Raw genomic sequence first — 72,089 nt, forward strand, 5'->3', positions numbered from 1 at the left:
CCCCTTGCGGAAAAAGCAAGGGGAGGTAAGGGATGCCTAGAGACGGGCAGCCGAACTCATAGATGTTTCGCAATATAACTCCCTTATGCTTGAACTCCAAACTAAAAGTCGGGTGATGAAACAAGAGGAGCTGATCAAGGAGCTAACGGCTACTGCTGATGCAGCCAACAAAAAAGCAGGCGACTTCGATCTCCAAGTCAAAAAACTCCAGACTGACGTCAAAGCCTTGGGAGCGGCTGATAAGGAGAACACCGATCTGCGGGCTGAGGTCAATCGGCTGAAAAATGAGTTAGCCCAGACCTAGGCGGAGCACAAAGACAAGCTGGCAGCTGAACAAGACCGGCTGGTCACCGAGAACGAGCGCGACTGCGAGGAGCGCATGAAGATGGCTTGGTCCATGATTCATCCGGACACTGACTATGCCTTTTCGACTTGAGATACAAATACGCTATTAAAGTATTTGAGGCCCAAGTTCTCGGGACCGATAAGCCGGCGCCCTTTGAAGAGTAGGTCGGTATCCCAGAGGAGGAGGAGCATGCGGAAGAGATGGTGCTGAGTGAGGTTGGCGAAGCCCAAACCCAACAAACTCAAGAAGCCCCTCCTACCGGCCAGGGTCAGCCGTCACAACAACAGCAACAGTAGCAGTAGCAATATCTTAATTTATTTTATGCTTCCTGTCTACATCCGGCCTGCGTGCCGTGTATTTTTAAGCATGTATCTTATTTCCCCGGACGTAGGTCCGGTTGACAATCTTCTTTTAATATATTTGCCGACTGTGTCGGTTTTGCCTTGATATAATTTGCTTCAATTTTTTGCAATTTATACCTCGTACAAATTTTTCTTTTTGCGATTTGAATTGTTACATGCGGTATGCCAGATGCATTGGCTCTGTCTGCCCCTGGACGGTTGTTTGCTTATAGTTAATCCAACTCTAAGCAGGCAGCCGTCCATACAAGCATCCGGACTATAAATAGGTGGCCTGTGGCCGGACGTATACATCTGAACTAATTACGGATTAAATGACAAGGTTTTGACCTTGCTTATGGAATTTGTAGCCGGTTGTAGTGTTTTTTGGCAAAAGCCGGCTACAGACCAAGATGTAAATTACCGTATGTGTTGCCTTGAGGTAATGACCGGTTGTATCTTGATTTCGATTGATCATTCGAACGGCCATGAGTTATCTTTAACCTAGGTAGTCGGTTAAAGCTGTTTGAGTTATGATCTGTAGAACAATGTACCACCCGGAAGGAAGATGTTCTGTTCGACGAATTCACCCAAATGGGCGTCGCCGGATGCCTGCTCATGTTGGAGTAGGCTGTTTAAAATATGTTTGGCCATTGGCCTTATGAATAGCTAAGTTCGATACTTGGCCTTCTACTCAGTTTAGGGCAAACGGTTGCCCGGTTGTGCATTGCACAAATGGGACTTGGTAGTTGCCCGGTTGTGCATTGCACAGATGGGACTTGGTAGTTGCCCGGTTGTGCATTGCACAGATGAGACTTTATATACTAAAGATAGTAGAAATAAAGTACTCTTTCATTAATATACTCTATTTACAAAAAATTTACAAGTCCCTAGAAGTAGTACTTTTTCAAGTTATCTACATTCCAGATTCTGACTAGCTGCCTGCCGTCTGGAGTTTCCAGGCGGTAGGTGCCACCTCTAACTTCTTTAAAAATCCGGTAGGGGTCAGCTTCCCTTGCTCATTTGTCCTACCGGTTGCCTCCATTTTTCGTAGCGCAAAGTCCCCCACTTTGAGGGGTCGTTTGTGTACTCATTTGTTGTAGGCCCTTGTCATTCTCAGACGGTAAATCTCATGACGCAAGGCGGCATTGCCCCTACGCTCCGGGAGTGAGTCCAATGCTAGACCCATGGCTTCCTAATTTGCCTCTTCATCATAGAGCATGATTCGGAGTGTTGGCTCATAAAGCTCGATTGGCAGGACGGCTTCAGTGCCGTATGTCATGAGAAACAGGGTTTCACCGGTTGCCCCTTTTTCAGTTGTTCTGATGGCCCATAGGACATGAGGCAACTCATCCGCCCATAGACCGCCAGCCCTTTCAGTTTTCTTCTTAATGTCGTCTGAGATGAGCTTGTTAAAGGCTTCAACTTGGCCGTTTGCTTGGGGGCGGCCAACTGATGCAAAGCAATGTGAGATCCCTTGATCTCCCAACCAGCTCTTGAGGGTAGGTGTTTCAAACTGAGGGTCATTGTCAAATACCATAGACATAAGAACCCCAAACCGGGTGATAATGTTTCTCTAGATGAAGGAGATGACATCCTTTGTCTTAATGCCCTTGACCACCTCTGCCTCAACCTATTTAGTGAAGTAATCTACATCCACTAGGATATACCTCCGCCCGCCTGTAGCAGGTGTATATGGACCTAATATGTCCATGCCCCATTTTGCAAATGGAACCGGGCTGTAGATAGCCGTCAAGTCTGTGGCCGGACGGTGTATAAATCGGCCAAATCTTTGGCACTTGTCACACTTCTTCACCATGTCCAAGGCGTCTGCCTCAAGAGTGGGCCAAAAGTAGCCTTGTCGTCTGGCCCTTTTTGCTAGAGTTCTGCCACCTATATGTGATGCACAAAAGCCCGAGTGCAGATCCTCTAGAACCTCATTTCCCTTTTCAGGGGTAACACACTTCAGCAACGGCTGGAGGTAACCCTTTCTGAAAAGTTCCCCCTTGTAGATTTCAAAACTTAAGGCTCGCTTATTTAGAGAACCTGCTTCTGAAGGGGCGTCTGGCAAAGTGTCGTCTGCTAGATAATCCCGGATGGCATCCATCCAGGTAGAGCTTCGGTCAAGAACCCCAATGGGATCATGTTCAATGCTTCTTTTTCCATGACTTCCCAGAAGACTGACCTAGGCGCATCACAAGTGGTGGATGATGCCAATTTGGACAATGCATCCGCCTGATTGTTTTCTGACCTGGGCAACGGACTTAGATGAAATTCGTCAAGTGTCCCGGCCTCATCTTTGACTGCCTGCGGATACTTGATCATAGCCGGATGGGTGGCTTCGTAGTCACCATGGTATTGACTGACGATTAACTGAGAATCTGAGCAGGCGTCAACTTTCCTTGCCCCTGCCGCCTTACACATGCGTATACTGGCTAGCAGGGCCTCATACTCCGCCTCATTATTTGAGGCTTGAAACTTGAACCGTAGTGTGTATTCATAATTACGCCTACACCACAACCGTTCATAGTAGAGCTCTCGTCTACATAAACCTTCCAAACCTGATCAATATTGTCCGGCTGAGCCGGCATTGTCATTTCAAAAATGAAGTCCGCAAACGCCTGACCCTTCACTGCCTTTCTAGGTTCGAAAGAGATTTCCAAATTTTGCATTTCAATAGCCCACTTGAGCATTCTGCCGGATGACTCCAAGGTTGTCATTGGCCGCTTGAGGGGTTGATCTATGTAGATCACCACCAGATGCGCCAAGAAGTATGGCTTCAACTTCTTGACTGCCATGAACAGAGCGAGGCCAAATTTTTCAACCAAGGGGTACTACAGCTCAGCGTTTGGAAGAACATGGCTAATGAAATAGACCGGGAGCTGAATGCCGTCTCTCTCAGCTAGGAGAACGACACTAAGGGCATGATCTGAGACGGCCAAGTACATATAGAGAGCCTCTCCTGCTAGAGGGCTAACCAGTCGTGGCAATGAGTGGAGGTGCTCCTTCAATTTCTGGAATGCCGCCTCAGCATTCCCCCCCATTCAAATCTAGTCTTCTTCTTGATTTCCTGGAAGAAGTACAGGCACTTGTCACCTGACCGGCTGAGGAATCTCCCCAATGCCGCCAGACAACCGGTAAGCTTTTGGACTTCCTTGACAGTGCCGGGTGACTTGATGTCAATTACCGCCTGTACCTTTTCCGGATTGACCTCTATTCCCCTTTGATCAATCAAGAATCCGAAAAACTTCCCAGACTCAACACTAAAGACGCACTTTTTGGGATTAAGCATGACCTTATGCCGCCTGAGAGTGGTGAAGGTTTCTCGGAGATCAGCAATGATTAGGGGATTTTTATCCACCAATCACCGTCTGACAAGTGGACCAACCAGGTTCCGCCACGTGTCCTTCACGTAGGTCAATAGGAGCCTGCCACGTGTCAATCACAGATACGTCCTCTACGGACCAATTGAGACACGCCACGTGTCCACCCATGCCAAATGGGAAAACCGGCCACCCAGGCCCAACTTCCGAGGGAAGCCCAATCGGCCCTAGGTTTACCTAAACCTAGGATGGGCACGTTTCCCAAGGTTATAAATACCTCCCTTAATCCTCATTAAGGGAAAAGGAGAACATAACAGAAACATTACGGAACACACTAATAACCGGCTGATCTCGCTAACAAAGCAGATTACCTACATTAAACACTCTCACCTAGAGAGACCTTATTACTTTAATTTCCGCATTAATTACTCCTTAATCAGGTACTAACTTGACCGTTGGAGGCGGAGCTCCCAGGAGTCTCCGTTATTTTGCAGGTACAGGCGTCCGGTTCCAGTCTCGGAATTGTAACTCTCCCGCAGGACATCAGAAAACCCCGAAACATTTGGCGCCGTCTGTGGGGAGAGTACTTCAGAGATGGCATCCAAGTCTGTACCGACTCCTGAAGAGAGGCGTCCCCTAAACGACCCTCAAGTTCAGTCGGACCATGACACCGAAAGTGAATTTGAAGTTGAGACTCATACAGCTTCAGACGGGACCCTAAGGGCCCGACGTACCCGTCATACCGAACGGAAGGAACGGGAGCATCTTCACACAGGCAGCGAGCCGGCAGGGGCACTGCCTGTTCGGCAACAACCGACTGATGGGTCTGCTCCCATCACAAGGAACGAACTCATAACCTTCATGAGGGACTTCAAGGGAGAGATTCAAGAGTTGATCAACAAGAAGCCGCCTGCTTCAGTCAAGGAGCAGTCGGCCAAGAAACCCTCCACTTCACTGAAGAGGAAGCCAGTTCAAGGGCGGGAGGCGACTCCTCATCCTAAATCAAGGAAGCAGGAGCCGCCTGCTCTTGATTTCGCAAAATTCCGTTTTCCTACAGGAAGTAGGAAACCTGTTCGTCACATTCAAGCGGACGGGTCGAAGAAAACATACACAGACGCTCGTCTGTTGTTAGAGCAGAAGAAGAGTGACCGACTGTCAGAGTCGGCCTCTACTTCAGATTTTCAAGAAAGTTTGCGAAATACCTCGATGAGGCATACCCAGTCGTGTCATGAGAGTCAGTCAGGCGGCACCTCCCGTCGGTCAGGCTTTCATAGCGACCAGGCGGTACCAAACCTACCATTTGTGCCGCAACAACAGTATTTTATGCAGCCACCTCCATTTGGTGGACACGCAGCTAAACATGTCCAACCTTTGGACTGGCAGCTACGGTTGCTTAGACTTGGGGAACAGCCGTCGGCCTTCTCCAAGGAAATCACTGAAGCCGCTCAGCCGGCCAAAGTGAAAAATGTGTTAGTAGGCGCCTATGATGGCACTACTAACCCAGAAGACCATCTGATGGCATTCACCAACCTGATGTACCTTCAAGGGTTGGATGATCCCACTTGGTGCAAGTGTTTCCCAGCGACTCTCAAAGGAATCGCACAGCAATGGTTCGGCAACCTGCCGACTGGTTGTGTAAATAGCTTCAGGACGCTTGCTTATTTATTTGCCTCCAACTTCGCCATGAACATCCCTGCGAAGAAAACGACCCTTGATTTGGGAACAATTCAGCAGGGCGAGAAGGAGGGGCTTCGTTCTTACATCAGGCGGTTTAACCTGATGAGAATACAAATTCAAGGGTTACCGGATGAGGTAGCTTATACCGACTTTTTTAGAGGTCTCAAAGACGGGTCTACCTTCAAATTTGATTTGGTTCGAAAAAGGGTGGCGACTCTTCAAGAGGCCTTGATTGAAGCAGAAGCCTATATACAGGCGACTGATCTGTGTACGATAAAACAGTCGGACGGGAAAAGGTTCGACAAAAGAGAAGGACGACAGAAACAGTCGTCAAACAAAGATGAGAAAAGAAAAGAGGTCTGGGCGGCTGATTCCTCTAAACAGCCGGCCCAGAAGAAGAAAAAAGAATTCAAACCATACTCCCCAAAGTATGCGTTTATCAAGGATAACCAGTTTATCCTAAAAGAAATCAAGGGACGGATCTCTATGGAGAAGCCGGTCCCCATGAAGGGTTCTGCAAGCAACCGGAACCAAGATAAATTCTGTGATTATCATGAAGACGTTGGTCATCACACCAACGAATGCATCAGTCTCATGCGGTACCTAGACCGCCTGGCTGAGCAAGGTGATCTTGACTCTTTTGTCAAGAAATCCAAGGGGAGCACTTCCTCGAAAAAACAGTCGGCCAAAAAGAATCAACAGGCCGACAGCTCTGATACAGATGATGCAGTCGTCTACACTATTGCAGGCGGCTTCTCAGGAGGCGGTCCCACTATTAGGGGCAACAAAGATAATATAAGGCGGTTAGATGTAAATTCCGTTCACCAAGAACGGCCGTCCAAATATACATTTCCTGAGATTGTCATCACTGAAGAGGATCTAGGAGGGGTAAGGGGGCCGCATGACAACCCTCTCGTTATTGAATGTAAAGTGGCCAACCAGAGAGTTGGCCGAATCCTCATAGATACCGGGAGCTCCTCAGATCTCATCAGCAGCAAATGTCTGTCGAAATTGAAATATCAGACAGACTGCATACATCCGGCCTCCCACCCTTTAATAGGGTTTGGAGGAGGAGTCGTCCACCCACTGGGACGAGTGGATCTACCCATTCGCCTGGGCGAAAAAGGGGAAGGACGACACATGGTAGTCCGGTTCCTAGTAGTAGAGGAACTCTCGGCCTACAACATGATTCTGGGTCGACCAACCCTGAATAATTCCAAGGCTGTTATAATCCCGTCTCTTATGTTGCTCAAGTTTGAGAGGGATAATGGGACAGTCGGCTCCCTAAGGGGAGATCAGAGAATGGCCCGAGAGTGCTATCTCTCGGATGTCAAGCCCACTGTTATGGCCACTGGGTCAAGTGGTGAAAAAACAGACCTTGACAATGTCAAGGAGAGTGCGCCTGTTCAAGAGGCAGGCGGCAAAAAGAGAAAGGCGTCCCAGACTGAGTCCGCAAGAAAAGCAAGAAAATAGCAATCATTGGCAGAGGAGCGGCCGGATGAGTTCCGCCCTCAGCCGGCTGGTGAGCATGCGGACCTGATCTTAGACGACTCACGTCCTGACCGAACAGTCAGAGTTGGGACGACTGCTCTGAGAAACCTTGGTGACGACTTTCACAACCTATTGAAAGAATACAAGGACATCTTTGCATTTGAAGTCCATGAAATGCCAGGCATTAGTCCTGATCTGGCGGTACATAAACTCGCCGTGGATCCGAAAAAGAAGCCGGTACGGCAAAAGAAGCGGAACCATGGCGAAGAAAGAAGTCAGGCGGCAGCTGCCGAAGTTAAAAAATTACTTGATGCAGGGTTCATTCGGCAATGTTACTTCCCAGACTGGGTTGCAAATGTGGTGCTTGTTAAAAAGCCGAATGGCACCTGGCGAATGTGTGTAGACTACACAGACTTAAACAAGGCGTGCCCCAAAGACAGTTACCCTCTGCCTAAAATTGATAACCTGGTCGACTCAACAGCCGGCCATGCCTTGATGAGTTTCATGGACGCCTATTCTGGTTTCCATCAAATTCCCTTATGGAAGAAAGATCAGGAGAAGACGGCCTTCGTCACTGATCAGGGGTTATACTGTTACACGGTCATGCCGTTTGGTCTTAAGAATGCCCCGGCTACCTTCCAACGAATGATAAACACAGTGTTCTTTGATCAGATTGGGAGAAATGTCGAAGCATATATTGATGATATGATTGTCAAGACTAAACTTCAGAAAGATCATCTGTCGGACCTCCGAGAAACTTTCGCCACACTCAGGCGGCACCATGTCATGCTCAATCCCAAGAAATGTGTATTTGGAGTTGAGTCTGGGAAATTTCTCGGCTTCCTTATCAATCAGAGAGGAATAGAAGCGAACCCTGAGAAGGTGCAGGCGGTCATTGACATGCAGTCGCCTCGTACCATCCGAGAGGTTCAGAAGTTAACAGGTTGTCTGGCGGCCTTGGGAAGATTTCTAAGCCGATCAGGCGACAAATGCCTATACTTTTTCCAGGCAATTAAGAAAAAGGCAAGGTTTGAATGGGGGCCGGATGCTGAGGCCGCCTTCCAGAAATTAAAAGTTCACTTGCATTCCTTGCCGAGGCTGGTCAGCCCTCTGCCCAAAGAGGTTCTCTACATGTACCTGGCCGTCTCTGATCATGCGTTAAGCGCTGTTCTCCTTGCTGAAAGGGACGGCTGTCAGCTCCCGGTCTACTTTGTCAGTCACGTACTGAAAAATGCCGAGTTGAGGTATCCCCTAGTGGAGAAATTTGGTCTTGCACTCTTCATGGCTGTTAAAAAATTGAAGCCCTACTTTTTGGCACATGCAGTCGTCGTGTATACAGACCAACCTATCAAGCGGCCCCTTACCATCATGGAGTCGTCAGGCCGAATGATCAAATGGGCCATAGAAATACAGAGCCTCGAAGTTACTTTCGAGCCTAGAAAAGCAGTGAAGGGGCAAGCCTTTGCTGACTTTATTGTAGAGATGACTCGTCCTCCTGACTCTCAAGTTCCAGACCAAGTATGGAAGGTATATGTGGACGGAAGCTCTACTTCAAATGGTTGTGGAGCAGGCGTCATATGTCAGTCGCCAGAGGGCGACAGATTCGAGTATGCTCTACGCTTCAGTTTTCAGGCCTCAAACAATGAGGCAGAATATGAAGCTTTACTAGCCGGGATCCGCATGTGCAAGGCGGCAGGGGCAAGAAAAATAGACGCCTGTTCCGATTCACAATTGATAGTGAGTCAGTACAATGGCGAATACGAAGCAACCCATCCGGCCATGATCAAGTATTTACAGGCGGTCCGACAAGCAGTCGGCACTCTTGAGGATTTCCATCTGATCCAAGTGCCGAGATCAGAAAACAACCAGGCGGATGCACTGTCAAAATTAGCATCATCCGCCTCCTCTGATACTCCTCGAACTGTTTTTTGGGAAGTAATGGAGAAGAGAAGCATCGAGGAAAACCCTATTGGAATCCTAGACAGAAGCTCAACCTGGATGGATTCAATCAGGGCATATCTGACAAACGGTACACTGCCAGATGATCCTCAGCAGGCGGCAGCACTGAAAAAACGAGCCACCTGTTTTGAAATGATAAAGGGAGAACTTCACAAGAGGGGGTACCTTCAACCCTTCTTAAAGTGTGTTACTCCAGGAAAGGGACGAGAGATACTAGATGATCTTCACTCTGGTTACTGTGCTTCTCATATAGGTGGTAGGATGCTTGCTCAAAGGGCAAGGCGGCAGGGCTACTTTTGGCCTACTTTGGAAGCAGATGCAATGGAGATGGTGAAAAAATGTGACAAGTGCCAAAGGTTTGGCAAACTAATTCACCGTCCGGCTACTGACCTCACTACTATTCACAGCCCACTACCGTTTGCTAAGTGGGGCATGGACATTCTGGGTCCATATACGCCTGCTACAGGCGGCAGGAGGTACATACTTGTTGCCGTCGACTACTTCACTAAATGGGTAGAGGCGGAGGCTGTAAAGGGAATCAAGACGAAAGATGTAATTTCATTCATTTGGAAAAATGTCATCACTCGGTTCGGGGTTCCCATGTCTATGGTTTTTGATAATGGTCCCCAATTTGAGACGCCTGTTCTCAAAAGCTGGTTGGGTGACCAAGGAATTGCAAACTACTTTGCATCTGTCGGCCGTCCACAAGCAAACGGCCAGGTAGAAGCCTTTAATAAAATCATCTCAGACGGTCTCAAGAAAAAGATTGAACGAGCAGGCGGCCTATGGGCGGATGAACTACCACATGTTCTCTGGGCCATTAGGACGACTGAAAAAGGGGCGACTGGAGAAACTCCATTCCTCCTAACTTATGGTGCGGAAGCTGTTCTTCCAATAGAACACTACGAGCCGACTCTTCGAGTAATGCTATATGACGAAGAGGCAAACTGGGAAGCCATGCGCCTGGCATTAGACTCACTTCCTGAAAAGAGGGGCAATGCTGTCTTGCGCCATGAGATCTATCGCCTGAGAATGACTAGATCATACAACAAAAAAGTACACAGGCGTCCACTCAAAGTAGGGGACTTTGTACTTAGAAAAATGGAAGCAGTTGGTAGGGCTAATGAGTCTGGCAAACTAACTCCCAACTGGGAAGGACCCTACCGAATCTATGAGGAACTCAGGGACGGTACCTACCGTCTGGAAACACCAGATGGACAACCGTTGCCTCGAACTTGGAATGTAGATAATCTTAAAAAATATTTCTTTTGAATGATGTAAAGTAAAGAGCTACTTAATAAAAGTTTGCACTTACTATTCAATTTTGTATTACGAGGGGCATGCCGTCTGTACCTTTACAGTCGGCTACTCTCCATTGAGTTTTACACTCTATCTTCAGAGGGGCATGCCGTCTGTACCTTTACAGTCGGCTACTCTCCATTGAGTATTTCACTCACAATAGGGGCATGTCGTCTGGACATATAGTCAGCTACTCTCCATAAGAAGATGGCCGACTGGTTCCAAACACATAGCCACCCCCCTAATACTTAGCTAAAAAGATTAGGGCCTGGTCGACCCTGTGCCTAACAGGCGGCTACCCTCCTTTTACTTAGCATCTACGTTCACCAAGAACTTACCAAGGCCACAGGCCGAATGATCAGACCAGGCGCCAAGCCAACTGATAAAATCTACAAAACTAATACGACCTGTCCCAACATCATAGCAGGCGTCCGACGGCATCCCTCCGGATGAAATTCGTCGCAGAGAGCAGCTACCTTTTGGGTGGAACATTGTTCTATAAACTAATTACACGGCACCTATACGACTGTCCCCAAGGGCAACCACGTAGCCGTTTTTGAGACAAGGATAACTTTATCACTAACCAAACTAGTGGTAACAGTTGACATCTGAGTCGGATTACCGCCTGTATTACTTGGGATAAATGCAGGGGGTACCTCTTGAGTTAATAGCCAACAAACATTGGCGAATCAAAAGATTCAGCCGGCCTCCGCCGCCTGGTACCTTTACTACTCAAGCAGGAGTGACGGCAACTGAGTAACACCAAAGTTAACTCATAGTCTCTCTCTCAAACTTAGTATGGAGCCTAAAAGGTATGAGTCGTCCGCCTGTTTTTAGCAAACAGGGGCTCTCAACCACTACTCCTGCTAGGTTAACAACTTTCGAGTTAATCGCCAACAAACATTGGCGAATAAAGGGGAACAACCGGTGCCCACCGCTTGATACCTCTAATACTCAAATCACTCGGCGACTAGGACCGCCTGCCTAAAGGTAACCCAGTCATAGACTTGTAACAAGTCTAGCCTACAAAATACAAGAAAGAAAATCCTTGGTTAATTTTACAAATAAAAGGACCGCCTGCCTAAAGGCAATCCAGTCTTAAACGGGACCAAAACCGTTTGAACAAATGGCCGACTGATCGCCCAGCTTGGAAACAGACAACCAGTCGTCCAGGGGCATAGGCGGACCATCCGTACCTGTCTACAATCGGCCATGCAAAACAGTCGATATAGTGTACAATGCAATATCAAATATTCAACACTTAGACAAATTTCAAGCAAAAAATGATTTCATTAATGAAGATAAAAATATTCAAAACCCCGGCCCCCTGGCCAAGTAAATACAAAGCAAACGGCACGCAAGCCGTGGAAAGAATACATTAAGCTTAAGAAGGGGGCAGTTCGGTATTAGCAGCTGCCGCCTGGTCAGCACTCTTCTTGCTAGACTCGGCTTCAGCTGCATCCTTTTTTGATGCCTTACCCCCAAGTGGCACAAGCGCCACAACCGGTTCCTCCTCCTCCTCCGACGCTTCTCCCAACGCCTCTTCTTCAGCAGCCGTCAGGATCTCTTGATTATATGTTTCCGAACACTGGCGGTACGTTCTTTCCCAAGAGGCAAAGTCGGCACTGGGGAAGAGGCGGCTCCAGGTCATGCGCTGGATCTGGGAAGAGTCTTCAATCATCTCTCGGACGAGCTCTCTCTTCTCTTGCTCAGCCTTCTCCGAGAGCTCTTTAGTTAGACTCTTCTCCTGGGTCACCAGGCGTTCCTTTACATTAGCCAAGGATTTCTCCATGGCATCGTATGAGAGTATCTTTTGGCGGAGAGGTTTAAGCTCGGCCTTGAGATTGGAGACGGTCGCCTCCAGCTCGCTGTTCCTCTTCTGGGCCGCCTCTAACTAAGCCCGAACAGCGGCGGTAGCCTGCGCCTGATAATAAAGAATATCAATGGTCAGTACTTCATTTTGGGCAATTTGAAACATTGCCTTATCACAGTCAGAGGCGGCCATAGCTTTTGCAGCCTTTACCTCCTTGTTCTTCCGATCAATCGGCTTGCGAAGGCCGTTAACTCGGAGCATGGCCTAAGTAAAAAATAGGCGTCAGTTTCCAAACAAAAAAGATAACAGGCGTCCTGTAATTCAAATACTCAAAAATATGCCAAGTATACCTCAGCAAGGACCCCTGCAATCCCATCAAGGTCAAGGGTGCCGACACCCCTGACCGCCTCCTTTTCAGAAGGAGGAACTGCTTTGATCATGGACTTGGCTACCTCTACCAAGTCAGGCTCCTGAGGGCCGGCTGCATCAAGCGTAAAAAAGCAAGTTAGACCTACTCAAGAAGGAAGCAAGTGAGTTTTTACAAGTAATTGTCCATACTTCTAGGCGGCCCCGCCGGAGTTTTAGAAGAAGTGGCCGGCTGCTTCTCAGCCGCCACTGTTTTCCTGGAAGACCCAGGAGAGCTTGCAACAGTCGTCCTCCGGGCCTTGGGGTCCGGCTGTTGCGAGGAAGAAGCTCTTGGAGTGCCCGACTGAAAAAAAAAAAAAAAAAAAAAAAAAAAAAAAAAAAAAAAAAAAAGTTAGTATATGCATAAGACAACAACTCCTAAAAGAGGAAGAGTTTCGAGGCCTACCAAGGGTGCCCCCTTGTTGGGGGAGTCGGTACAGGACTGTTGCATGAGAGAGGCCCGCAACATGGCCGCCGCAGTCTTGGATGCTGTTATTTTACTCATGGCGTCAGCTGCAAAAAATAAACAGCAAAGTTAGTAAAAATCCCAAGTAAACAAGGCGTGAAAAAACAGTATTTGTCAGGCCGACTACCTCTAGAGCACCGACTGCTGAGGCCACAGGCGGCCAAAAAGTATTCGTCATAGAGCCACTTGAAGCTCGGGACGCAGTTCAGGGGTACTTGCTCTCGTACCCCTGAAGTAGAGTTCACCCTAGTCTCTACTTTGAAGAGTCCTTTGTCTAGGATCTCTTTTTTAGCCTTTGGGGGAACAGGCGGCATGCTGCGGCCGCCTGCGAGAAGAGGCGGATCCCTATTCCACTTGTTAAAACGTTTGTTCAGCTCCGTGTCTGAACCCTCGATGATAAGGAAGGTATTCCGCCAATCCTTCCATTTGTTCGCCTTACCTCTCGTCATGAGGTAGCCCCTATGGCTTGTTAATTGATACCAGCAGGTGCCGCCCGACTTGGGGGTCCGGCTGAGATAGTTCATGTGGGCGAAAGCCTCAAAGTTTGGCTCCACCCCGTACATTTCGCACCCGGCCACATAGCCGAGTACGTTTACCCAAGAGTTGGGGGCTAACTGCCATAACCCCAAATCATACCCGTCTAAAATCCGCTGAACAGCCGGATGTAATGGGAAGCGCAGCCCAGCTTTGATGGCCGCCTCATAGCAGCCAAAGCAGCCGCTATCATAGCTGGTACCAGCCGGCCAGACGACAGTGTCTTCTGGATCCGGCACGAACAGTAAAAATCCGGGGCCCATTCCGTGGTTAGCTATAAAGCTCTCCACTTTGTCTTTCATGGCCGCGATCCGGCCCCGGAGTACCGTGCAGTAGTAGGGGGTGTTTTCCTCTCTGTAAGAGGCGGACGGCTCCGCCCAATTGCCCCCCATCTCAACTGCATGAGAAAGCCTCGCCTCTTGTAGGCGGCTGTTTCTTTCTTCTGAGCCTGGAGAAGCGTGGCCAGAAGAGCTGGACTCAGACTCGTCCTCTGACGAGTCCGAAGAGGACGACTCCTCCCCTCTCCCCGAGGGGCCCGCCTCCTCTCCCTTAGAAGGAGCAGGAGAAAAGTTAGACATATCAACGGTCAAATGGGAAGGAATCACCTTGACCCCTCCCTCAGAACTGTCGGCTTGGCAGCCGCCTTGTTTCCCATCTACATCTGGCGCCTGGTCAGATGTTTCACTAATGGGCACCCTTTGGGAGGAGCCGTCCGAGTTTGAGATCCTAGCAGTCTTCTTTGTTCTGGCCATCACGTTCTGCATAGACACAGATACAGTCGGACTTTGTATAAAGGGCAAAGATGGGTCCAGAAAAGGGCAGGCGGCACTCCTAGTCCTAGATTCAGCCGTCCCCGGTGACCGGCTGATCACTAACTTAGGTCGTGTCGTGTGCTTCCATGGTGCCATTTCAAAAAATAATAATAAGAGAAAAAATTAAGAATAAGAGAACCGACGGTTACCTGAACGAATGACGACTGATGAAATTCTGAAATCCTTTGCAAACGGCTTGTCAGAGCAGGCGGTAGGCAACAAAAGTCCAAAGTGTCAGAGCAAGTTCAGGGGTCCGAATGTTCTCGCAAAGTTCTCAAATGTGAAAATGACCGAAGTCAGCACCTCCTTATATAGGCAAAGTGAGAAGGCGAAGGGTCGCTTCCAAATTCAAAATTTGGGCGGGAAAATCTCTCGGCCATTTGCAAGGTGACACCTGTAGCAGGTCGTCGCCTGTCATCGTGCGGCACCTGTCACAGGTGGACACGTGACCAGTCACGTGCCACCTGCGAGGGGCAAATGATTAGGGGATTTTTATCCACCAATCACCGTCTGACAAGTGGACCAACCAGGTTCCGCCACGTGTCCTTCACGTAGGTCAATAGGAGCCTGCCACGTGTCAATCACAGATACGTCCTCTACGGACCAATTGAGACACGCCACGTGTCCACCCATGCCAAATGGGAAAACCGGCCACCCAGGCCCAACTTCCGAGGGAAGCCCAATCGGCCCTAGGTTTACCTAAACCTAGGATGGGCACGTTTCCCAAGGTTATAAATACCTCCCTTAATCCTCATTAAGGGAAAAGGAGAACAGAACAGAAACATTACGGAACACACTAATAACCGGCTGATCTCGCTAACAAAGCAGATTACCTACATTAAACACTCTCACCTAGAGAGACCTTATTACTTTAATTTCCGCATTAATTACTCCTTAATCAGGTACTAACTTGACCGTTGGAGGCGGAGCTCCCAGGAGTCTCCGTTATTTTGCAGGTACAGGCGTCCGGTTCCAGTCTCGGAATTGTAACTCTCCCGCAGGACATCAGAAAACCCCGAAACAAGCAAGGTGATATGTCTGGAGCTTAGATTTGACTATCATGTCATCAATGTACGCCTCTACATTCCTCCCTATTTGATTAATGAAGACCGTATAAATCATTCGTTTAAAGGTAGCAGGCGCATTTTTTAGCCCAAACGACATCACCGTATAACAGAACAACCCTTGATCAGTGACAAATGCCGTCTTTTCTTGATCTTTTTTCCACAAGGGTATTTGATGGAAGCCAGTAGGCGTCCATGAAGCTCATCAAGGCATGACCGGCTGTAGAATCGACTAGACTGTCAATCTTTGGAAGTGGATAGCTATCCTTCGGACATGCCTTGTTCAAATCTGTGTAATCAACACACATCCGCCAGGTACCATTCGGCTTTTTTACAAGGACGACATTGGCTACCCTATCCGGGTAATAGCATTGCCGAATGAACCCGGCATCTAGTAGCTTCTTAACCTCGGCGGCAGCCGCCTGAGATCTTTCCTCGCCGTGGTTCCTTTTCTTTTGCCTAACCGGCTTCTTTTTTGGATCCACGGCAAGATTGTGAACAGCAAGATCCGGGCTGACGCCTGGCATCTCTTCCACTTCAAAGGCAAAAATGTCTTTAAATTCCTTCAATAATTGGTGCAAATCTGCACCCAAATTTGCAAAGGCAATCGTCCCTACTTTTACGATTCGTTTCGGACGATTGTCATCTAAAACAATGTCAATATTTTCACCAGCCGGCTGGGGACAGAGATCCTCTGATCGTTCCTCGATCAGTGATTTCTATTGCTTCTCTTTTTTTACGGCCACCAGGTGGTTCGCCTTTCTCTTTTTTTCGGTTGCTTTGGGAGCAGGCGCGGCTTCCTTGTAGTCATCAAGATCTATGGGTTCCTCGCCTTGGCCGGCTGCGACCATAGTAGGCTTGACGTCTGAGAGGTAACACTCCCTAGCAGTCTTTTGATCCCCGTTCAGGGAACCCATTGATCCGTCATCCCTTTCAAATTTGATCAGCATGAGGGATGGGATGATGACTGCCTTGGACTCGTTGAGGGTTGGACGGCCCAGAATCAGATTGTAGCCAGTCAATTCCTCGACCACCAAGAACTTAAAGACCATGTGTCGTCCTTCCCCCTTCTCTCCTAGCCGGATAGGTAGGTTAATCCTCCCCACCGGATGCATTACCCCTCCCCCAAAGCCAACTAGGGGGTGGGAAGCCTTGTGCATCCTGCTAGGCTTGTACTTGAGCTTCGCCAAGCACTGATAGCTTATTAGGTTAGACGAGCTCCCGGTATCAATAAGGATCCGGCCTACTCGTTGGTTGGAAACTTTGCATTCGATGACTATAGGGTCATCGTGAGGCCGCCTGACCTTGCCCCGATCCTTCTCCGAGATGAGGACCTCAGGGAAGGTGTCTTTCGACGCCTGGCCCTCATCCACTGAGTTGACCAGCTTCTGGATGTTGTCTTTGGTACCCCGGATGGTAGGACCCCTTCCCGCGAAGCCGCCTGCTATGGTAAAGATCTGCTCTTCATCAGTGTCAGAGCTTACAGCCGGCTTCTTGGACGGTTGTCCATTGTTTGTTTTGGGGTTGTCCTTGGACTTCCCCATATAGAACTTTAAAGCCCCCTCATCAGCCAGACGATCCAATAGCCGCCTGAGGCTATAGCAGCCATTGGTGTCATGGCCGACATCCTCATGGAACTAACAATAGTTGTTCTTGTCCCGGCTGTTGATGGGACTCTTCATTGCTGCCGGTTTTTCAAGGGTCAACCGGTCTTTGATCTCCATGAGGATGGAGGAGCAGTCCTTGTTGAACTCGTACTTGGGGACGTACGACTTCAACTCTCTCTTTTTCTTCTGGGACGGCTGACTAGATCGATCCGCCGCCCAAACTTCTTTTCTTTTCTTGCTCTCTTCTTTTTTGGCCGACTGAGCAGACCGGCTCTCTTTCCTGTCACAGAGCTCTCTTCTACTAGGTTCCAACGAGTACTTGATGGAACAGAGCTCCGTCGCCTGTATGTAGGCTTCGGCTTCCATCAATGCCTCTTGGAGGGTAGCAACCCTCTTTCGGACCAAGTCGAACTTAAAGGTCGACCCGTCCTTCAAACCCTTGAAGAAGTCTGTATAGGCAACTTCGTCATACAGCCCTTGAATCTGAATTCTCATCAGATTGAACCGCCTGACATAGGACCGTAGACCCTCCTTGTCTCCCTACTGAATAGCCCCTAAGTCGAGACTTGTCTTTTTGGCAGGGATGTTCATGGAGAAGTTGGACGCAAACAGGTATGCAAGCTTCTTGAAGTTGTTGATGGATTCGGCTGGCAGATTGCTAAACCATCGTTGGGCTATGCCCTTCAACGTTGCCGGGAAGCATCGGCACCAGGCGGCGTCTTCCAACCCCTGCAAGTACATGAGGTTGGTGTAAGCCATTAGGTGGTCTTTCGGGTTGGTGGTACCATCATAGGTACCAACCAACACATTCTTAACCTTGGCCGGCTGAGCCGCCACGGTTATCTCCCTGGAGAACGCCGACGGCTGTTCCCCAAGGTTTAGCAGCCGGAGCTGCCAGTCCATAGGCTGGACCTGCTATGCCGCCGGCCCCTTAAAGAGGGCCGGCTGCATGTATGGTGATCCATATGGCATGTATGGATGTTGGGGCACATACGGAGCCGGCTGGATAATCTGAGGGTCAGTACGTGCGGACATGCCGCGTGACTGACTCTCTCGGTTTGTCTCCGAATACTTCATTGAAGTATTGCGGAAACTGTCTGGGTAAGTCGACGTTGAGGCCGACTCAGACATTTGTTGACTTCTCTTCTCCTGGATGAACATCTGGGCGTCAAAGTAAGTCTTTTTATACCCATCCGGCTGAATTTGCGGGATGGCCTTCCTTTGCCCTGGTTCAGGGAAACGAAGTCTGGAAAGGTCGATCAGGGGCCCATCCGCCCCCTTTGGTTTAGGGTGAGGATTAGGCACCCGATCTTTGATGTGCTTCTTCGCGGAGGGAGAAGGCTTCTTGGCCGACTGACCCTTGTTGGAGCCAGTTGACTTCTTTATTATGTCCTTGATTTCCCCTTTGAAACTCGTCATGAATTTCATGAGCTCGTCTCTGGTGACGGGGGTTGTACCCTCCGCCGCCTGGGGTTGCCCAGCAGGCTTGCCGGCTGGGTTGCTGGGACCAGCTTTGTCTTCGCCTTGTTCCCTTGTCTCTTTTAAATAGGAGCGCCTAGTTTGGAGTGACCCGTCTAGGGCCACATAGGTGTCGACCTCAAAGTCGTCACCACTATCCTGGTCCGTATGGACCTCGGGTTCGGCCGTAGGCCGCTTGTCCTCACCAGGCGGTACAGAATCGGATGCCATCTCGGAAGTACTCTCCCCAAAGACGACGCCAAATGTTTTGGGGTTTTTAGAGTCCCTCGGGAGAGTTACAATTCCGGGAATGCGCACCGACCGTCTGTACCTGCAAAACCACGAAATTCCGGTTGGGTGGAGTTTCGCCTCCGACGATTAAGTTAGAACGCTTCCGGATGTATAAATGTGCAGAAAGTAAATGGATTTTCTCTCTGATTCAGAGAGAATTCTGCAATTAATATTGCTCGGTTTTGTGTTGGTATTTATGAATGTGTAATAAATGAGGATTTTCCTCTATTTATAGTAGAAGGAGATCAGTTCCCCTATTAGGATTACAGTGACACGTGTCAGCAGAGGAGTGGAACCCATTGGGCCTCTCTGAGGCTGACACGTGTCAGCATGCCATTGGGCCACGTGGCATAGGGTAATTCTACCCCAAACAAGTGTTATGTGATCGAAACATTTTCTTACAGCTGAAGGGAAAATTCTACTGGACTGCCATAAGACCAGTGTTGCTCTATGGTACAAAATGTTGGGTTTCTAAGGAGCACATTAAAAAGATGGAGGTTACAGAAATGCGTATGTTAAGGTGGATGTGTGGGAACACTCTAAGAGATAGAATCAGAAATGAGGTTATTCGCAAGAAAGTAGGTGTGGCAGGCATTGCAAATAAACTAAGGAAAAATCGCCTGCGTTGGATTGGGCATGTAAGACGGAGACCCGATGGTGCACCGGTGTGAAGAGTGGAAGAGTGGGACCATGGAGGGGTTAAACGAGGGAGAGGGAGAGGGAGACTGAAAATGACTTGGTTGGAAGGAGTTAAGAAGGATATGAAATGTATGGATGTGCATGAGGATGAAGCATTGGATCGTAAGGGATGGAGGAGGAAGATTTATGTCGATGACTACACGGAATAATCAAATTTGGTTCATGTTAGCCGACCCCACTTATGGGATTAAGGTTTTGATTGATTGATTGATTGACTGAATACATAAGCTCAAAGCAGTTTTGCTGCAGAAGTTCTCATCGGAGTAAAATCATATAGTAGCATGAATCCAGGAACAACCGAAAACTTTTAAAAAAATGGATGTCTACCATATCATAGTTGGAGAAAAAAATGTTTCAATATTCTTTTGCAACTTGAATATCCTACAAAAATTACAAGCAACCAGGTCCATTTACAACATCAAGAGGGAAGTTGGTTACCACCTGCAGCTAATTCTTCCAACTGCTTCCCATCAAGACTAGAAACAAACTCCATGGGGATAATCTGCTCAGTTAGACTTCCAAGTTCCGTAGTGTTAATATCATGTAACAACTGAAGTTGTTTTGCTTCAGAATCTGCAGCCTCAGCTTCTGCAAGAAGCACATTAGCTTCTTCCAGATCACCCAGCTCTAAAGCAGCTGATCTTTCACATGAAATAGCAGCAGAAATAAGATGTAGCCTCTGAAATCTGGCCACTGCTGCCTCTTTTTCCTTTGACGATACAAGTTCTTCAAACTCATGCAATTTCCTGGTAGTCTCATGAATCCCCTCTTCAATTTTTCCCAGTTCTAACACAGACTGCTCCATCTTACTCTGCAAAATTTCCTTTTCACCTAGCAATGACTTGGCTTCAGAGGCTATACGCGCTGCTTCTTTGAAATTTCTGGCAGATGCAGCAACTTTCTTCTCTGATTCAAGCTCAGGTGCCCTTTTGTCAATAAAAAACATTCTTTGTTTTATCGAAGCACACTCTTGCTGGATGCTTGATTTATTGGAGGATAATTCCTGCAGAGAGAGAAGTCACATATGTAAGCAAATTACAGCATTCTGGCCTTACAGCATTGAAAGGGAGCTAGCCACAATTTTAGTAAATGTTTCACTTAGCTTGACCCTCAGATCCAGCACAAACATCTAACAAACTCCCGTGACCCTCGCCAACCTCTCAACTCTGCCTAACGCCACAGTACATCATGACATAAAACAGAGAGGATTTAGGATATATCCAGCTATTTTTTTACGCTGGCACGGGAGGAAAGAGGGGCTGTTGAAGAACTAATGCCATACTTGACTTGGTAATTTTCTTCTCATAATATTTTTATGTTCAATAAGGTGAGCACTGTTAACCTTGAAGATCCCATAGTTTTTTGTAGAATAGGGTCTTTTGTATAACGAACCCCGGTTTTTCAGCATAGGCAAACTCGAATACTGCGACACAAAGGAGATGTACTTTATGTGCATTTAAGATAAACTCCAATGAAGATTTTGATTCTTGATTTAGTCACAGCACACACACACACACACAATATAAGTAATTCATCCCTCCCACCCCAGCTGTTCAAAATATATGTCAGTCGCTAGGGGGGTAACTCATTTCTAAATAAGCTGCGGACCGTAAAGCACTTCAGAAATACTCAGAAGAATCTAGCATTTTCAATTAGAACATCAAAATAATGGAACTTTAATGAAAATAAAAACTCATCTTATGAAAATAAAAATAAGGATTGAAAAGGATGAACTATTAAGGAGCTAAGGTGAACTTCAACTCTAAAGCATAGTTATTAAGTAGAGTATAACCACACTTTTACATTCATCTCTCCTCCCAATTTTGCCTACATGAGGCCATCACAAGTTCACAACACACGTGGTTTCCTCGTACCCTAACAAAGAGCTCTTTTATCCAACAGGTAATATCATTTCTGATTTCCAGAGACACGTTGAAGAAATTCCTACCGTTCAATAGTCCAGAGGTCATGCTACCTCCATCATGTACTAGACAAATTTCTTTTAAATGCTAGCATGAAAACATGCCAAATTTTATCAGCCTCTGCTAAGATACCACTTCACTTATAAAAGGAAGCCCCCACCCATCCCCCCCCCCACCCCACCCCCGCGCGAAAATCATAGACATGAGAAATCCATTATAATCAACTAAACAACAATTGAACTAGGATCCACTGCCAGCAATCAAATGAAGATCGCAAAAAATAATACTTCTTCCATTCTCCTCATATTGCAACAATTACCATTTAAGGAAGTTTCACAAATATTGCAACATTACTATATATGCACATGATTTCTGTCTCTCCTCATCACATGGGTCCTATCTTTATTTCTCTCTATCTCTCTCCTCATCTAGAATTGCGTGTCTTTCCCCCTTGTTGCAATATTAGGGGGACGGAGGAAGTAATAAAGGTCATACAGTTTACATGGAAGTGCCAAAGTAATGTAAAATGATGGGACCCATTAACAAATGGTAGTACAGCTTCCACTAACCACAGAATAACAAGACGGTATACCAAATTATCTTCTCTGGTCAACTTAGAGATATAATCAATCATCAAAGGACTTCCTTGGTACTACATATCCATAACATCTTCACTAAAAAGGGAAAAAACAATCAAATCAGACTGAAAGTATATTCAAGATATTCATAGTAGAAAGTTCAAACTATAATTCAATAATTGGATGCAAGAGCACCACAAATGGAGATCCAACTCCATTTAGTCCTAATTTGAAAACATTGAAAATATGGGTGTCATGCTTATACAAGAATCATCTACAACCTATCCTCTCCAGCTCTCTATTTCTCAATCTTCAATCTAACTACAGTACAGAAAACAAAGGCCCTATTTGTGTCCAATCTTCCAAAGGAAGCCACTAAGTAATAATAGGAAAGTAAAATGCCATCTAGCACACCACTCACATGTTTTTAAGAGAAATAAACACACAAAGTGAGACACATAACTAGCCAATATCTGCTTGTGATATTGTGTATAAGGCACTATAACCTTTCCACCACCTAAAGGAATTTCAAAAGCTAAATAAATTGATGAAGCACACTTACACAAGGTGAGACTCTGCTAGTAATACTGTGTGCTTGACACTGACATTTTCCTAACCTAAAGGTATTTCAAAATTTATATTAAATAATGAAGCATAGTTAAGTCACTTACACAAGCTTATTCCCCCAACCAACCACAACTTCCCAAAGAATGTGTCGGACAAACACAATTACACACACACACACACACAAAAAAAAAAAAAAAAAAAAAAAAAAAAAAAAAAAAAAAAAAAACTGCACATACAATCTGATACTTGCCCAAAAGAAGCAGCAACAATTCCAATTCCAACTTTCAAATGGGAAGCCATTTAAACTAATTCTTCCGTCAATGCATAATTTGACCTTGAAATTCTACTTGTAAACATTAGTAAATATCCTTAAAAGCTGATATTTAGAAATGTACAATGAGACATACTACCTCCATTCCTGAAAATACTTTATGCCGTTTGTTTTAATCCATTCCTAAAAGTTCTTTACACTTTTACTTTATTCTGATTTTGGCGACAAGTTTTCACTCTCTCATACTTTTTCCAACATTTTCTTACACCTACCTTTTTACATAGTCTCTCTTACTTTTTCTACCTTTCACTCACATCCACCCACCTTTTTACACTCTCCCCCTACTTTATCCACCTTTTTCTTACACCAACTCACAACATCAACACTCTCTCACCAATCTAAAGGGAGTTTTTTCAATTTAGAGCGGCCACATAGAAAAATAGAGGATTTTAGTCAATGAAAAAAGCAAAAAACAGATTTACAATTTCTTTTAGAATTAAAATATTCAATCGCCACATAAGCAAAAGAAATGAATTAAATTTAAGAGCCTCGATTTAAATGTCATGTAAGTATAAAAAAAAACTACAGAAGATAATTTGAGAGATTAAATTAAATAAAAAATAAAATTTTTAATATTTAAAGATTTAATCTACTTTTAAATATTCGAGGAATTAATATAAAAAAAATTATTTTAAAAAATCAAATTTTATCTTTTTCAATAACTTAAAAAATAAAAATTCAAAATTTCACTTTACATCATATTTTCTCAATTGATAAAAACTTACAAATAAAAATAAATAAAAAATCAATAGGGATTTTATTGAAAAATTTATGATTAAAAATTATACAAAATATAATATAAAAAAACCATACATCGCATGGGCTTCATCTAGTTACATTAATTTGTGTGCAAATAGTAGCCGTAAAGAACTTTTGGGAACAGAGGTAGTAGTAACATTTTACATGACAAATTTTTTCATCTAAAGGTAAAAAAATTTCAAAATGGGGTATGTGAATAATAAAACATTTAAAGAGGAACAGCTGAAATATAAAATCAGATACTTAGTAGTATAAACTCAGAGAGGGGAACAGAGGAAGAACTAACTTACAAACTACATTTTGCGATACTACCGCTGAAATCCTAAAGAAAATTGTTCATCTTAATTTGGAATAGTATGCTAAATGAATAGAAATTAGGCAATATTATGTTAATATCCATCATCATTCAAGACGTTAACCAAACAGCTTTTTCACCCTCCTGAAAAGATACTAGGATGGCAAATCGCATTCAAAAGAAGGGCACTCTCCAAGGAAAAAAAAAACCTTTTAGAGTAAAAGGTGTCTACGTTGGGTGAGCAAAATGTGAAGAGCATAAGACTTTTGCTCACATATTTGAAACATTACTGAAAACTTTGGTACATAAATACTCTCCCTTTCACACAGACCCATGCAATGATGCTAAAGAAAACTGTGGTACACAAATACTCTCCTTTTCACACAGAAATATGCAAAGATGCTAAAGAAACGTATACACCAAATAACAGAATAGAGGCTAGAGAGAAGAATTTACCTGAAGATCAACTCTTGCAACAGAAATATCCTGCTTGAGCATCTGAGTATCAGCCACAATTTTCTCCTCTGTTTGGGCAAGCCTTAATTTTTCTTCTCTAACTTTAAGAACTGATACCACTAAAGCTTTCCTGAGTCTAAGATTTTCTTCGTACATGTTGGCTTCATCTTCACAATCCATTGCAAGCTTCCTAAGTTCTTTCTCCCGGTTCTTTTCCTGAGTAAGAAGATAATCAATTTTTTCCTTCCTTTCCGATAAAGTTTGACGTTCTGATTCCATTTGAGAGAGTACATTCTGCAAACTCTCAAACTTGGAATTGATTCCTGTTCGGAGATCCCTGAAACCAGCAGCTACTTCAGCTATCTTTTTGTCAGCTGCTTCAATTTCAGAATCATTTTTAGCTATCTCTGCCTCTTTTTCCTGTACCAAACGTAAAAGTTCCTCTAACTCTTGTGTCAAAACCTTTTTTTTCTCACAAAGGACTTCTTTTTCCTTAACATCATTTTCAACCAAATGCTCAATTGAGTCAGCCAATGCTGCACGAGCTTCATTTACTAACTGTGACTCGATTTCTAATTCCAACTTCTGTGTCTCCACAGCTTCAACAGACATAAACCATTCATCTATTTCCTTTGAAGAATCGACCCCGACATTTTCCAGAATCACATCTGCATTGCTCACTGCATCCTATCAGAAGGAAGTAGCAATAGTTAAATTACAAGTTTAACATCCAAATAAATACCTATTGCTCCTAACAGTGAGTGATAAATGCTAAAGATGAAAGAATTGTCAAACAAGTCAAACCCAAAAAAGAATACTTTACAAATAACATATATACAAGTATTAGCAAACTACCTGATCATTTGCAAGTGAAATCACTTAAGATTTGATAGGCTATTATTCAATATAAGTGTATGTACTTCATAGTTAATGAGCTAACTATCATTACCTTGGTTACTTTTTGCTCTCATTGATTAATAATTAATGAACTATGCAACATATCTCACCCCCAACCCATTTGGGTAAATTTGTTAAGGCATATAGGTTACAATACTCATGCAAACTGTCTAAGAAAAAAAGGCTCAAACTCAGATGCAATTATTGACTATTGATCTAAGAGTCCAGCACACAGAAGATACGTAGAATTGATAAAAATGGTTATTACGAGTCCAAATTTAGAACACGGAAACTTGTATTGAAACTAACAAAAATATATATAATAAATCTAGTGGATAAACTATGGATATTATCAATCAATCAATCAATCAAAGCCTTAATCCCATAAGTGGGTAGGCTACATGAACCAAATTTGATTATTCCGTGTAATCATTGACAAAGATCCTCTTCCTCCATATTATGAAATACGCTAAATTGATAATTACATACAGAACTAAATTGATAATTACATACGTAGTTTAACACATCAAATAAAAATTTAAAACAACAAATACATGAAGACAAACAAAGAGAAAAAAGAAGTCTGGCAATTTCAAATCACTATAAAGCTAAGCAAGAGGGTAAATAGATATATGTGAACCCTGCCCCTTAGAGGTTTTCACCTTCTCCTCAACCAATTTCACTTTCTTCCCCTCTCCCACTCTCATTATGCATCCCCTCACTCTTTTCCTTAGCAGCAATCAGCCTTCAGCTCCTCTTTTATTCTGGCAGCTGGTTCCCATCATCCACAATAATGCTAAGTGATATTAGACTTGCTATTGCTGTTGAAAGATCAGAAGCCTTAACTTTTATCTTTTAAGGTACTTCACTGACAAAATCTTCTATTCTAAAAAGGCAGCCCTAGATCTGAAAAAAGAGGTTACGTGTACAACAACTCTATTCCCATTCCTTTTTGTTTCCGTGAGTGCAATCCACATCCGGGTTGTGTTGTGTTGAAAGAGGAGCATAAAAAAAAAATAAGGAATTTTTTTCAGAATAAAAAAAAATAAAAAATATACTAGAGTTGGTTCCTAATGTTTTAATATACAGGGCATGTAGATTATAAACGTTAAAATAACACAAGAGAAAAAGAAAAAAAAAAAGGTAGCAATAACAGCCAGTATGTACTTTATAGATTAGTAAAGACTGATACTGCCTACATAGAAATCTAAGAACATTGTACGTTTCTAAATTACTGTAGTATAAAATTAAATGATAAAAAGTATTGACCAGCAAACAAAAAGCTCATAAAGGAAATGGACATATATTTGCATTCAAAACTTAACTCTTCAAAAAGGAGAGTAAAATGTGTAACAAGTATCTCCATATTATAGCCCACAGCTGAATATTTAACTGAAAGGGAAAAGGTCTACCATTAAATGAACATGTATCCTCTATTCCTCTTCAAGTAGCAGCCAAAACACAATGTTTTCACTGGCCTATGTAGACACCAATTCGACTTTAGGAACCAGTAGACAAAAGGAAAGACAATGAGGAAGGAGTAAAAGATGAAAAGAAAGACCTTATTCTGGCACACTCAAATAATCCAGAACTCAAAGTCACATTGTCAAAGTGAGAAAGTGACAAGTCACAAGTCTAAGCCTAACTAGAACCATAAGTGGATAACCTCCCACACAGTCCCTTTTGGTTCACATAACTATAAATGCAAAGCAGTTTGAGAGTTGTAAGAATTCTTGATGCATAATTAATAGCTCCTAAAAAGAATATCTATAAGCACTAAATTACGATCATCCAATCCCTGCTTCATAGGGAATCTTGTCTTAGATGTTAATGAGAAATTAGGAGGTACACCATAGATTTTTTTAATTCGACTCTGTGTTCTGGGCGTTCCATATCTGGCTGCAGCCATTAGGCCATTTAGCTAAGCTCAGTTCAGAATAAATGTGGAGCTTTTCAATTGGAGCAAGGAGCTAGTAAACGCAAACAGTTAAACTTTGGACTTCCAAAGTATTCATATACTGACTTATTCGTTATATTAAACACATGTTCTAAATAGTGCACACATGACGAAAACATTAAATTCTATATTTACAAATCCTTGTAAATTATAGACAATTCACCATTAGTATCCGCTTTGTGAACTAATTTTAATATGATGCTTTGGAGACTTTAGATAAGAGGAAGATAAACTATGGATTCAAGGTAGGCAGAACATAAATATCAATCCTGCAGAGGGCCAGGGGGGACAATACAGCAGTCCAAATTTAGTCAAAGGTAACCTAGAAGATAACTACTACCCATGATACCCTACTTACTATGAGGCCATACGATAAATATATGACAAAACAAAGCCTACCACTGAAAATCGTTGTAGCAAAGAGACACATTCTTCCTCAGCAGCAATCTGATCCTTCAGTGCATCCTCCATCTTTGAATCAATAGTATCACATTCAGCCTCGGCATCTTTTAGTGCATTTAGCATGTATTCTTTTTCCTTTTCGGCAGCCGCAAGGTTGTCACTGAGGCGTTCTGCCTTTTCAAAGTCTTCTGCCTCACAGGCTTCTTCAAGATTCTTTTCAATTTCCTTGAACCTTAAAGATGCTAGTTCAACATTCTCGGCAGCTTTTCTTCTCCTCCTCCTAGAATCCTTCCTTGCTGCAGATATAGATAAAGCCTGGTCTCGAGCTTGTCTCAGCTTCTCAGACACCTGAGCCTTGACATGTTCATATTTCACCTCCACAGAATCAAAATTTGTCTCTTCCTCTTCTTTTTCTTGCTTCTGGATAGTAGGCAGTTCTTTAGCATCCAGAGAAGAAGCAACATTTCCCTCTCCAGTCAAATCGCAAGGCCTATCTGTATTAATTTGATTTTCTACTATATCTTCTGAACCAAGAGGAATACATTCAATTTCATGTTCGACTGGACAAGAATCAACTTCTAGCATTTTGCTAGGATGGGAAGAGACAGAAGGGACTTTTAAATTATCATCAGCTTTGGTATTCAAATTAGTATTGACAGACATGGTGGCAGTTGGCAAAGAGTTTTCATTGCCAAGAGATAATTCAGAAGAACTTTGCAAAGGCTCTAGATCATCAGTGTGTTGTAAATCCCTCCCATACCCAATCCTTAAACCAGCTCTTTTCTTCTTTCTAGAAATTTGCCGAAAAATAGTAGCAGCAGGAACTGCTTGCGGCTCAGACTTCATTGTGCTTGTTGTCATTACAGAAGGATTATTTGATGGCGTCAATGTCTCAGTCGAAATTGCTTCAACATGGGAAGGAGTGATGACAGTTAGATCAGAGAATAGGTTTTCATCAAGGGGTTGAGACGACGGTGAAGGCGCTGAAGATAAAGCTGATGTGTCATCACTTTTCATAGAAGAAAAACTCTCTGTATGAGAATTATCATCATGTTTATTAACTACTTGGGGAGTAAATAAAACCATTCCCTCAAAAAGAGAGTCCATATCATCATTATTAGGACTCTCCATTGCACTCACACGGAGTTCAATTCGTCACTGTGCTCACTGAAGTCCCCCAAATCACTGCTACGCTTCAGCAATGTAATTATCAATAATCTACCAAGAAAAATCTGTTTGTTGGACGATGTTAAAAGCAAAATAATCTGTAAAAGTAGCCCATATATCAAAATTAGAAACCATTTTAAAATCACAAAAATATTGAACTGATAAGCCTGAGAATAGAATCCGATTGTAACTGGATCTCATTATCTGACAGGGCAATGACAACCAAAGCATACCCTAATTCCATTAATGACAACATAAGAATTTTAACTTACAAGTGACCGCAAATTCTTCAAATCATACAAAAAATCAAGCACCTTGACCACGAAGTTAGCAAATTCATACTAGAGGGGAAACAGTCATGACTTATAAAAATCGAATTTGCATAACAATAATTCCAAGCATTTCTTTTAGAACTTAAATAGTTGATAGACTTCTTATTGTTCAAAAAAACCAATTGGGTCCTAATGAACTGCCCTCTATTATTCACATTAGATATCAAACCATTCTCAACCGAAAAACTCGATCGGAGTAGTGATCACTGCATAACAAAGAAATATTGACATCATATAAAAATTAAAAAAATATATATTTAAAAATAAAAAAGAAAAAGAAAAAGTAAAAGAAAAAAGCAACAACACCATGAAGTTACTCGTAGATGATTAGTACCCACTAAGAATTTTTCAGCAGCAATTTCAATAAGTTATCATTGTCAGGAAATCATCAAAGCAAATTAACAACTCAAACATTAAATTTAGATAAACAATGCCTTCTTTTTCATTTGTTCATATCAATTCATGATAATATGGATTTCCAAACTTGATAAACAAAATTAACCCAACTAGAAAGATAATGAATCATCCAACATTCAACTGAAATTAAGAACAAATTTATCCAGCCCAAGAATTTAATCTCATTTTCCTATTAGATCAAATATTTCAAATTACAATTAAGATTAACAATTCACAAGATCAATGGTAAATTTAGAAAGGAAGAGGATGTACCTGGTGCAATAGCAAGATTTGAGTATCGATCTACAAACCCAGATGAATGAAAAAGTGGAAAATGAGTAAGGATGAGTTGGAGAGTTGGAGCTTAGGATTGAGGTAGAACAAGAATTACGGAAACAGAGTATATTGAGTCACCGGTGACTAAACTTACAAGTAAGAATGGCAATTAATGGGATTTGGATTTGACACTATATTTGATCGCCTGCCTTATAATTGGATTCAATTTTAATTGGAAAATTAGTATTTAATAAATCTTAACTTTAATTGATCCAACTTATCTCCATCCGTCAATATTAATCCTAACTTTCGTTTATTTTTTATTAATCCCAACTTTTTACGTCTTTAATATTTATCACATCCAAGTGACTTGAAACTAATTAAAGAGGTAAACTTTGCTGACTTGTGATTATTTGCACACGTGTCACAACATAATAGGTTAAAAAAAGAATTTCCCCAGCCTCTTCCACCACCACCACCTCCCCCTTCCCTTAGCCCCAGCCGCCTCCTCCATTAGCCTCACTCTCGGAACCACCGGAGGGTGGTCGGAATTCAACGGAGAAGGCAGTGGGTAAGTCGGAATTCGCCGAAGAAGGCAGCGAAGGGGAATGGGGGGAAACGGAGGGGGAAAGTGGCGGAACCGGAGGGGAAAGGGGCGGAAGTGAAAGCCGGCAAAGGGTTGGAATTCGCCAGGAACAATAAGAGATGCCGCCTGCCGGAAATGGCAGGAGCTTCTACCTGTCGAAAATGGCAGGCTGTCACGGCCTGGATATTTTGACACCGCATCGTGCGGCGCGCTCTTATCTTTTGGCAACAAGAACGCAAGCTTAGAGCGGAAGGGGTACGTGAGCACACAGCAACACGCACCAAGTGTATCTCAAGGAAGCGCACTCTATAACGACTGCAGAGTCGGGGCTTGTGACGACCGATATTTCGAAGCGGGCACAAGCGGGTCCGACAACATTGAGGGTGTCTTTGAGGTTCTCTTGGTTTGGAGGGGATGCTTTAAAACAAGGCAAGCACAATATCAATAAAGGATTAAATCAACACACAAGTCTTAAAACAATATGCAACCGGGCAGGGAGCTTGGATTCATTAAATCATTGTCTCCCTAAAGAGCTTTAAATAGATTACATAGAAAACTACTAGTGAACACTGAAGTTAAGTAATATAATAACTCTACCTAGAGCCTAGAAAACATAAAGAAAGCCTTAAAAGACAATACATAACAAAAATACAAAGGAAAAGGGAGGGGGTACATTGAGAAAAAGGTGGATTCTAACACAAGGGCTACTGCCTAGCCAAAACGGTAGGAGCTTTCTCCTGCCAGAACTAGTAGGGGCTTTCTCCTGCCGGAAACCGCAGGGGTTACTGCTTGCCGGAGGTGGCAGGGCTGCCACCTGCTGGGTAAGGGTTAGGGTTTTTTTTTTAATTTTTATTTTTTGATTTTTAAATTTGGACCTATCACATGTTGACACGTGTCTGGTAACTTGCAATATCAAGCTGGATGACCGGTTGGGTGCAATAGAAGCAGATTAGGTATAAAGTTGGGATTAATAAAAAATAAAAGAAAGTTGGGATTAATACTGGCGGACGGAGCAAAGTTGGGATTAATCATGGCAATTTTTCCTAAATTTTTTGGATTATTTATAAATAATCTCAATTTTAGGGGTACGCCCAATCGGTCTCCAAACTTACCAACTGTTATAAAGCAGTTAGTTGGACACGTACTAACACATGATTGGTCACATAAAAAAAAATAAAAAAAAAAATATTACTACCTCCATTTCATATTATTTGCAACTCGTATTATTTGTGACACATAAAATATTCCAAAGATGCAAATAATATGAAATGGAGGTGGTAAAATACTTTCTCCGTTTTATTTTTAATTGCAACATTTGAGATTTAACACTATTCATACAACCCCCTTTGACCATCTTTTGTGATTTATCCGTAACGAAAAACATAGTTTTACTTAAATGGGATCTTATTAGATTCGTTTCGATGTCTACTTTTCAAATCAAATCATTATAATTTTTACTTATGTATAATTAAAAATATTAATGTCTAAAGTATTGCATCGACAAGCGTAAAATGGCAAATGGTGCAATTAAAAAAACCGGAGAAAGTAAGTTTTAAAAAATAATAAAAATAAAAATTACAAAAATAATCAGAGCCACCTTCTTCCTCACCCTACCACGTCTACCAGTCACCCCTCCTTGAAACCACACCAAAACATGGAATAAAAACTCGACCAGATTGTTGCATTTCGGCCAATTTGTAGCGGAATTTGAAGCTACCAAAATGAGAATTAGTGTTTAATAATGGGGTGTTAAAAAAGCCGCATTCAATTCTTGGCTCATACGACCAATGCACTTCCAGATTACCCGAGATTGGCAAGATATAACCTAAATATGCGAGTTAATTGAACTTATATTGCAAATTCCAGCGGACTCCATTGTTCGCTTGTTGTAGACAATAAAGAACTAGAGAAAGAAAAAGGTAGAAAATTAAACTAAAGGCTAAAATTAAAGTTAAGGGGAGGTTAATGGGACAACCGTCAAATTTTTGTGGTTCCTTTGGTGTAACACCATGGAAATTCCCCCCTTTTTGAAATACCTATTTTACCCTCTTTAAAATACAAAATAGGAAATAACCAAGGAATTACCGCCATCGTGATAACGGCTAAGATATTTATCAAAGATACACAGCGGAAGACATTTTCAAAACCTTAAAACACAGTCAAAGTCCAACAGTCCACCAAGCAAAAGTAAAGTCAAACCAAAGTCAAACGAATTCAACCTACAACTTGGAACCATTGTAGGCCCTTTCAAAACCAAACGAATGTTTAAAGTAATGTTTTGGGTTTTGTAGAGTTCGACTCTACGTGGAAGAGAAACCCGCCCAAGACCCGTTCACTAATTAAAGCAACTAAATATTTAATCACATAATTAACAACATAAAAGAGGGAAAGAGAAAAGATATTCTTACCCTTGACGCGTGCTTCGCTCGAACCCGAACTCTTACTTCAAAAGCTAAACCTCGCAACCGCGACGATCTCCAACGGCTCGTACCCAGGAACCCGACCCGAACGGTCTTAATCCCGAAGGTTAGTCGAGACTTGACCAATAAAAACTAGAGTATTACGAACTTAAGGTTTTCTCACTTTACTAAGGAGATGCCTTTTTAGTTACAATCAAGTGTTCTTCCCAAGTCCCAAACCTTGGGTATTTATAGGGAAATGAACCTTGATTTCCCATTCTCAAACAATGTGGGAGATTTGCATTTTCCCTTATTTTATTTTAATCAAAAACAAAATAAAATGCTAAATCAAGCAACAAGCTACACGTGGCAATGGGAGGAGAGGGAGAAGGTGAGGACCACGAAGGGAAGGGACCAACCCACCTTGCTCCCCAAGGCAAAAACCATTGGTCCCCACACAAAAACCGGAACACTCCTCCACTTGGTCGGCTGGCAGCCTGACTTGGCTTCCAAGGCTGCCAGCTGGCGCCTAGCACCAAGGCTGGGCAACCCAGCCAGCCAGCTAGCACATGCGCAGCCAACCAGCACACAGCGAGCCAGCACGCATGCATCGCTGCTGCTTGGTGCGTGCTGCTAGGCACTGCTATGCAAGGCTGCTGCTTGCTAGCACACATGCACAACCCAGCATGCCCAGCACGCTGCTGGCTGGTGCGTGGTGCTGTGCGATACGAGAGGTTGCGATGAGCTAGGCGCCAGGCCCTAGCACGCTAGCAAGCACGCAAGGCACCATGCCTGCGTTGTTTGCGATAGCAAGGCCCAGCAAGCCTAGCATGCTGCTGGCCATGCGATACTTGCGAGCTAGCATTAGGCTTGGTGCGTGGCCTAGAATGATGCGATGGCTAGGGGTTGCTATGCTAGCACGCCGAGCCATGCATAGCCACACCACAAGCATGCAAGCATCTTCGATGCTTATGCCATGCGATGTGCGTGTGTTAGGGGACGCTAGGCACGAAAAAAATGCTAGGGGATGCTAGGCACGCATAGGTTGGGACCTCGCCTAGCCTAGCACTCACATGGCTAGGCCAATGCGAGGCTACGGCTAGGCTCGAACTAGTTGCTTGTTTGATTTCACGTCTCGTCGAATTCTAAATTCGACTCGACTTGCGAATCTCGGTCTCAACGCTCTAAGCTCGATATCCGATGTCTTTGTTCATAATACTCCGATGACTCATCTAACCCTTCAGATTGATTCGTCGTCTCGGATCGGTTGTTCGATTGGGTTTGACCAGAAGGGTTCAGTCAAGATTAAGCTATAATAATAATTTTACATTAATATTACTGATCGGAAGCGGGCTCCACCTAGGCATTCCGATCACTTGACCTCACTGAAGAATTAGCTTTCTAATAATTCTGAACGCTTTATCAGAATAATACACTTGTTGGAAGGACACCATTCCTTTCAATCTCCCACTTGTCCTACCGGACAAGTGTGCAATTAGTGTATAGCCCTTTTCCTATGTCGCTTAATGTCTCTTCATGAACTATAAGGTAAGATTCTTCGTCATCCTTATTACGTCCAGAAGTGTTTCTCGATTCCCGAACTTGACTGTCAATAAACAGATGATTTCTAAAATCCATCTGAGCACGGCCATGCATTTTCACAGTCTCGCTCTTCGAGAGGCCTTGTAAACAACAAAGATATATTCCCTATTGTTAATGGGAGCACATTCCTAGTCTTGTACTGTAAGCTTCCCTTACTAAGAGGACCTAGTCGCCTGAGTGTTGCCGTTATAATCCCCATTTAAGGCAGATGTTTGACAACATCAAAACGACTAGTACTCAAACAAGAGAACTTGCAATACTCAAACCCAATACCTTAACACCATAAAAATTTCAGCCAGTCACAAGCCTCCCTTTAATACTTTGTATAAACCCTTTTGTGACTCACCACAAATCTCGATGTAATTGCATAACCATTCTATACCCAACATTATATCAAAATCTCTCCAATTACGTTTAACATTAGCTTTCCTCTCGATCTTAATATGTTCCCTATCCTTACTTATATCATCCCAAATCTCAAAGACTTTCCCCCAATAACCTCATTCGTAGCTTCTGAGTCACTCCCCTTCTAAGCTTAGCTCGCCTGTTCACCCTGACTTCCTTAATAGACACCACTTCATCAAGTATAGCAGCTCAATAACTCCAATTGATATTCTTGTCAAAGACAATTCCCTCATTTCCAAATTCATTATAACTTTTATATCTTTTCCTATAATCAAACATGGACAAGCATCCGTTTCTTGAGTTGTTGCCTTAAACATTTGCCAATTAAAATTAGGCGTGACCTTCACAGCTCCACTGCTCATTCAATCTATTGCCCTTTTCCTTACATTAACGTTCATATATAGATTCCTTGGACATTTCAACGTCTCCATCCAATTTGTCAACTCAATATACCAACATTCAAACCCTAGAAATTAAGCTCCCTTTTCACATAGGTGGTTTTGCATTACTTCATAAATATATCCATTACGAGGTCCTTGGCAGTTATGAATCCACCCCCTACCAGCTGTTGAGCTATAGTGGCCAACTATCCAATTAACTCATTTAAATTATTTTCGACACTAGAATTCCCATACCACCACACTTTACCATGATGACCAAAATACTTGCTAAAAGTTAGGCCAAAATACTTCATTTCTCTCTAATTACTAACACCAACCAACCCAACAAAGAAACAATCTAAGTTGAATTAAAGTTTGAGGAAACATATGTTTGTACCCTCATTCTTAAAATTCAAAACATATACTTTGATTGTTAAACAACCAAAGAGTTCATTTAGTTAAGCAAACAAATAAAATAAAAATATTCCCTTGAATCACTACCTAAGAAAGGAAGGAATAAAGAAGGTAGCACTTGATAAAATGAATAAATGTGGTGCTTGAATCACTCAAAGAAATAGGTAAGTAATCAGACAAGGCTTCTCTGAGAATTTTAGCATTGCTACATGATATATTCCTTATAACAAAGAATGAATGATAACCATCCTCAAAACTCGAAATAAAGGTTGAATAATCTACTCTCATTACTCAAAATTAGTTGAATAATTGCTCCTCAATACTCCCCAATTTAATTCCTTTTCTCAAACTCTCATGAAAGCCCTCCAAAAATAAAATCTCAAATTATCAAAACAATATTCCCAACAACTCCTTATAGATATATTTCCTCATGATCTCCAAATAGTTATAGTTTACCTTATTCATCACCTCCAAACGAATATCCATAGGATTAAGGAATACCCTCATTCACTTTATAACTTTAGACTTCAATTCTCATCTTGATCATAGCATATGTTCCTTTTATCATCTTATCCATTAGAAATCAACATTAACTCCCAAATTCCTTCAATTATACCAATCCTCTTGGTTATATTCACTCTACACTCATCCTAACTTGTTATCTCACTAGACAAGACTCTAGGAAATCTGCAAGAAAATGGGTATAGCTCACACTAGCACAACCCTTTCCATAACAAGAGAAATACATTTCTTGCCAAAATTTAAGTTCGGTGTTCAATCATACAATTTTCAATTGCACATAATATATATAATCCACATGTAATACATGCTTCCATATCATTCACGTAGTCATACAATTCAACATGCTTGAACACCACAACGAATCAATATGCAAATAGGGAAGAAATTAAATTCTAGCCTATATGCACAAAACTTTATCCTACCCAATCTCACCACATTCTCTTTAAAACATTTAACACATAATTCATATCTTAATCCTTGCTTTCTTGCAAAACGAACAACCTAAATATTTTTTTTTAAGTTCTTTTTGCTCAAAATTTTTGAAAACATTCCCCAAAAATAGGACTAATTTTCGGCCCTAATAAAAAACAAAATTCAAACTCCAATTTAATAAAATATAATATTAAATCAAATCAAAATTAAATAGAGTAGAAAATTAATTAAATTAAACTATTTTCAAACCAAAACAAAAGTAAAAATGATTTCAACTCTGTAAAATATTTAAAACTTGATCACATCGATCAATTAAAACAAGCACTTGGCCAAGTTAAAACATGGGTACCATAAGTGATATTCAAAATCTAACCAAAGCTCCCTGATACAACTTTGTAACACCCTGGAAATTCCCCTCGGTTTGAAATACCTATTTTACCCTCTTTAAAATACAAAATAGGAAATAACCAAGGCATTTCCACCACCGTGATAACAGTTAAGGCATTTATCAAAGATACACAGTGGAAGACATTTACAAAACCTTTCAAACAAATTCAAAGTCCAACAGTCCACCAAGTAAAAGTAAAGTCAAACCAAAGTCAAACGAAGTCAACCTACAACTGGAACCATTGTAGGCCCTTTCAAAACCAAAAGAATGTTTAAAGTAATGTGTTAGTCTCATTAAACAACAATAATAAACCAATAATCAATAGTAGATACTTATTCAAGATAAACTAGAGTAACATTCGCTCTTCGCATATGCTGCAATACCTGAAAAACATCTTTTTAACTGTCCCTACTACTCACTATAAGAAATGGGTCGTCGTAGGGACAAGATAAAGACAAGGCCAAATACACACAAAACACAACAATCAGCAATGCTGAGTACATAAGCACAATCGAAACACACTTACATGCATACAACCTAGCATCAATTAACTTACCTTTACCCCTGAGTTCAACATTCAACCAATAACACAAATCATAAGACAAATTGGATTATTTATTTAGTTCGTTTGATTACGCATCTAACGGGTTCCCCCCCTAACCTGCCCCAATAAAGGGGTATTAACACGGGAGCTAACCGTGCCAGTATAAAAGAACCACTCGTAAGTGGCGGAATTCCTGTGCATAATAAAAAGGAAAATACAGCATCCTTTACTCCCAGTAGAATTTATGGTTAAATATAAAACCTCATAACTCCCCTCATATGTTCATTCTCGAGGTATATATGTTTCAAGAGTTTTGGTGCGTAATCTCTTTCACTTTACGTTGTACACATATTTTAGTCTTGGTGATAACTCTCAAATCATAAAACAAGAAACATACATAATTCATTCAAGCAATCAAACATACCAATTTAATTATTGAATAATTAGTGACCACATTTAATTTAATGTTGAACTCTTTTTAAACTATCTCGACGTTAAATAACGCCTTAAGCGCATCACCACAAATCCTATCCCTCGGTGTTTAGAACACCTTAAGTACACTTAGGTAACAAAATATAAATTAATCCTCGTGTACATAAATTCTTGACTAGCTCATTTTCCATGTTTATAGCATCAATAAAAATTATATGAACCATAATAAAATTCTCTTTCAATATTCCAAACTCAATTAAACATTTAGTTTAATTAAACATGCTCTTAATCATGCAAATAATAAAGGGATGGTTCAATAACAATATTCCATAATCACCAATTCTAATAAAAAAATTATTCCAACCAATCATGTTTCATAAATAATTCACCAAATTCATTTCAATTCAATAATTCACCAATTCCAACCAATTCCTAGCATGAAACTAACTTGGAACTAATCAAAATATATCCTTGCATGCTTCTACACGCTATATAAAATTCCGAGTACGCGTACGTACCTTGAAAATGCTACTAATAGTCATACATCCTAGAACACTTCCCACACAAAGTCTACACAATTTTCAGCAACTTAAACTCACTTTAAACAACTTATAATAATCTGAAAATTATTTTAAAACCGCTAATTAACCTCTCTTTTAATGGGTAATTACACCTTTTTCATAAAATCACAATACTAGTACTTTAAATAAAATTCTAGCAATATTACTTTGATTAAAAACTCCTTAAAACTCATCAAAACTCAATCTTTATACTTGATTAATAATTAAAATCAATGGGCATTGAAAACCCCCAAATTAATTAATAAAAGAACCCTAAAAATCACATCTTTATTATATTGAAAACCCTAACTTATAATATAAAATCTGAAAATAATACCCATAATAATAATTTGAAATTATACTTAAAACCAATCAAAAACATGATTTAATACTAAATAAATATACTTTGAACAATTAAATCAATACCCATAATATATACATATCAAGACCATTAAAATATAAAAGAGGAAGGAGATGAGGAAGGTGTCACGAGGGTGGTAGTCGGCTGGTGGTCGCCGGAATCTGGCTGGAGGTCGCCGACAGGATGACGTGGGGGTCTTCAGTGGCGCCACATGGCAGCAACATCAACAACTCCAAGGAGAAGCAGCTCGTGAGATCCCCACGCAAGGAAAGAAGGAAAGGAGGAAAGAAAAGAAAAGCGAATAGGTTTTGTCTACTTGACTTTATGTGTGGAAAATTTGGAGATCTAAGAGATATTTATATGGTAGGGTAGATTAGAATTATTTGGGCCTCATAAGAAATGATATGAGAGGGAAATAATTGGCCAAAATAAATAAAAAGCATGATTGGGCTTCTTGTAGACATAAGTTGTAATTTGGTTGAGTGAGTATTGATTAAATTTAAAACTCATTTTATTTAAATCCCATACTTAATATAATTTGATCCAAAATATATAATTTTTAAATACATGAATAATAAAATACATTGAAAATATGGGGTAATACATTTGGGGTATTTACTGGTTTATTTTTTTTACTTTTTAAACTCACGTTATAACTTTTGGGGATGATAAATTATATTTAATAGGAGACATTAAATTATCACTAGACCTTTTCTATACTTTTTTTTATGCTTCAATTTTTTTTTTATTTTTTGGTACTCCACATCACTGTTATTTGTACAACTTATTGTTCTTATTCTACGAAATACAAAAGTACTCGTATTTATTAGCCAATAGGAACGAAATAATTGGATAGGTGAAAATCAATTTAAATGGACCGATATTTTTATTCAAAATAGTAATACTTAAAAATAGGGGCGTGGCAAAGAAATTTGGGGCCCTGTGCAATGATATAAAATTGGGCCTTTTTATAATTAATCGTATGAAAAAAATACTCCTAACAATAATAAAAGACTTAAAAAAATAAGAAAATGATAACCATAGTCCTATCGGCTATTAGGACTACATATAAAAAGGCAAGAAGCTAAAACAAATTACTTGTAAATTTTAGGAATAAATATACTTTAATCTTATCGATCCAAAATTTTTTGTGAAGAATTCTCAAATTTATACGAAGTAGTTAGAGTTCTTGAATTTGCAAAAAATTAAAGCTATGAAGTAGAAATATAAGAATTAGGAATTTAGGATTACCTTTAAAAAAAGACTAGGAATAATAAAGAGCCATATACTGAGAAGATCGAGGAGCGAGAAAGAAAATAAAAAGGAAAGTTGGAGTATTGAAAGAGAAGCTAGCTAACAAACAAAAAGAAAAGTGCATTGAACAGGTTTCGAACTCCACACCTTCTCTATAAAATTTGTGCATCATACCACTAAACCACAAGCATTCTTACATTACATTGCTCAACTTAGGTGTTGTTTGGTTGGAAGATAATTTCCTTGGAAATGGAATTTCCTAGGAAGTATTAAAATGAAGGTGTTTGGTTGGAGGGAAATAAGCTAAACATGGGAAATAGCAATTCCAATGGAAATACAAATTCTTACAACCCATGGAAAATTACTCACCAACTCCCTCCTTGGTGATTTGAATTTGCTATAGTGTCAACCAAACAATTTAACAATTCCTAGGAAATTCATAAGAGAAAAAATTTCCCATGAAATATAAATTCCCATGGGAAGTTAATTCCCATGTGAACCAAACGAGCACTTAATATCAATATATCTAATTTTGGGGCTCCTTTTTTTGAGGGCCCTGTGCGGTTGCCCAAGTTGCACACCCTCAGCACCGCCCCTGCTTTAATAGCACTAAAAAAAATTCTACCACGATGACCGTGACCTGATCCGCAATCAATGCATCAATTCCTTTAGCACACTAGTGCAATCGGTCCCACAATCGCGAGTGAAACCACATTTTTATTCTATTCCACCGAAACCCTCGCTCCTAACTTCACATAACCTCTGTTAAAACCAACCCCTTCCCCGTCCCTAGCCCTGAAACTTCCCCGCCTTCCCTGACTGCCGAAACACCCCATATCCTTTCCCCCATCATTGACCTCCTTTCTCATTGAATACTGCACCTCCAAATCAAGTGATTTGGCGATGATTTGTCATATATTGTAGGTTGCGATGTATGTAAGGTGGTTGTCGTTGGTATTGTTTGTTGTGTGTTCGGTTATGCCCGGTGTTGGTGTGAGGTTTGTGGATGCGATAGGCGTTGGTCAGTTGTTGCTCGTAGAAGTAGGTTGAACGTAGAGTTGTTGGTGGTGTTGTAGTGAGTGTGGGTTGGGGAAGGATGTATGTAATAGGGGAAGGATGGGGTGTTTTGACGGCCAGGGAAGGGGAAGGGGAGGGTGAATCGGCGGTTTAGGGGATGTGGTGGCTGGAAGGGAGGTCAAAGAGGTGCGTGGTAAGGGTTGTTGATTAAAGTCGAGGGAAGAATTTTTCTTTTAAAAATAAATAATTACTTGATTAACAGGTTATTGGTCATTTAGGCCTGATAAAAGTAAATGCCTCCTAAAGTTGGATGGGATGATCCAAAGTTAGGATTATTATAAGAAAATTGGTCAACATTGTGATTATTAAAGCCATTTTTTTTTAATTTTAATATTTTTTTTATAATCGATTGGCTTAGCTCGAGTATATACAAGACCATAACACATGCAACCAAACTATTTAAAACTTAATGATGATACTGCATGGGACTTTAATTATTAAATCATACTACCTCCATTTGTTTTTAGTGGATACGTATTCTTTTTTGGCAAGTTATTTTTTAGTTGACACGTTTCTATTTTGGGAAAGTTTTGTATGATAAAATGTCAACATTGCCCTCACTCATTCTCTCTCCTCCCTTCCTCCGAACAAAACAACCCCACTTTGATTTGTCTCTCCTCTTTCACAGCAACAATCATGGTTAGCAATAAATATAGTAGATAATGTCTTATCTCTTTGGAAAAATGGAAATGAATAATCCCACCTTTGTCTTTTCTACTTAAAACAATCCCACCTTTTCAAAATCTAGAAACAATCCTACCTTTCACCTCTATCTGCTCAAAACAGTCCTTTAAACTGTTTTTGAAATTGGTAACCGGTTTAGCAGGTGACTTGCCACGTGTCACCTTATAATTGGTTACTTTTAATAATTAAAAAAGTTTAAAACAAAAATAATTTTAAAAATTTACAAAATTAATTAAAAAAGCCCACCCTTCCCTATTCCCATCCTTCTTCCCCAATTCCCCATCTGAACCACCCCCTCCCTGGCTACGGTTGCACTCGCCGGAAAGCTCAGCAACCTATTTCCAAGATTTTTCTTTCGCAGATCTTGGCTTTGGACCTCTAAACCGCGTAGCTTTGGGAGCTTCTGCCACCGACATCATGTAAAATATGGCTTCACCAGCACTAGTCCTCCATTGTTATTCGAACTTTGATTCGGAGGTTTAATATCGAACCTACACCTTCTGCCACCAACATCATGTCAAATATAATCTTCAAGAATATAAGAATTTTCAAGTTTTTCAAGTTGATTTTTAGATTGAGTTTTGATTTAATTTATGATTATTATCTTCGTTATAATTATAATTGTATTGGGTTTTTCACCATATACCACTGAGTTAATACGTAATTCACCATATACCACACGATTATGGTATATGGAATTGAGAATCGTTATTATGATTTAATGCTTGTTTCGATTGCAATTTGTGTGTTTTCTACTATGATTAAATTGGTTTCACCAAATTCTGAATCCCTAAATTGGGTCATGGGTTAGGGTTAATCTTGAAGGGGACTTGGTTTGTGCAAATGGGGTTTTCGTTTTTTTCGGATTTGATTGTGAATTGGTTTCCCCAAATTCTTGAATCCCTAAAAGGGGTTTTCGTTTTTTTCGGACTTGGTTTGTGAAAATGGAGAGTATCATGTTTTGGAAGAAGGTTTGTTGCTGAGGGTAATTACTCGAGTTACCGACTTCAATGGATTCTTCTGCCATGGATTTAGACGACGAACTTGAAGATCATCACCAGCAGCAACAAGACGACATCGATCCATTCATCAAATTCATCAATTACGCAAGCTCCATTGGTGGGGTTTCGGTCAGGTTTTGGGTTTAAATGGGTGGGTGGGTCGCAACGGGAAAGAGGAGGGGAAGGGGATGGTCATCCGGTCGGGAAGTGGACCAGGCGGCCAGCCGAGGGTAGAGGTCGAGGCCGGGTTGGTGGCGGCAGTGGCTGAGTTGGTGGTGTTTTATTTTTTTAAAAGTTAGTTAATTAAATAAATAACATTAATAATCACCAATTACAAGCTGCCACGTGGCATAATTAACGTTAATAACTAACACCGTTAACGGAAATGGCATGTTGTGACATTTACCAAAAACTCATTGATATTTGGTGTATTATAAAGTTTCGTGTGGTATATGGTGAAAAATCCGTATATATATATGTATATATATATATGTATATAAAACCAGTAGGATTGATTATATTGTGTGATGAAAACGGTGTTGTATTGAAGCGGTTGAGAGAGAAGTTGAAGGTCTCCTATATCCCAATTCCTCCATTGAAAGTAGTAAGGGTGGAGGTGGGGTTTGGGGCGTGAATTTGATGCCTTGTTGCTATTATAGGTGGGGCCGAATATGTGGGAAAAGGGTGGCTGCGTTGGAGCTGATGATGCGTGTGGTTGTAGTGGAGGCAAAGGTATGATGTTGTGATTTCGTGGTTGTTGCGTGGCTATGGTGGAGTGGTTGGGTGGTGATGGTTATTGGTTGTTGTCTGTTAGAGATGCGTGAACAAGGGAGAATGTGTGAAAAGGTGGGGTCAAGTGGTGGAGGTGGTGGTTATGGAATGGTGGTGTTCATGGTGAGCTAGCATGGAAGAGGGTGGGGATATAGGAGGAGAGAGATTGGAAAAAAAGTAACTTGCTAAACTGGTTGTAGGTAAACAGGATTGTTTTGAGCGGATGAGGTGTAAAAATGGGGTTGTTTCTGGATTACTTTAAGGTGGGATTGTTTTGAGCTGAAAAGCTAAAGATAGGATTATTCTTTTTCATATTTCCTCTCTCTTTTCACATTATTCATGACTCATCTCATTCTTTCTTAGTTTTGCAAGGTTTTCGAAATTTAACAGAGGACTTGGTTTTAACAGAGTACTTGATTTAACATAAACCCTAATTTTGTACAATCTTTTCACAACAAAAATTCCAACATTCTTTCTATGAAAATTTAATATAAATCCTTATTTTACAAGACTTTCAAAACTTTCAACATGATCCATCAAAATTATGGATTTCTAAGTAAATTGTGAGACCAGATCTTACCTTTGGCCGGACGTGGGCACGTAATTTTGCCGGAGAAATTGAAAATTTATATGGTACTTTGGCGTTTTTAGAGAGAGAAAACCAAGATTAAGTTTTTGAGAAGTGAGAAAGAGAAAGAAAGCTTTTTGAGAAGGGAGAGGAACTAAAGGAAAATATAAATATGAGTTTGAAAAAGTTTCGCATAAAAGAAATGAAAAGTCATTACACTTTTGACCCTTATTTTTTATGATATGCTCTTTTCCCTAGACTTTCTTTTTGCTTTTCCTTTTTAATTTTCCTTCAAAATTATGTCAAGTTGTCTTTATTTAGGTTAACGGATATGCCCTTATTAGAGTCATATATGACTCTAACCATTAGTCTTAGAATTTCTCATGTGTAGCCCCATCTTGTGAATTGGTCTTATTCTTATATGTAACCATAACTTATACCCAACAAAAATAAATATAAATTAAAATTTTCTAAACCCCATTTATTTACTCGATCTCTCCTCCCATATATAACAAAACCACCTATCCATCACCCATGTATTCACCTAAATTTCAGGCACCTCTCTCTCGTCAGCCTTCTCTTTTCTTCCTCGCCATCGACTGTTATTTTCCTTTCATTCCTTTTGGCCTTACCGATGCCTTCAACCTCCTACATCGCCAACCCAAAAATCGTTCATGTCGAAGAGTGTGGGTAGGATGGAGATCTATTGGCTAATTTTTTTTGTATAAGATTAATAATTTTCAAAGTTATACATTATTTGGTGTATATTTTTTATTATTTTTTTTTCCAATTCTAAGTGTGTTAAATATGGAGTAGGGGTGATATTTCTTGTAGCGATTAAGACGATAATGGTTGGGATGGTTTTTTAGTTGTGGTGTAGGTTGTAGTGGTTGTATAAGATTAATAGCACTGACGGTGGTTGTTTATATAGTGGTGGTATCAATGGTGGTTTTAATTTGTGGAGGAGATTGATGTATGGAGTATGTGGACATGGACAATAGGTTAGTGGGTAGTGAGTAGGGGTATTTTTGTCATTTACCTTTCTTTGACATTATTTCTTAAAATGTGTGCCTGAATCTAATGTGTTATATAAATAGAAACGGAGGAAGTATAAACTAGTTATGCTTGTGCCAATGTATGGAATTTTTATGTTCACTAGTAGAAAAAATGAAATAGGCATCGTAAAATGCGCACTGGTTTTTAAAATCCGGTGCGAAAAAAATAGGCGGGATTGAGGGGAAGACATTTCGCACCAGTTCGGTTCGAACCGGTGCGAAAGCTATTGTAAAAAAAAATAAACCCGACTATTTTTATCTCTTTCTTACTCTTTCTGTCTTCTTCCTTTCTCTTTCCTCGATCTCTCCTCTCTCAACAATGGAAACCCTAAATTCCTTCGATCTCCTTCTCTCTCCTTCGATCTCCTTCTCTTTCCTCAAACTGAAAAAAAACCCTAAAGCTCCTTTCTCCATCTCTTTCCCTTTCCTTTTCTCTCTCCTTCGATCTCCTTCTCCACCGCCAGCCACCTCCTTTCATTATTCCATCGCCGTGCTCTGGTGTTTTCCGTCGTCGTGCGTTGGCCCAGTTAGTTCAGGTCAGTTCCCGTGGGTTGTTCGTTTCGATGAAATTCCGGTGCATTTCAGGTAAATTCTCTCCTTCATCTGTAAATTAAAGCTAAATCATTCTCCATTCGAATTCTTCATTGTAATTCTCCATTCGAATTCTTCATTCGGGTCTGCTTTTCCTTTTGCGGTTCTGGGTTTTATATGTTTTGATTTGTGTTTAGATCTACTATGGTTTCCCCAAATTCCAATTTCACAATTTCAAGGTTCAAAAATTAGAAAGAACGAACCATAAAATTCCCTTCAAAATTAGAAACCTTGTTTGCTGAATATTCACAGCAAGAACTGGTGCTAAAAGTAATTTTTTTAATATTTTTGGGGACTTTTTCGCACCGGTTCACATCAAGAACCGGTGCGAAAAGTCTTGGGATTTGGCATCCCTCAAATCAGAACCGGTTCAAAACCGATGCGAAATGGGGGTTTTGAATAGGTGCTGATTAGCAATTTTCGCCTAGTGGTTAAAAAACTATTAAATTGATCAATAAGATTCTAATGGTGTGTACTTATAAGACAAATTAAAGTAATATCATAATAAACATATATCTTGTTTGTAGTTGTTTATCCTTCTTTTTGGAGTTTTGGAACATAAATCATTTAACTATTCGATCAATGATAGTACAAAAAATAATAACAGAGACATGAGTGATTGATAAATTCTACATATGTGACGTGTCCTTTCCTATTATTGGTGTCCACAATTTTTGCACATTAATAAGCTATGTTGAATTCTCAATGGTGACCCCCAACTTGTGCTACACGAAAATGGTGACCCTCTCAAAATTGAATTATACAAAAGGACTTTATTTATCACACTTATAACCTTATTTTATTAAATAATTAATTAAAATTAACTATGGTTAGTTGTTTTTTTTATAAAAAAGGAAAACCGCTTTAAAAAAAATCAACAACCACCAACCATCCACCCACACCACCATCTCCACCGGCCAGCCACCCTATCCTCCTCCACCTTCACTGCCGATGCCCGGTATAGCTTCCCCGTCGACGCACAGGATTTCCCCACCGCCTACGACCCTAACCCAACCTTTCAGCCACCGTACCATCTCCTACTCCTCTTAATTACCCACAACAGTTGCTCCCACCGCACCACCATTACTCACCCTCAACCTCACGCAACACCACAAAAAACACGGCGAAACTGCTACTGCTACTCCCTCCAAACAAGCCACCCCACTTCCCCACCACCAAAACCCTAACCCTAGCCGCCCAACCTCAGTCAAAACCCTAAACGAGGTGGTTGGGTCGTTGGTTTGGGTTCAATTAGGGTAGAGGAGTAAGAGAGTGAGATTTGTTTGCGGTGGGAAGAGGAAAGTGCTTGGGGTCAGAGGAGAGAGAAGGAAGTTTGTGGGCGGTGGTCGGGGTAGCGTCGTTGTCAGAAGGAAGCCTAGGGGGAGGTGGAGCGGTTGGTTGGGGTTAGGGTTTTAGTGGTGGTGGGGATGGAGGTTGGTGATTAGGTTAATTTTTTTATTTTTTTTGTTTTTTTTAAAAAATTTAATCTAACAAGAGTTAATTTAATTAACAATTAATGAAATTAGGTTATATATAGGATAAAATTCTTAAATAAGGTCATTTTGTATAATTCAATTTCAAGAGGGTCATCATTTCTGTGTAGCACAAGTTCGGGGTCACCATTGAGAATTTCCCATTAAATTTTGTATATAAGGGCAATCATATCAAAAAACTACAATAATCCAACTACTTAATATTTATTTTACAATAAAATTAAGATAAAGCAAAAATAAAGTCTAAAAGTTATTTCTTGTGCTTGTGATACAATACCATTAAAAGTACTAAGTTCAACATATCTACTAAATTAAGAGCTTTGATGGGGAAAAAAAAATAGAGTGCTTATATGAAATTTAATTTTCTAATATATACGGAGTACTTCAATTGTTATAAAATTGACTTTTAAGAAACGATAACATTTATTTACCTACAAAAAAAATAAAAAATATAATGAACCAAATCTATAGTCAATAATATATCAAGCCTCGGCCCCCTTTCTCACAACCTCCCTCGTATCTTCTTAAAAATCATAAATTTCTAAATTTACTCAAATTTTAGATATAATTTATAAGTTATAGCTACATATTAATTGTTGATAGTACATTTTAACTCTTTATTTGTGTTGTTTACTTGTTATTATTGTAAAACATCTAGAGTATTAGTATTGTTAGTGATTTTAATTTGCTTAATATTGATTAGATAATGTACTTGTAGATTGAAGTTGATGATTGAATATGATTATTGGTTATAAAATTATGTAAATAGTAGCTGTAGAACATTTAAAATACTTTTTTAATTTCAATTTTTAAAAGTGTTTCTTGCTATTGTAATTTTTTACAGTTAACTAGTAAGTGAGTATGATTCTTCTAGCCTTTATGTTATTTTTATTGATTTGACTTGACATAGCTCTAATATATAAACTTTTGAATGATAAATATTTTGATGTTGATTATGGGTTATTTGTAAATTTCTGATCAATGAATTATCATAATTTAATTTCCTTTTTGACATTTCATAAATAAGAGGGTTAGGAGGAAAGATACTAAGGAGCTTTCTTTAAAAAAATAATTTGCAATGTGTTTTTGTCTTTTTTGTTAATATATCTATAGTACTATATAAAGAGAAAGGGCATCTTGGTTGATAAATTTGTCTTTCTCCAAAATGCCCTTCTTAATTTGCAAAATTACTTATTTTCTATTTATTTTTTTTAAAAAAATTATAACTTCTCACAAGTGAACAATTTTTTATATGGTTTACAGCAGATTTTTTTTCAAAAAAAAGAAAAATTATATTAATCATACTATTCAATGTCTAAAGTGTAAGTCAACAATTGTTTATACATAAATTAAATTTTTTTTTTTAAAAAAAAACTACTTCATTGTTATATATTCAATAATGAAATATAAATAATTATTCAAACAAAAAAAAAGCTCACATCCACCCACATTTAGCATGTAAATTTTATAACCATTGAAAAGGATAAAATTATTGTCTTCAGTAGATTTAAACAAAAAAAAGAGAGAGGGAGATTAAATTACCTATTTTTCATAGAAAAAAAAAACCTACCTATAAACCACCCATGTTTACATTTTTTTTTAATTTTTTTTATTAAAAGGAATCACATTTAACTTTGTTGAAAGATAACCATACATTTTTTTTTATTAAAAAAAGGAATATTAATACCTTAACAGTTATCATATACCATGTTCATCTATGGTACAAAGAAAGGAAAAAAAAACTTTACATCTATTAAAAAGAAATTTTTTTTTGTACATTTACCTATATGTACGTAGTATTACTATAGATGTTTACTCTATATACTTGAATCTTTTATACTAAAAACCCAACAACCACATTTTTAAGGTTAAGATTAAAGAAGTGGAGTAAATTTGTTATTGTCTAATTTTCTTTTTTCGATCTCTAATTTAAACCTTCAATTTAAAGTTCAATGTAAGTATTGATTTTATCGAAAAAAAAAAATCTACATTAACAATATTATGAGTAAAATAATAATTTTCTATATTGTACACGCATAGCGTGTGTCTTGTAGCTTATTATAAATATTTATTATCTTGATAAGAATTTCCTTAAATACAATATCTAATCAATTAAATAATATTAGCTTCCTTTTTAGTACGTATTGCATAATATAGTTACTGAGGATAAAAGATGAAGTTTTGAAATAAGAAATATGATACTCTAACATGATTATATTATGGTTTGGAAAATATTAGTATGATTGCATTGGTTTGATTAGATATAAACATTTAATTTCATTATATAATTTCAATTTAAAGTTTGTTGATGTGGCATTATATAGTTGTTAATTAAGTATTGCTGATGTGGTGTAATAAGAGGGCCGGGGAGCATTTTTTTTGGGGTTAGTTCTCCTCTCATTAACACTACTTTTAAATAATAATAATAATAATAATAATAATAATAATAATAATAATAATAGTAAAAATAATAATAATAATAATAATAATAATAATAATAATAATAATAATAATAATACATCTACCAAAGAGGTGTATGTATAGAATTACCATAATGAATATAATAGAGCATACAGTTTCGTATAAGTATTTTGTTGTTATTATTTGAAATCTTTACGTAGCATATACATGGAATAAAAGGTAAATCGTAGCACCTAGCAACGCTCCAATTAGTGTCATTAATTAGGTGTCCAAAGAATGGAAGAGCTAGGACTACGATAATTTGTGTAGCAACCAAGGACACTCTAACAATAACTGTAATACCCCGTATTTTAATTTAAATAAATATTTCTTAAAGTATTTAAATAATTCGAAATGAATTATTTATGGTTTTATTAATTTAAAAAGAATTATTTTAATTAAAAGTTTATTTTTGATTATTTTATAATCTTGAAAATATTTTATTTTATGATTTAGAAATATTGGGGCATATTATTTTATAAAAAGATATTTTTTTAAAGTCAATGGTATTTAAGGAAAGTCAAAATATTAGTTTGACTAAGAAAGGGATCATTAAGGGTAGTAAAGGAATTTTAAGAAGGAGGGTTGTTGAGAAAGGGTATAAATACCCAACAAATGCCTAAGGTGGAGTGCACCCAAAGGTAAACTCTCTCTCTCACTCCTCTTATTTTCTTTTCCCCTTAATTTTTCCCCTTCCCCTTGTTTTTAATGTTTTTCAATCACCACTCACACACACCACCACACATCGGTCGTCCACCACCACACGCCACCATTGGCCGGCGGCCACCACCACCGGCGCACGCCAGCAGCGGCGGCCACTAGGTAGGCGAGCGGCAGCCTCCAGCCATCGTGGTTCGTGCGCCATATTAAAAAAAATATTATTTATCCTTTTGATTTTAATTCAATCTACCCTAAATTTAATTATTGTTTTTAGGTTTTGTGATGATTTTAGGATGTTTGATGATAAGTATTTTTATATAAATTTTTAGATTTGGTTTTAAATTAAAAAAACCCCAAATTGAAAGCCCTAGGTTTCTAAATTAATGTTTATTGATGGAATTTGATTGTGGTTGATTGAAATTATTGAAATAAGTGTTTTTAAGCTAAATTACAGCAAGTTTATAAGTTTTAATAATGATGGAATTTTTATATATAACCTACAATTATGTTTCTTGAAAGGATTTTTAATTTCCCATTAATTGGGAATAAAAGTAAGAGTTTTAAATAAATTTCAGCTTGTTTAAGAGGGTTTTTGAGTGATTTAAAGAGTGTATATATTGCTGGAAATTTGTGTGAAAGAGGTATTAATACTTCTTTGTAATTTTGGTTTGTAGGAGACTTTCAAGTGAGTGATTTTATTTAGTCGTGGCGATTTTGAGATCATATTCAAGGTATGTTCGCGTACTTAGTAATTATTTGAGTGTTTAAATTAATTCCAAGTAGTATCATGATGGTGATGATTGGAATTTGTTGATTGGATTGATGTTGGTGAATGATTTGTGATGTATGAATTACTTATGGTGAATTGGTGATTGGAATTAATTATATTCGTATGTTGATTATGAACCACACTTTTATTGTTGGCATGTTAGAGAGCATGTGTAATTAAACTAAATGTTTAATTTGGTTTGGAATATTAAAAGGGAATTTTATTTTCATATAATTTTTATTGATGCTATAAGCATGAGGAATGAGCTATTTAAGAGTCTTAGTACATAGGAATAAATTATATTGCGGTGCTTAAGTGCACTTAAGGTGTTTCTAACACCGAGGGATAGGATTTGCGGCGCATTATGCGTTTAAGGTGTCTTTGACACTGAGGTAGATTAAAAAGGGTTCAACAATTAAATTATTTGGTCATTAATTATTCAAGAATTAAATTGGTGTTTGATTGCTTGAATAAATTATAATGTTTGATTGTGTTATGGTTTGAGAGTCGTCGCCAAGTATAATAATATGTAACAACGTATAGTGAAAGAGATTACACACCAAAACTCTTGGAACATATATACCTTGAGTATGAACATATGGGGGGAGTTACGGGGTTTTATATTTAACCATGACTTCTACTGGGAGTACAGGACGCTGTATTTTCTTTTTTATTTATTTTATGCGCAGGACGTCCAGTCACTTCATGTGACATTTGCCTACCCGGTTGGCTCCCGGTGTAGTTTAGCTCAATTTATTTGAGGCAGGGATTTGGTTGGAAACTCGTTCGATGTGTAATCAAAATTAAATGAACATTGGTGTTTGTCTAGTTTGGTGTTGAATGTTTTGTATGCTTGTTTACAGGTGCAACAGGGTAAGTTGTGTGATGATAGGATGAAAGCATGATAGTGTGTTTTATTACACTTATGTACTCAGCATTGCTGATTGTGTGTTTGTATGTTTGTTTAGCGTTGTCTTTACCTTGGCCCTACGACAACCCATTTTTAATGGCGAGTAGTGGGGACGAGTAGAGAGAAGCTTTTCAGGTGATGAAGCATATTCGTGTGGGCATGAGTGAAGATCTAATCATGCTTAGTTCCCATAGGAATGTGATGTGTTTTATTCGCTTTGAATATTATTTATTTTATTCTACTCAGGAGACTAACTCAAAGATTTTTTTTTTTATATTGGTTGGTTTTAAGGGCCTACAATGGTTCCAAGTTGTAGGTTGACTTTGTTTGGTTTTACTTTCGTTTGGTTTGACTTTTGAGTTGACTTGTTTTAAATGGTTTTTAAAGATGGTCTTCCGCTGTATGTGTCTTTGATATTGCCTTAGCCGTTTTCACGGCGGCGGTAATGTCTTAGATTTTCCTACTTCGTATTTTAAAAAGGGCAAAATAGGTATTTTAAAGGAAAGAAATTTCTAGGGTGTTACAAAGTGGTATCTGGGAGCTTAGGTTGAGATTTTTTATACCACTAAAGCAAAAAACATGTTTTAAAGTCTTTTGTTTTAAACTTGGTCAAGTGTTTATTTAATTAAGTATTTTAAAAGAGGGATATTTCACTCATTTTAATTTTTGAAAACCGAAAGTTTATTTATTTATTTGTGTAGAAAAATCCGAAAATTTATTTATTTATGGAAAAATCCGAATTTTTTTTAATTAGACATCAATTTTTTTTTTTATTTAGGGTGTCCGAATTTTTTTTTAAAGTGGCCGAATATTTTGTTCTTTTTTTGGGCTTATTTTTGAAAATTAATTTTTAGTTTGTTCATTTTGTAGGAAAGCAAGGATTGAGATAAGTATTATGTGTTAAAAGCTTTTAAAAGCATGTTGGTGAGATTGGGTAGGAAAGAATTTGGGCATATAAGTTAGAAATAATTATGCTCTTGTGTGCATTAATATGTTAGGTTGTGATGTTTGATCATGTGAATTGATTATTTGAAAGCATGTGATTATATGATTAGAATAAGTGAAATAGTTTGATTGAACATTAAACCTAATTCATGCAAGAACTGTATTATTATTTTTATTTTCTTTGGGAAGGGAATTCTTTCCTAAACCTTTTCCTTTTCAGGATGCCAATTCTTCCTAGCAAACTTTCCCAAATTGGTACTCTAATCAAGAAAGACTATGAACATCCGTTTGACTATGTTAACAAAATTCAATTCTATTGTGCCCACATGAGCAATGTCTTAGGAGACAAGCACTATGATCTTCCTGATCGTGTTTCCTCTATGATTATTCACTCTCTTCCAAATGAACCCCCATATCTTGTTGTTAAATCAAAGTTCTCCAATTTCTGTTTACCAAGGGACATTCCAAACTATTCTAAATACAAAAATTTCTATGGACAGTGGTACCATGATTACAGATACTTGATTTCTTACCTTATCAGAGTTGAGAAAGATCATTGTCAGCACTTAAACATTCCATATCCAAACTACTACTATAATATCAGTCAGGAATTTCTTCTCCCAATCAGGGTAATCAAACAGGGACAGGTGGAGGGCAGGAAGATGGAGAGATGATGGATGAGAGTAACCAGACTGTTGATAGTTCCATTACGGAAATTCCAAATCCAAATCCAAATCCATCTCCAACTCCAATTATAATTGATATTTCATCTGATGATGAGGAAGATGAAGAGTTTTTCCATGTAGAGCAAGAACCAGAGTCACCTAAACCAATGGAAGAAGAAGATGACCCTGAATTCGATCTTGGAAGCTACAAACAATCTACCTACAAGAAGGATAATATTCGAAAGGACTAGATTTTTGTAGTTTCATTTATTTAAGGATTCTTAGATTCATTTCCGTATTTTAGTTATTCTAATTTCAGTGAAGAAATAAGTGGCATGTCCACATTGAGTTAGTAAACTTATGTAGTTCATAAGTTATTTAAATTCATTTTATTTCAGTATTCCATTAATTTCCTTATCTAGCAATAAAATTTCATTTAATTCCTTGTCAATTAGTTCATTTAATTGACAAACATTAATTTCGTTCTCAAATCATTCATTTCGTATCACTACTCCAAGAAGCCATTTTTTACTAAAAAATATTCCAATAATTGATTTCTAAACTCTGGGAATCCATGGGAATTATTTTTATTATTAATGTGATGCTTTATTAAATGTGTGGTTGGATAACAATCAATATTTGGTAAGCAAAGCTGCAAATTTTGGGAATTTTAATTCCAATTTGTTAGATTAAAATTTAATGTGTATATGTCAAGGGTGTGAGTTAGTTGGATAAGTGTCTAACTTGAGAGCTTGCCAAGACCGTTTTAAATAAAGACCCCTTTGTTTTAATTCAGGCGAAGAAAGATGGCAGGAGGGAGTGGTAACAAAAATGATGGAGGAGAGCTAAGTGAAGTTGTGAGGTAGTTGGCAGCTGTTGCCCAACAATATGCAAGGAACTCAACCAATAGTGCTGATGCTCAGGAAGAGCTGTTTAAGAAGGTGGAGAAGAGTAAGGGACAAGCGCTAAATCGGTCGCACAATCTAGGCTAAGTCAAACACATTTATAACTAACACCTCACTAAACAAGTACAATGGCAAGCAAGGGTTCGGTCTACGGAGAACGGGAATCAATTGCTAAATAATCTTAACGCTCAAGCTAAATCGAAATCAAGGTGTAAGTGACGATTAACTAACAAACTACAACTAAGGATTGAATTCAAGGGATTAAAACACTAGGGGAATGGGATTCACTCAACCAATAGCAATTAGGCAAATAGGGAGGAACAAGGATAATGGAATAGCAAAGACCACATGCAAGACCAACTTCAAAAGATATGAAAACAACTCAAATCACTAAGCTTAGATCCCTCATTAACTTAGCAACAAAAGATACATAATCATATTGTAATAGGTAATGAAACATTCAAATCACATTTCCATGTTGAACCAAACATTTCAAGCCATGAAGTTCAATAATCTAGGTTAATTACTCCTATCATGAAGAACTAACAAGCAATCCCATATAATCCATTTTAATCACAATCCATCATCAAAATCACTCCCAAACTCACATAATCACCATTTGGTTCGGTTTCACCCAACCCCTAGCTAAGGAACTACTCGTACATCATATTGAAAAGCACAAAATCAAAATCTAGGGCTCTATCTTGCTCAACAATCATCAAGGAGAAATTCACCAAAAATAGTGCTAAACATTCAACCAAACATAAATAGGGACTGAGAGATTCAAATAACCATGCAAAATAAAGCAAACAAGAGATTAATAATAAAGAGAGATAAGAAATGTTACTAAATGAGTCACTTCAATAATCTTGGTTGCAATACTTTTCAAACTTGGAATAATCTTCAAATGAATTACAAAGTGTTTAAATTTGATTAGGAACTAAACAAAATCTAAGAAAAAAATGTTTAAACCCTATAGCACTATTACTAAGCCTTTCTCTCTTTACCCTCCCTCCTCATAAATGAGGCAATCAATCTATTTATATTAGTCCAAAACAAAGGGGGCGGGAACAAGAAACTGCTCTGAAACAGATCGGCACGGACGTGCCAAACACTGCACGATTGTGCAGCATGGGCAGAAGATCTGGAAAACTGGAGCTGGGGCCTGGCACGGACGTGTCACATATGGCACGGACGTGCCACATAGAGGGACGGGCGTGTAGCCAAGGTAGAAGCTTCGACGTGCTCAACAGCTATCATGCACGGGCGTGCCACCATCATGCACGACCGTGCAACTCCCAGCACGGGCGTGCCAATACGTGCAACCTTCATAGAAGGTTTTGCCAATCTTTAAACTCCTTTGCACGACCGTGCCAAGCATTGCACGACCGTGCCATGCATTGCATGACCGTGCAGAGCCCCAAGAGGTTTTCAAATGAAATTCAAGCCTAGCAAAAGATACCTCAAGGCCATGGCTTCTTACCCAACCATCGGGATGTCTCGTAAGGGTCTAAGCATACCTGAAAATGCATCAAAACACTAACAAAACCCGTGAAGCATGACAAATATGAAGAAAGTGCGGAAACAGAGCGATAAGTGAGAAAAATGGCTAGATTTATGGCAATAAGTGAGCACTAAATCACCCTAAAACCGCGCCCTAAAGTACGTTGTCAAATCTCCCCAAGGAATTTTGCTAGTCCTCGAGCAAAACATAGACAGTAGAGATGAGGCAAGCACTACGAAGACTACATAACATGGTAAGGCATTAGAATCACATTAAATCTCATAAATGGGAAGAATGCTCGATTCGGACTCATAAGAATAGATAAACGCCAAAGAATACTAGCCCTTTTTTCGAATAAACGAAGGAAAGCACGACCTAAGATGCCTATGGTTGAAAGAAACAAATCTAGACCAAGCATAGAGAACTAGTGATTCATTTTCCACCTTAGCCCCATCTAAAACGGTCCGCGTTCTCCCGACTAGTATCAAATCATCCCTTTAGCTAGCTCCTCATGATTCCACGAAGGAACCGGAAAAAGATTCAAATATTTTGAGGAAATAACTAAGATATCTCGACATCTCAATTACGCATGATCTCTCTATAGTGTTGAAATTCATCTCCCTCAACCGGTCCATTGATCACACACCTCTAAAGTCTAAGGGTCTTTCAAAGGTTGAAATGAGTTGGCAAAGGGTAAAGGTAGGAGAATTCAATTTAAAACATTGGAGGCATATCCTAAGTGAAGCAAAAGAGTCGTCGCCTTCAAAACAAAATTCAAGAAATGCACCAAATCTCAATTAAATAACCATAACCTTGAATATGTCAAACTACCAACTTTATTTAATCAAAACTCAAAACAAACCCCCGTTTTATTTTATTTTTATTTTTAAAACATTATTTGATGTCCTTGCCTTTTTAAACTTTGGACGGCTTTTTCAAAGAAATATAAATCGACATTCAACTTGTTACATTGCATTTTCACATTCAAATTTAGCTTTCAACTTGTTGCTAGTTTCAAATCATCAAAACAAATTCTTGCTTATAAGCAATTCGCTCAAACAACAGCCTCACGAGCCAAACGCTTCACTAACTAAAGGGTCGGCAAAACTTTGGTCATTAGGGTTGTAATGTGGGTAAACAAGAATGGGAAATATAAGGCTCAAATTGGCTAGCAAGGAGGTTGATGCAAAATAGAAAATCAATTTGTAACTAAAAAGAAGCAAAACGAAGATGAGAAAATGCCCTTTTCCTTCTCTAAAGGTGTTAAGTCACGGTCTTGGGGGCTAAAAGTCAACACAAAGATCAATACATGCGTAATCAAGGATCCAAAAGTGCTACTCAACAAGAATGATGAAGGCTAGAACAATTAAAACCTCACAAGGGATGAAGAAAATTAAGCAATTACCAACCAAAGGGTTTAAATCCACCATAGGGGGCAACTCCATCTTACCACAAACCCATAAATTAATGTTTCAAATGATCTCAAAAGTTCTAACCTAGCTACCTTAGCTAAATCTCGTCTATTTTAACCAAGGGCACTCTCAAACCGTGCAACCCATCATTGACTCAAGAAACAATAAGCATTCTAAGGCACAATCATCGCAAGAATCGAGTCCAAATACATGAGCAAAAATCCAAAACCACTTACATCATCTTGCCATATCATGCTCAAAACTAAGAAAAATCAAAACAAAGGAAAATAGGAAGAAATCAAACGGTTCACAAAATAAATCCAAATAAATCCCAATCGACAAACAATGATCGTTGATATAAACATCAACGATCCCAGGTTCCTTAGAACCAATCAAACATCCTCGAACCATTTAACTCCATCCTAAAACTATCCTAGACTAAGCACACCAAAGAAATAAAAACTAAAAGAAAGATCTCACCAAATGCTCTTGATGGCACAACCAAGCAACCATTATCATTTGACGATTCTCCACATGTTGCTTTTATGAATCTTCAAATCTACACAATTGAGATGAAAGCAAACCAAAACAAACACTAGATAAAAAAAAAGGTTAGAAAGGGAAAAGAAAAATAAAAGCTAACACTCTATTTTTTGCTTTTTCTCTTTTCTTTTTTTTTTTTTTTTTTTTTTTTTTTGCATTTTTCTGAAATTTTTTTTCTTTTTTTTTTTAATTTTTTTTTTTCCTACAAGAAACAACAACTATGGAGCAACAATTCATCCCCTCCCCAAGCTAGTATAAACATTGTCCTCAATGTTAGACATCAAGGACTAATAAAGGATAAGGAGAGGGAAAAAGGGTATACCTCAATGGCTAGGGCCACTGCCTTGGGAGCTAGGTCCCAGGTAGAATTGGCGGTAGACGGAACGGAAGTCCGTGATCTCGTCATGAAGACGATTGAAGCTATTCCTCATGGTAGTGAAGGCAACCATCATGTCTTCATTAGACCTTCTAACACTCTCATTGGACAACCGTAGTCCCTTAAAATCCGCGCGAAGGCCTTGAAAACCTTGTTGTAACTCGTCAAAACGCTGCTCATAATTAATTGAGCTACTCCCGGCCTCCAGCATAGGGAAATCAAACCCTTGCCCAAATTGTTGTTGGCCTTGTTGCTGGCCTTGCTGTTGATGGGGTTTCTCCTCCTCTTGACCTTGTTCATCACCATCATCATCATCATCATTATCACCATCATCGTTGTTACCTTCAAAATCAGGAGCAAAGAGCCAATTTTCAGGCTCGTAGAAGACTGTCTTCTCGAGATTTGGGAGATATGCATAGGACTTGCCTCCCACGAGCCACAAGAAACAATCCTCCTCCTGGGTCTCCTCCAACCAATGCATGGCTTTGAGAGCCCTCATGTCAAGCCGGGTTGGCCCCGGTAAAATCTCTTTACTTGAAAAGTCAAGGTAAAAGAAAACAACAATAATGGTAATCATACCCCCAATAGTGATCGCCCACCCCCCTAGGCAACATCCTCTAGGTGGTCAACCAACCAAGCTCCTAAGTCAAGCTTCCCATCCCCCTCACTAAGGTGCCAAATGAAAAGAAGCTCCCTACTAGAGACAACTCCGGAACTATCCCCCCTAGCGAAGATGGTAAAGGCTATGAGCCTTTGAGCAAGGCGGAAAGCGGGGTTTACAATCGAAGTGGCCTTATCCGACCTAGGATTCCTATTGGTTTAACCGGTGATCTTTTGCCAAAAGGCACTGGGAAAGAAATTTTTGGATGTCATATCCTTAGGCCCAAACTTGCCACCCGATGGCCTCCCAAAAGCCGTGCTCACCTGCTCTATAGTAATTTTATGGGGTTAGTTCATCAATTGGAAAGTCATATAACGCGGGGAGTGGTTAGTGTCACGGTGCACATACAAAGAGGATAAAAACTCAAGTGCAAGTCTTCTATATGTGCTTGCATGTTAGTGTAACCAACTCTCCATCCTAGCATATGAAAATAGTTGCCTCATATCCCCTTCAACCCCTAGAGCATTCACTACCGAAGGGTCATAAAATCTTGTGGGTCTCATTCTCCGGTTGCTTATCCTGAGAAAATTGGTCATAATTAATGTCCGGATATTAAATTCAATCCCTAGGGTATCCACCCGTGGCGGAGCAATGGAAGGCGTAGGTTGGGTACGATTTCTTTTGTTAGTGTTAGAGGCATTCTTTCGATGAGACATGATGAATTGGGCGAAAAACTAAAGCCAAAAGAAAACAAATTCCAACAATAATCAATACAAACACCAAACAAATCACAAAAACCCTAGACAATAATCAATTACTATCACAAACACCAATAATCCAACAATTTGAAACAAGGTTAGCAAATATATATATGAATATCAAAAATCAAAGTAAGGAGATTGAAGTGAGTATACCAATGCTTTATGTGGGTGTAAAACCCGCAAATGAACTCAATCAACACTTCTTTGCACTTGCTAAACCTTTATGCTTCACCAATTCCTCTTAAAGATTTAATCTTTAAAAACCCCTAATTTTGATTCTTGAAAGTAAGGGTTTGATGGAGATGGCTAGAAATTCGAATTTGAGAGGAAAAGGGTGAAGTAGATTGATGAATATTGATGGGAATGATGATAGGAGATTAGAAGAAGAAAGTTTGAAGATTTGTGGAGTTTTGATGGAGATTTGAAGGTTTCAAAAGGGGGTTTCAAATGGGGAGAGAGAGAGTGTGTGAGTGTGAAAGAGGAGTGAGATAAAGAAAGTGAAATAAAAGGATTGAGCATTCCCCCTTTAATTCGAGAACTGCTCATATGGCACGGACGTGCAGGACCTTGCACGGACGTGCCATCTGCCTAGAAATTCTTGCATGGACGTGCTGAATGCTGCACGAACGTGCTGGCTAGCCCATAATGCCTTCGCACACCACGCACGGACGTGCCAAAAGTTGCACGTCCATGCAGCCTTAAGCACGGTCATGCCAAAAGTTGCACGTCCGTGCATCCTTCACAGAAAACTTTTAACAAAGTTCTCACATATTTGTACGGCCGTGCCCACGAACGTGCCAAAAGTTGCACGTCCGTGCAAACTTCACAGAAGGCTTTCCTTTTCCTATCTTTTCTCCTCTCTCTCTTTTCTCTTTCTTTTTTTTTATTTTTTTTTCGATCAAAGCAAAATACATAGGTTGCCTCCCGGAAGTGCTTCTTTAACGTCACTAGCTTGACGTACTTAACACTTAAAAGGTGTGATTACAATGCATTAACTCAATCAAACCAACATGAGCACTCTCATAGTAAAGCTTGAGGCGATGCCCATTGACCTTGAATGACCTTGTTCCATCCAAATCATTAAGTTCAACGGCTCCATGGGGAAAGACCTCTTTTATGGTGAAAGGTCCACTCCATCTAGACATGAGTTTACCGGGAAATAATTTCATCCTTGAATTGTACAACAACACCTTATCACCAACATTGAAGGTCTTCTTTTCAATTTGCCGGTCATGCCACTCCTTTGACCGAGTTTTGTACAAGCTTGCACAATCATATGCATCCATCCTTAGTTCCTCTAACTCATGCAAATCTAGCCACCTTTGTTCACCCGCACTCGCCAAATCAAAGTCGATCTTTTTGATAGCCTATTGAGCACGGTGTTCAAGTTCAACCGGAAGGTGACAAGACTTACTATATACAAGCCGGTAGGGGGTAATGCCGATGGGGGTTTTGAAAGCGTATCTATAGGCGCAAAAGGGTATCATCTACCTTGTTCGACCAATCTTTCCTATTTCTAGCCACTGTTTTCTCAAGAATCACCTTGATTTGGCAATTGGAAACCTCCGCTTGCCCACTTGTTTATGGGTTATAAGTCATACCGAAGCGTTGATGGACCCCAGGCCCATTCCTTCTCAACATCTTTTGAAACACATTATGGACAAAATGAGAACCATTGTCACTTACAACCACTCTTGGGACCCCAAATCTAGGAAATATGACCTTTTTGAACAATTTCATCACAACTTTGTGGTCATTTGTTGGAGAGGCAATTGCTTCCACCCACTTTGAAACATAATCGACCGCCACCAGTATATATTGGTTCCCATTAGATGAGGGAAAAGGTCCCATGAAATCAATGCCCCACACATCAAACACCTCAAGCTCAAGAATCGGTTGTTGAGGCATTTCATTTCCCTTTGAAATATTACCGCTTCTTTGGCAAGAGTCACACGTTTTCACAAAACCCCATGAATCCTTAAAGATATGAGACCACCATAACCCACTTTGTCGTACTTTCAAGGCTGTTTTGTTAGGACCCATGTGCCCTCCACAAGGATCGGAGTGGCACATCTTCAATAAACTCTTTACTTCATCATTTGGTACACATCTACGAAGTAAACCATCTACTCCTCTTTTGAAAAGGATCAGATCATCCCATATGTAGTGCCTTGCGTCCCTTTTCAACTTCTTCTTTTGGTTCCTTGAAGCATCGGGAGGAAACTCCCCACAAGCCAAATAGTTCACCAAATCCGCAAACCAAGGAAGATCTTTCTCGGTAAACAAGTAAAGCACATCATCTTTCAACTCATCACAAATTTGGACCCCATCATCATTATCTAGCATGTTCTCCAATCGGGAGAGGTGATTTGCTACAACATTTTCCGCCCCCTTCTTATCCCGAATTTCAAGATCAAATTGTTGTAAAGACAACACCCTCTATAAAACCCCGCATGCCCAAGAATGATCTTACTCCCTTCACATTGATAGGGGGTGGTAGCTTCTCAATTACCTCAACCTTGGCTTTGTCAACCTCAATTCCTTTGTTGGAGATCTTATGCCCAAGGACAATTTCTTCCTCAACCATAAAGTGGCACTTCTCCTAATTCAAGACCAAATTGACTTTTTCGCATCTAGCCAAACACTTGCCCAAATTTGTCAAGCAATCCTCAAATGTAAGGCCACCAACCGAAAGGTCATCCATGAATACCTCCATTTCCTCTTCAAGCATGTCACCAAATATGCTCTTCATGCATCTTTGAAACGTCCCGGGTGCATTGCATAAACCAAATGGCATTCTCCTATAAGCAAAAGTTCCATAAGGACAAGTAAAGGTTGTTTTCTCTTGGTCATTCAAGTTTATGGGAATTTAGAAGAAACCCGAATGACTGTCGAGAAAGCAATAATAATTGTGCCTAGTTAGTCTTTCAAGCATTTGATCTATAAAAGGGAGGGGGAAATGATCCTTTTTGGTAGATGCATTTAGATGTCTATAGCCTATACACGTCCGCCAACCGGTCATGGTCCTAGTTGAGATGAGATCACCTTCCTCATTCTCAACTACGGTCATACCCCCTTTCTTAGGAACAACATGCACGGGGGAAACCCACTTTGAGCTCGAAATGGGGAAGATGATGCCTCCATCTAGGAGCTTGGTGATTTCCTTCTTCACCACCTCCCCCATTTGAGGGTTGAGTTTTCTTTGCCTCTCTATGGATGGCTTTGCACCCTCCTCCAATGTTATGTGATGCATGCAAATAGCGGTACTAATACCCTTGAGATTATCAAGGGTATAGCCCAAGGCATTTTGGTGGTTTCTTAACACACCACATAACATTCGATTTTGGTGTTCATTCGAAGATGCATTCACAATAACGAGAAATGTGGAATTGGGTCTAAGAAATTCATACCTAAGGTGTGATGGTCAAGGTTTTAGCTCTACCATAGGCACACCCTTACCTTCCTTTGTAGTGGCAATCTCCATAGCATGTTTGGGTGTGATTCCCATGCAAGCTTGCTCAACATTTCCTTCAACATTCTCATCAAGCAACTCTTCATACATGCCATTTCCTTGCTTTGATCACCTATCTTTTCCTTGTTTAACAAGACATTCTTAAGGGCATTGTTAGTAGAGAGCAAGTGCTCTTGCATAGAATTCACAATATAATCAATGGTGTCAATTTTCATGCATTTCTCTAAAGTAAAACTAGGATATTTCATGCTTGCATTCAAATCAAACTCAAGGACCTCTTCACCTACTTTGAGTGTAATTTTAGCACTTTTCACATCAATCAAAGCACCGAAAGTAGCTAGAAAAGGTCTCCCAGAATGATAGGAATACACACATCCTCATCCATGTCAAGCACAACAAACTCAACCGGTATAGAAAACTTTCCAACCCTTAGAGGAACATCCTCTACCTTGCTCTTAGGGAATTTGATTGATCTGTTCGCTAATTGGAGGGTAATGTTAGTAGGCAAAAGCTCCCCTATATCAAGTCTTTGGTATACCGTATATGGCATAAGGCTAACACTAGCCCCTAAGTAAAATAAAGCATTATCAATTTGCATTCGATTTATGGCACAAGGAATGGAAAAGTTACCCGGATCTCCTAACTTTGGAGGCATCTTGTTCACTATGATTGCACTACAACTTTCGGTGAAGTTCACCGTTTCAACAACATCACAATTTCTTCTTCCACTCACAATATCCTTTAGAAACCTAGCATAATTAGGCATTTGTTTTATGGCATCGGTAAAGGGTATTGAGAGGTAGACTTGTTTCGAGGTCTCTAGGAACTTACCAAATTGCACATCTAGCTTGTGTCTCACAAACTTATGAGGATATGGAAATTTTTGCAATTGTGTTGGTTCCTTCTCTTTCTCTTTTTGAACTCTCTTTTCTTTTTCAATCTTTCTTTCATTTTCAACTCCAAATTTTTTCTCAACTTCATCACTTTTTTTGTTTTCACAACTTCTCTCATCTTCTTTCTCAAACTCACTCTCAAGGGAGGGCTCATTCATAGTCACTCTCTCATTGGTTTTCTTTGGCTCACTCTCCTTCAACAACTTCCCACTCCTAGTAGAAATGGCATTCACCGGTCTCTTGGGGTCAAGCCCTTGGGGTGGAAGTTTAGAAGTGCTAGTTCCTTCTTTAATGGAATTGGCTAATTGGGAGATTTGGGTTTCTAGCATTTTGTTGTGAGTCATAACCTCATTTAATTTCTTGTCACTAGTGGCCATGAAGGTATTAAACATTTTGGCTTGGCTTTCCATCATCTCTTCTAGGCTAGACTTTTGTGGAGGTGCTTGAGTGTAATAATTGTCTTGTTGTGCTCTACGACCTCTCACATTGGAATTAACATTTTGATTGTTAAAGCCTCTATTAACATTATTATTTCAATTGTTCCGGTTATTAGAACTCCCCCCTTGATGGTATTGGCCTTGATTCCCATAGTTCCCTTGATTATTATGGTTATGGTTACCATAACCACCTTGTTGGTTGTAGTTACCTTGGGGATTTTGGTCCCTTTGGTTCCTACCACCCCATTGGTTTTGGTTATGGTAATCATAATCATTTCCTCTTTGATTGAAGGAATTTCCTCTTTTCCCTCTTTGATTAGGTGGTAAATATCTTTGATTGCCATTCCTAGGTCTATTATCATAAGACAAAGCATTGACATGTTCATTTTCAAGTTCATTACCATCCTCATACTGGGGTTGGGGTTGAGAATCATAACTGCAATAAGAGGTGTCATGATCATATGATCCACAATCTTCATAAAATAAACACCCATTTGGCATGTTATTAGATGTAGAAGTAGAAGGGTTAGAACTCATACCTCTCCCCTTATATTGGGAGGGACTCTCTTGGTGTGAAGAGGAGGACTCAAGCTTTTCCTTGATTGATGTCATCTCCTTGCCAAGGTTGGCGATTTGAGATGTCAAATTATTGATGGTGTTGAGATGATCAACGGAGTAAACCGCACTCCCTCCTTTGCTCGAAGACTCCCTCTCTCCTTCTTGCCAGTACATGTGGTATCTTACCATATCTTCAATAATCTCAATCACTTGCTCTTCGGTTTTATTCATGATTGGCCCACCGGCTCTCGCATCCAAGCTTGTTTTTCCTTGAGGACTCAAGCCTCCATAGAAGATTTGTAAAACTTGGTATGTTGGGATTCCATGGTGAGGGAACTCTCTTTGGTACTCCTTGTACCTCTCCCAAGCTTCATAGATAGTCTCACTAGCCCTTTGCCGAAAATCTTGGATCAACGCCCTTGCTTCGACGGTTTTCTTTTGAGAATAAAATCTCCCTAAGAAAGTCGTGGTGACCTCATCCCAAGTTCTCAAGGAATTGGGTCTCACCTCCTTTTCAAGCCATTCAATAGCCCTTCCTATTAAGGAGAAAGGAAATAGCTTTAGTCTCACAAACTCTTGAGTGACCCCATTCACCTTGATCGTGTTGCAATATTTCTCAAACTCGTTCAAATGTGCAAGAGGGCTCTCGTGTTTTGCTCCATTAAATTGTCTCCTCTCAATCAAATTTATCATTGCTGGCCGAATCTCGAAATCCTTGGTCGGAGTGTTTGGGGGAGCAATCCCACTTGAAGCTCTATAAGCTCCCGGAGTTCTCAACTCCTTTAAAGGTCTTTGAAGTGGTGGCTGTGGATCACCCATTGGGTTTGTTTGAGGCTCCGGGTCGAACTCTCTTCTTGGGGAAGTGGAGGACCGCGAACAGGATCTGCTTCTTCTTCTAAAAGTTTGCTCAATCTCGGGATCGTAAGACACCAACTCACGATGTTGAATCCTACGCATACACACTCAACAAACACAATTAGTCGCAAGGCTACAAGTATAGCCAAAAAGAAAACAACTCTTTTTGTGGTTTTTTTTTTTTTTATTTTTTTTTTTATTTTTTATAATGAATTAGATTCAAGCAATCAGATAGCAATCAACAACACCGTCCCCGGCAATGGCTCCATTTTGACAAGCGCTAAATCAGTCGCACAATCTAGGCTAAGTCAAACACATTTATAATAAACACCTCACTCAAACAAGTACAATGGCAAGCAAGGGTTCGGTCCACGGAGAACGGGAATCAATCGCTAAATAATCTTAACGCTCAAGCTAAATCAAAATCAAGGTGTAAGTGGTGATTAACTAACAAACTACAACTAAGGATTGAATTCAAGGGATTAAAACACTAGGGGAATGGGATTCACTCAACCAATAGCAATTAGGCAAATAGGGAGGAACAAGGATAATGGAATAGCAAAGACCACATGCAAGACCAACTTCAAACGATATGAAAACAACTCAAATCACTAAGCTTAGATCCCTCATTAACTTAGCAACAAAAGATGCATAATCATATTGTAATAGGTAATGAAACATTCAAATCACATTACCATGTCGAACCAAACATTTCATGCCATCAAGTTCAATAATCTAGGTTAATTACTCCTATCATGAAGAACTAACAAGCAATCCCATATAATCCATTTTAATCACAATCCTTCATCAAAATCACTCCCAAACTCACATAATCCAAACCCAACCCCTAGCTAAGGAACTACTCGCACATCATATTGAAAAGCACAAAATAAAAATCAAGGGCTCTATCTTTCTCAACAATCATCAAGGAGAAATTCACCAAAAATAGTGCTAAACATTCAACCAAACATAAATAGGGACTGAGAGATTCAAATAAACATACAAAATAAAGCAAACAAAAGATTAGAAGTAAAGAGAGATAAGAAATGTTACTAAATGAGAAAATTCAATAATCTTGGTTGCAATACATTTCAAACTTGGAATAATCTTCAAATCAACTACAAAGTATTTAAATTTGATTAGGAACTAAACATAATCTAAGAAAAAAATGTTTAAACCTTAAAGCACTATTACTAAGCCTTTCTCTCTCTACCCTCTCTCCTTATAAATGAGGCAATCAATCTATTTATATTAGTCCTAAACAAAGGGGGCGGAGGGAACAAGAAACTTCTCTTAAACAGATCGACACAGACGTGCCAAACACTGCACGGCCGTGCAGCATGGGCAGAAGATCTGGAAATTGGAGCTGGGGCCTGGCACGGACGTGCCACATAGCTGCACGGGCGTGCAACCAAGGTAGAAGCTTCGACGTGCTCGACAGCTATCATGCACGGGCGTGCCACCATCATACACGGCTGTGCAGCTCCCAGCACGGGCGTGCCAATTGCTGCACGTTTGTGTAGCCTTCATAGAAGGTTTTTCTAATCTTCAAACTCCTTTACACGGCCGTGCCAAGCATTGACCGTGCAGAGGCCTAGGAGGTCTTCAAATGAAATTCAACCCTAGCCAAAGATACCTCAAGGCCATGGCTTCTTACCCAACCATCGGGATGTCTCATAAGGGTCTAAGAATACTTAAAAATGCATCAAAACACTAACAAAACCCGTGAAGCATTACAAATATGAAGAAAGTGCGGAAACAGAGCGATAAGTGAGAAAAATAGCTAGAATATGGAAATAAGTGAGCACTAAATCACCCTAAAACCGCGCACTTATTTTGTCAGTAAGCCACCGACCTATCAAGGAGAGCCTGATCCAACTATACTAGAAAACTGGTTGAGGGAGTTTGAGAAACTGTTCGGGTCAGTAGGGTGTCCAGAGAACTCAAAAGTAGGCTGTGCTACCTATTACCTTAAGGGTGAAGCTGACCTTTGGTGGCAGCAAAATGAGGCTACCATTAAGGCATTACCTGGATTTAATTGGACTATGTTTCAAGAGAAGATTAGGGACAAGTTTTACCCTAGCTTCTTACATAAACAAAAAGCTGAGGGATTTTCTAATCTTGCTATGGGGAATATGTCGGTCACTGAATACTACACTAAGTTTGTTGAGCTGTCAAGATTTGCTAAGGAGTCTGTTTCTACAGAAAAGTCTAAGGCTAGGAAGTTTGAGAGTGGTCTGACTACTGCTTTGTAGTTAAAGCTGTGTGGTCAAGTATTTGAAACCTTGGATGAAGTGTATGGGAGAGCTGCACATCTTTATGCGTTGGAGCTGAAGAAAAGGAAAGAGTGTTGGGTTTCGTAGAGTCCGACTCTACGCGGAAGGGAAACCCACCCAAGACCCACACACTAATTAAAGCGACTAAGCATGCAATCACTAATTAAACAACAATTAAGAGAGAGAAGGAAAAGACATTCTTACCATTGGCGCGTGCTTCGCTCGAATCCCGAGCTCTGACTTCAAAACTCCAACCCCGCAAATGCAAAGGTCTCCGACGGCTCGTACCCACGAACCCGACCCGAACGATCGAAGTCCCGAAGGTTAGTCGGGACCCGACTAATAAAAACTAGAGTTTTACGAACTTAAGGATTTCTCACTTTTCTAAGGAGATGCCTTTTTAGTTCCACTCAAGTGTTCTTCCCAAATCCCAAAACCTTCGTATTTATAGGGAAATGAACCTTGAATTCCAACTCTCAATAAATGTGGGAGATTTGCAATTTTCCCATTTTATTTTAAGTAAAACAAAAATAAAATTGCAATTCAATCAATAAGTTACATGTGGCACAAGGAGGATGAGAGATTAGGTGAGGACCATTTCCAAGGGGGGGACCATAGCCTTGCTCCCAAAGGCAAAGCTCACACCCCTTGGTTCCCACTAGCAAACCGGCTCTCCCCATCCAAGTGGCTGGCTGGCAGCCTGCCTTGGCTGCCAGTTGGCGCCTAGCACCAAGGCTGGGCAGCCTGGCCAGCTGGCGCTTAGCACCAAGGCTGGGCAGCCTGGCCAGCCAGCTAGCACACACACGCACAGCCAGCTAGCATGCGCAGCCAGCCAGTGCATGCGTGCTGCTAGCGAGCCACGCATGCTAGGCGTTGCTGCTAGGCGAGGCATTGCGAGCTGCTTGTTGGGCACTGCTATGCAAAACACACGCACCCACATGCACAGCCCACCAAGCTGCTGGCAGGTGCGTGGTGTTGTGCGATGCTATGCGAGGCACACGCACACACATGCACAGGCCTAGCCTTGCGATGCTTGCTGGGCTAGCTGTGCGCCAGCGACTAGCATGCTAGCAAGGCCTAGCCTTGCGATGGCTGGGCGCATGGCATGCTAGCACACACGCAATGCTGCGATGCTTGCGGTGGCTAGCTAGCATGCGTGGGCCTAGCATGCTAGGCTTGCGACTAGAATTGCGATGCACATGCTAGCTCGAGATAGCCTAGCCCTCGCATGGCTAAGCCAATGCGAGGCTACGGCCTAACTCGAACTTGTAACTTGATTGATTTCGCGTCTCGTCGAATTCTAAATTCGACTCGACTTGCGACGCTCGGTGTCGATGCTCTAAGCTCGATATCTGACGTCTTTGTTCGTAAAACTCTGACGACTCATTAAATCCTTCGGATTGACTAGTCGTCTCGGATCGGTTGTTCGATTGGGTTCGACCTGAAGGGTTCAGTTAAGATTAAGCTGTAATATTAATTGTACATTAATATTACTGATCGGAAGCGGCACTCCGCCTAGACATTTCGATCACTTGACCTTACTGAAGAATTAGCTATACAATAATTCTAAACCCTCTATCGGAATAATACACTTGTTGGAAGGACACCATTCATTTCAATTTCCCACTTGTCTTTTTGGACAAGTGTGCAATTTGTGTATAGCCCTTTTCTTATGTCGCTTAATGTCTCTTCATAAACTATAAGGTAAGATTCTTCGTCATCCTTATTACGTCCAGAAGTGTTTCTCAATTCCTGAGTTTGACTGTCAATAAACAGATAATTTCTAAAATCCATCTGAGCACAACCATGCATTTTCACAGTCTCGCTCTTCGAGAGGCCTTGTAAACAACAAAGACATATTCCCTATTGTTAATAGGGGACATTCCCAGTCTTGTACTGTAAGCTTCCCTTACTAAGAGGACCTAGTCGCCTGAGTGCTGCTGTTATAATCCCCATTTATGACAGACGTTTGACAACATCAAAATGACTAGTACTCAAACAAAAGAACTTGCAATACTCATGGTCAAGGAAAAAGGTTCCGATAGCTATAATGAGAAATATACTTATGACGATTTGATATCTCTTAAAGTATTCTCATAGGTCTATCCGGTATAGTTCCAAACTAGTACCTGTGCAAATGATTTATGACTATCATGTCCTTGTAGCACAAGAAATGGTGCTATAAGTCATACTACACACTAATCTCAAGTGGTCATTAATCGTCCATCGTTTAAATAACCTCGATTAGGGCTAATTTTCGATTAAAATATTCAATGTTCACTTAACAGGTGTTTCTTTAACCAAGACATGGTCTTGAAACCCTGTTTTGAATATTCTCAAAATCGAATGGACTCATTATTTAATTCTAAACCACAATTAAATAGATATGGAATAATCATAAATTTGCAGAAAATTAATTGCTCCAAAATTGAATGGTTCAATATAGTGTTTTACATTAAGACATAGAGTTTAATTAAAACATCTATACAGGGAAATCAAAGCCAATCTCCAATGTGATTGATTCCCATTGCCTCAACGTGCTTGTTGTGCTTCACTTGAGACAAAGTTTTAGTCAGAGGATCAGCAACATTGTCGTTCGTTCCAATCTTACAAATTCTGATTTCAATTTCGGATTTCCATTCGCTTACCATGTGAAATCGCCGCTTGACATGTTTGACCTTATGATGTTCCCTTGGCTCCCTGGCCTGAGAAATAGCTCCATTGTTATCACAATAGAGGTCTATTAGACCCTTGATTGAGGGTACAACACCAAGTTCATAAATGAACTTACGAATCCAAACTGCCTCCTTAGCTGCTTCCGAAACTGCCAAGTATTCGGCTTCACTTGTAGAATCTGCAGTGGTGCTCTGCTTAGCACTCTTCCAACTAAACGCTCCTCCATTAAGGCAGAATATGTACCCCGGTTGCGACTTGGTGTCGTCTCTGTTAGTCTGGAAGCTCGCGTCAGTATAACCTTCAACAACCAACTCATTACAACCATCATAGACCAGGAATTTATCCTTGTTCCTTTTCAAGTACTTTAGGATATTTTTGGCCGCATTCCAATGCGCCTCTCCTTGGTCTGATTGGTATCGGCTCATAGCACTCAAGGCATACGATACATCCGACCTAGTACATATCATGGCATACATGATCGATCCAATAATTGAAGCATATGGAATCTGACTCATTCTCTCTCGCTCATCTGTGGACACTATTTCTTAGAGTTATGCCATGGGACATAGGTAGGTGCCCTCTCATGGCCCCTTCCATGTTGAATCGTGCCAGTACCTTATCTATATAAGTACGTTGGCTCAATCCAATCACCCTTTTAGATCTATCCCTATAGATCTTGATGCCCAATATGTATTGTGCCTCTCCCAAGTCCTTCATTGAAAAACACTTTCCCAGCAAGCCCTTTACGGACTTTAACAGTTTAGTGCTGTTTCCAATGAGTAATATGTCATCGACATATAAGACTAGGAATGTGATGTCACTCCCACTAACCTTCTTTTAGACACAAGACTCATCTGGATTCTTGATAAAACCAAACTTACTAATGGCTTCATCGAATCGCAGATTCCAACTTCTGCTTGCCTGCTTTAGTCCATAAATGGACTTCTTAAGCTTGCTTACCCTCCCAGCATTGCT

General features: G+C 40.2%; 2 protein-coding genes across 3 annotated transcripts; one reads left to right on the forward strand and one right to left on the reverse strand.

Moving 5' to 3' along the window:
- Positions 1–19,793: 19,793 nt before the first annotated feature.
- On the reverse strand, positions 19,794–30,126 carry LOC110709510 (uncharacterized protein CG45076-like). Of its 2 annotated transcripts, none has more exons than XM_021887734.1 (4): positions 29,915–30,126; positions 27,744–28,978; positions 24,491–25,177; positions 19,794–20,585 (listed from the first exon to the last, which is right to left on the reverse strand). In XM_021887734.1, the coding sequence occupies exons 2-4, from the start codon at positions 28,875–28,877 to the stop codon at positions 20,001–20,003; spliced, it is 2,406 nt and encodes an 801-aa protein (XP_021743426.1). In that variant the 5' UTR covers positions 28,878–28,978; positions 29,915–30,126; the 3' UTR covers positions 19,794–20,000. The 2 variants fall into 2 exon arrangements, with proteins under 2 accessions (XP_021743426.1, XP_021743424.1); XM_021887732.1 differs by having other exon boundaries at positions 27,744–29,011.
- Positions 30,127–67,903: 37,777 nt separating this feature from the next.
- LOC110709493 lies at positions 67,904–68,417 on the forward strand. The gene is made up of 2 exons (XM_021887715.1): positions 67,904–67,932; positions 68,006–68,417. The coding sequence occupies exons 1-2, from the start codon at positions 67,904–67,906 to the stop codon at positions 68,415–68,417; spliced, it is 441 nt and encodes a 146-aa protein (XP_021743407.1).
- Positions 68,418–72,089: the final 3,672 nt, after the last annotated feature.

This window comes from Chenopodium quinoa, unplaced genomic scaffold (assembly GCF_001683475.1).
Source record: "Chenopodium quinoa cultivar QQ74 unplaced genomic scaffold, ASM168347v1, whole genome shotgun sequence".
Lineage (NCBI taxonomy): Eukaryota > Viridiplantae > Streptophyta > Magnoliopsida > Caryophyllales > Amaranthaceae > Chenopodium > Chenopodium quinoa.

What these genes read in the sequence shown, in the direction of transcription:
- LOC110709510 (XM_021887734.1), bottom strand. Translation starts at nt 28,877, where the DNA reads ATGGAGAGTCCTAATAATGATGATATGGACTCTCTTTTTGAGGGAATG. An exon ending in TGCTACAACGATTTTCAGTG is followed by an intron (nt 25,178 to 27,743) that starts GTAGGCTTTGTT and finishes TCCTTCTGATAG; the next exon opens with GATGCAGTGAGCAATGCAGA. An exon ending in TTGCAAGAGTTGATCTTCAG is followed by an intron (nt 20,586 to 24,490) that starts GTAAATTCTTCT and finishes CTCTCTCTGCAG; the next exon opens with GAATTATCCTCCAATAAATC.
- LOC110709493 (XM_021887715.1), top strand. Translation starts at nt 67,904, where the DNA reads ATGAAGAAAGTGCGGAAACAGAGCGATAA. An exon ending in GTGCGGAAACAGAGCGATAA is followed by an intron (nt 67,933 to 68,005) that starts GTGAGAAAAATA and finishes TTATTTTGTCAG; the next exon opens with TAAGCCACCGACCTATCAAG.